Below are 72,089 nucleotides of genomic sequence, written 5' to 3'. Positions count from 1 at the left end.
TTCCTTCATGAGACGGGATTCCGTGCAAACAAACCATGCCACCTACTCTTTCCGGTGTGTCCTGAACTCGGGGTTAAAATGCAAAAGGGATTCGAAAAGAAACAAAGCAGGGGAAAACAAATCAGAAAAGGAATACCCTTTTCGGGACGAGAAAGACTTATCTGAGGAAGATAACGCTGGCTTTAAATGACATGACATGCTCTTTGGACTGGACGTCCGACCTTCCATGAACTTGCGTTTTCCTGAAACCAGAACAGATCTGTGATTCCAAAACCGGTGGAACTTTGCCGAGACCTTCTTGGGGTGGCGTCATTCCTTTTCGGCCAACAGCGCCCTTTGCGGGTTTTCACTGGCTGACCTCTCTCATTTCTCTTCCTGTCATCGCTTGATAGCACTCTTTGCGAGTTTTTACTAAACAAGCTCTCTCATTTTGGTTTCTCTACTCCCGTCGCCTCGTGGTGCCCGAAGGTTTTCACCGCCGAGACTCTCTCATTTTATTTCTCTCAACTCAGGGTGTGCCGGTTTCCATTTGTGATGCTTATTGGTTTCCCACTATCTTTGGTAATTGATTTGAAGGCTTGTACTTGGTAAAGAGAGGTAGCTGATACTAAACTTCTCAAGTGTCCGACATGCCCCGGTTTTCAATTTCAGGGTGAATGGGATTTTGTTGTTGGTGTGACTGAACCTCAGGGAGAGGCTGCCTACGTATCCTTTCGGAATCAAGTCAAACGTAGTTCAGGCCTCAATCAATGTTTTGTTTTTTTTTTTTTTTGTAAGCGGCTCGAAAGTTGGTAGAGAGAATTGGGTAGTGTTTGGGGAGTAGTGGGGAATAAACACCTTCGCCCTTTTCAACGTGTCAGGACCACTTGGAGTATGATCTAGACGTAGTACCTCTTGACTGCATCTGCATTCACCGCTGTGTCAGGGTCATTTCCTTCGATATCACCTAAATACAATGCTCCTCTTGGCAATATTTTCCTTACGATGTATGGGCCTTTCCAATTTGGGGCAAACTTTCCTTTTGCTTCTTCATGATGCGGCAGAATACGCCTCAGTACCAATTGTCCTACTTCGAAATTCCGGGGTCGGACTTTCTTGTTGTAAGCGCGGGCCATCCTTCGTTGATATAACTGTCCGTGACAAACTGCAGCCATCCGCTTTTCATCAATCAACGTCAATTGCTCCAGTCGAGTCTTAACCCACTCGCTGTCCTCGATTTCTGCTTCGACAATGATTCGAAGTGAAGGAATCTCTACCTCTGCCGGTATTACGGCCTCGGTTCCATAAACCAAAAGATAAGGAGTCGCTCCCACCGATGTGCGCACCGTAGTGCGATACCCCAATAACGCAAAAGGTAACTGCTCATGCCACTGTCGGGAACTTTGTATTGTTTTCCTCAAAATCTTCTTGATGTTTTTATTTGCAGCTTCTACAGCACCATTGGCTTTTGGCCGATAAGGAGTGGAATTCCTGTGTGTTATCTTGAATTGCTCGCACACATCTCCCATCAAGTGACTGTTCAAGTTTGCTGCATTATCTGTAATGATAGTCGCAGGAATACCGAAGCGACAGATAAGATTTGAGTGTACAAAATCCACTACAGCTTTCTTGGTGACCGACTTGAGAGTGACAGCCTCTACCCATTTTGTGAAGTAATCGATGGCAACCAGTATAAACCTGTGTCCATTCGAAGCCTTTGGTTCAATTGGTCCAATGACGTCCATGCCCCAAGCGACAAATGGCCAAGGTGCGGACATGGGATGCAGTTCCGTGGGAGGTGCATGAATCAAATTACCGTGCACCTGACACTGATGACACTTCCGGACAAAGCTAAAGCAATCCTTTTCCATGGTCATCCAGTAATAACCTGCTCTAAGGATCTTCTTCGCTAAGACATACCCGTTCATGTGAGGTCCACACACACCTGCGTGTACTTCGTGCATGATCTTTCTCGCTTCCTCGATATCGACACATCTTAAGAGATTGAGGTCCGGAGTCCTCTTATATAACAATTCACTGCTCAAAAAGAAACCACTTGCATGTCGCCTAATGGTCCTCTTTTGATCTCCAGTTGCATGCTCGGGGTATTCTTGTGTCTTCAAGAATTTCTTGATGTCATGGTACCAAGGCTGCGTATTTGATCCCGCCTCGATTACACTGCAGTAACCGTGTCTTTCCTTGATTTGGATTTCCAAAGGATCGACGTGGGCGTCGCCCGGGTAGGGTAGCATAGAAGCCAGAGTAGCAAGTGCATCTGCCAGTTCATTGTGACACCTCGGAATATACCTGAATTCTATTGAGGTAAAGCGCTTGCTGAGGTCCTCCACATGTTGTCGGTATGGGATAAGTTTGACATCCCGAGTTTCCCATTCGCCTTGAACTTGCCGGATGATCAGGTCAGAATCTCCCATAATCAGTAAGTCTTTGACATCCTGATCGATTGCCATATGTATGCCCATAATGCAGGCTTCATATTCAGCTGTATTATTTGTGCAGAAGAAACGAAGTCTAGCTGTGGCGGGATAATGCTGACCGGCAGGTGAGATCAAAATTGCCCCAATCCCTATACCCTTGGCATTCACGGCTCCGTCAAAGAACATCTTCCAAACATGAGCTTCCTCTGAGATCACTTCTACGGTGTTTACCTCTTCATCTGGAAAGTAGGTATCCAATGGCTGGTATTCCTCATCGACCGGGTTTTCGGCCAAATGATCTGCTAACGCCTGGGCTTTCATTGCCGTGCGAGTGACATAAACTATGTCGAATTCCGTAAGCAAGATTTGCCATTTAGCCAGTCTCCCAGTAGGCATTGGTTTCTGAAATATATATTTCAAGGGATCCAACCTGCTTATGAGGAATGTAGTGTGGGCTTGGAGATAATGCCTCAGCTTTTGAGCAACCCATGTGAGAGCGCAGCATGTCTTTTCCAACAGAGTGTATTTGGCCTCGTAGCTGGTGAATTTCTTGCTCAGGTAGTAGATCGCCTGCTCCTTTTTCCCGGTCACATCGTGTTGCCCGAGGACGCAGCCAAAAGAGTTCTCCAAGACTGTCAGATACAAGAAAAGTGGCCTCCCTGGTTCGGGAGGGACCAAGACTGGGGGATTCGAAAGGTACTCTTTGATTTTGTCAAAGGCTTCTTGACACTCCGTTGTCCATTTAATCGCCGCATCTTTTCTTAACAACTTGAATATGGGTTCACACGTGCTCGTCAGCTGGGCAATAAACCGACTGATGTAGTTCAGCCTGCCCAAAAGACTCATCACGTCTTTCTTCGTTCTTGGGGGAGGTAGATCTTTGATAGATTTTATCTTAGTCGGATCTAGCTCGATACCTCTCCTGCTTACGATGAAACCCAAAAGTTTACCTGACGGAACTCCGAAAGCGCATTTGGCTGGATTTAGCTTCAAGTCATACTTCCTTAGCCTCTCGAAGAATTTCCTCAAGTCTTGGATGTGATTATCCTGTGTCCTGGACTTGACTATTACATCGTCCACGTACACCTCTATTTCCTGATGCATCATGTCATGGAAAATGGCGGTCATGGCCCTCATGTAAGTAGCCCCAGCATTCTTTAGACCAAATGGCATGACCCGATAACAGTAGGTGCCCCAAGGCGTGGTGAAAGCGGTTTTCTCGGCGTCCTCTTCATCCATCAGCACCTGATGATATCCAGCGTAACAATCTACGAAGGATTGTATCTCGTGTTTGGCGCAATTATCAACGAGGATGTGGATGTTGGGCAGCGGGAAATTATCTTTGGGACTTGCTCTGTTCAGATCTCGGTAATCTACACATACCCGAGTTTTCCCGTCCTTTTTCGGTACTGGAACCACATTCGCCAACCATGTTGTATATTGGACTACCCGGATCACTCCTGTTTTCAGTTGCTTGGTGATCTCCTCTTTAATTTTGTCACTGACCTCGGTTTTGAACTTTCGTTGCTTTTGTTGAACCGGAGGACAATCAGGATGAATCGGCAATTTGTGAACCACTAGATCGACACCTAGTCCCGGCATGTCATCATATGACCAAGCAAACACGTCTTTAAATTCAAGAAGAAGTTGAATTATCGCCTCTCGCGTTTTCTTGTCCGTGTGAATGCTTATCTTGGTCTCCCGGATTTCTTCCGGGGTTCCTAAATTTACCGGTTCAGTGTCATTCAGATTTGGCTTAGGTTTATTCTCGAAATATTCCAACTCTCGGTTTATCTCCCTAAAAGCCTCTTCCGCATCATATTCTGGTTCTGGGTTCATTAATTCGCAGTTAAATAGCTCATTGTGATCTGGGCGTGAAGTCCGCAAGCATGTCATATTTAAAGCCGCATTATTAGGACTAAAAAGGAAGATAAGAGGAAAAGTAATAAAATCAGAACAAAAGAAAGAATAGGAAAGCAATGATGATTTTTTTTATTTTCTTTGGAAAATTGGAAGACAACAACGTTTACAACTAGGAATTCGGAACAACAATTGAAAAGAAGAAAACGTTCAAGTTATGTCCCGGAGATAACTTGTGATACAGGAAAGGTGGCAGGACAGGTCTACCCGGACTTCCGTCTAGTTGGGAATGGCGTGATCTCCCAGTTTTGGAGCTTGGCGTTTGGCCCCATGTACATCATCTCAGCAGTGCTCGTGCCTTCGCCTGGTTGAACCATGTGGACCTCGTAGAGCATTTCCCTCATTGCCCCACATATTTCCTCGATTTCCTCAACTGTGAAGACCTCATCTTCTTCTTCTTCAGTGTACCTTGGCCTGACAAAAGTCGCATGTAAATCCGGCAGTGGTTGAGGCAACTTCCAGCCCTCATTTCTCCTTTTCTTTGCCCATTTTTCGTCTGCTGGAGTAGGTTTGAAACCTAGTCCAAAAGGTTTCTTGATGACTGGTAAAGTAATGGGTTCCGTCATTCCCTGAAGGGTTCGTCCAAGCCCCTTCCCTGGCCTAAATCCGTGTCGGATCATCTCTTTGGCCACCATAACCGAAGCGTTAGACAAGAAAGGCTGGGGGCAAGGTACTCCCTCTTCGTGCTGCTCTGCCAATACCACCTCGAAAGCTTGATAGACCGTATGCTCGCTCCCTTCTCTTGGTTCAAGATACGGGATAGATGGGTCCCGATAAATGGCATGTTCATCTTCTCCATGGACCACGATCTCTTGGTCTTCATACTCGAACTTCACCATCTGGTGAAGAGTAGAAGGCACGGCTCCTGCCGCATGGATCCAAGGCCTGCCAAGGAGGAAATTGTAAGATGTGTCCATGTCGATCACTTGGAAAGTGACTCGAAATTCGACTGGTCCTATGACCAGCAGCAGGTCTATTTCTCCCATGGTGTCTCTCTTGATACCATCGAAAGCTCTTACGCAGACGTTGTTGGGTCGGATTCTTCCGGTCTCAATTTCCATTCTTTGCAGCGTGGAGAGCGGGCAAATGTCAACACCTGATCCCCCATCCAGCATCACCCGCTTGACATAGTAGTCCTCACATTTGACTGTTAAATGCAATGCCTTGTTGTGTGCTGCTCCTTCCGGGGGTAGATCGTTCTTGCTGAAGGAGATTTGGTTGACGGCGAAGAATCTTTCTGTCATCCGCTCTAATTGCTCCACCGAGGTTTCAACCGGCACATATGCCTCATTCAGGGTCTTCAGTAAGATCTTTTGATGCTCGGCCGATCTTGTCAATAATGATAGCATGGACACCTGCTCAGGGTGCTTGCGCAACTGATCTATCACTTCGTAATCCGGCATCTTCATTTGTTGGAAGAACACTTCCGCTTCTTCAACACTCACGGGCTCCTTTGGAGGGAAGCGCCTTTGTGTGGCGTTGTTCAGTTCTTGGGTATTTGAGTACCCTCCAACGAAAGTATTTTCTGGAAGTTCTTCCATGACCTCCTTACCTTTGTATGTTACCAAAGTCTTTTGATAATTCCACGGCACTGTGGATGGGTTGGTCATTGGCTTTTGTGGCACGCGTCCGATAACCACTGGCTCATTCAGCCGAGGTGGTTGAATCGTCCCCCGGACCACATAGGCCCCTTTTGGAACGTACATAGGTGTTGTCTTTTTGATCCCGAAGTTCTGCGTCTTCTTGGCTTGACCCCGCGGTATGTAAAGAACTCCACCCTTTGCTGGTACCACTTTCTTCTCCACCTTCTTTTCAGGCTTGCTTTCTGTAGCCTTGACCTCCTCCCCCCTTTCTGATTTCTGGTCTATTTCAAGCCTCCTTCCCGTGTCGACAATGGCAATTATGGCTTTCAAAGCAGGGTCGAACTATTTGTCTTCACAAATCATGCCGACCAGTGGCCCATTATTGTGAGCGGGCAATGGATTGTTAGTCACATTTGGGATCTCTTCGTCCCTTAGCACTATTTTCCCCTGCTCTATCAAATTTTCGACCACTCTTTTCAATGACCAGCAGTCGTTTGTATCATGTCCTTCGGCCCCTGAATGATAGGCGCATCTGACTCCGGCTTTATAAGAAGGAGATGTCGGGTTTTGCCTCGTTTGGGGAATTGGTTGCAAGAAACCCAACTGGACTAGCTTAGGGAACAATGTGGAGTATTGTTCACCGATGGGCGTGAAAGTCCGCCGTCGAGGTGGCTCCTGGGGGCGGTAGTTATTCTGCGGGGGTTGTGGGTTATAGTGGTTGCGGTAAGGAGGCTGATTTCTGGGAGGTGGAGCTGGGCCTCGGTTGGCTTGTTGTGGTGAATGGTTATAAGGTTGGGCATTCATGACCATATAAGGTTGATGAGCATATGCCACATTTGAGTGGGGGTAGTAGTGTTGTGGGGCCCTTTCCGGAAAATGGGGCCTGGGATGACGATACTCCCTTGCTTCAGAGGCTGCCATAGCCGTTTCTTCCTTCTTCTTCCCCCTTGTCGTCCCTCCAGACCCGCTTTGGACGGCCTGGGAGGTTGCCCTTAGGGCTGCTTGACTCAGAATCCGACCCGTTTTCAGCCCATTCTCTACCATCTCTCCTATCTTGATTGCTTCCGCGAATGGCTTACCCATGGCCGACATCATGTTTTGGAAATAGTCAGACTCTTGAGCCTGGAGAAAGGTAGTGACCATTTCCACTTCATCCATGGGAGGCTTCACTCTCGACGCCTGTTCACGCCACTTAATAGCATACTCTCTAAAGCTTTCCGAAGGCTTCTTCTTCAAATTCGACAGAGAGTTTCGGTCTGGCGCAATGTCGATGTTATACTGGAATTGCTTTACAAAATCTCTGGCGAGATCATCCCATATATGCCATCGGGACATTTCCTGATCCATATACCATTCCGAAGCTATCCCTACTAAGCTTTCCCCAAAATACGCCATTAGCAGTTCTTCTTTTCCGCCGGCTCCCCGCAATTGGTTGCAGTATTTCTTAAGATGTGCAATGGGGTCACCGTGCCCATCGTATTTCTCGAACTTGGGGGTCTTGAAGCCCGTCGGCAGGTGCACGTGAGGGAACATGCACAGGTCGGCGTAAGAGACGCTCTTTTGTCCGCTCAACCCTTGCATATTCTTCAAACTTTGTTCAAGGCTTCTCATTCTCTTAGCAATCTCATTTTGTTCTGCAATCCTGGGGTTCTGATCCTGTCCCGGTGCGAGTTCGCACTGAGGCGGTAGAGGATTATTGTTGGTAGCGAACCTGGTTGGTTCCATTGAGAACGATGGTGCTTGGAATGTAAAAGAGGATGAGTCAAAGCTTGGCTTGTATGTGGCAGGCTGTGCCGTAGCTGGGCAAGGCGATGCAGTAAAGATGTTCATGCTTGCATCAGTGGCCGACATTCGGGGATGAGGCTCAGAAGGTGATCCTGCGGAGAAAGCGGAGTTGGCTGGGTACCCGAATGGGGTAGCAGGGTAATTTATGGGGACATTAGAAGTCCCACCTGACCTGGAGAATAATTCAGGGAATCCGGGGACGACACTTGGCGGCTCTTTCCCATTGTTCCAGTCATCCAACATTTCCAACATGCGGAGCCGTAGGATTCTATTTTCTTCCGCAGTTGCGGATTCGGGCGTGAGGACGGCTGAGATTTAGCTCTCCTCAGAGACGGGGACTGTTTGCAATGGAATTTCCGAAGACATTTCCACACTTCCTTTTGACCTGGTGAAGTAAGTGTGAGTACCGTTTCTGGTCCTAACAATAGGTAGTTGAACACCTCTCCTTGACCTCGTGAAGTATGAGTGCGAGGCCAGACTTTCACCAAACCAACCGTCTTTTCAAAAACCCTGGAAAATGCTCAATGACAAATGCACGGTTAATTTGCAGCAAATAACGGATAGTTAATCTCACGTTGGGCATGATGCACCTATACAGTTAAGTGGATTGCTATATGTCCGCTACGAGAGCATGCGTCATTCCGGTATTTTTCCTCTTATTTCCCCTTTTTTTTTCTTCTTTTTTTTTTTTCTTTTATTTTATTTACATTTATTTTTCTTTTATATATTTTTTGTAGCAAAAGAAAATGCGATCGGATCCGATGAGGATTGCCTACGTATCACGATACTCAGTGAATCAGATCATTACGTAGTTCGAAAACACAAATGAGCGTGAAAGAAGCAAACTCTTTATTATTGAAGCAGTCTATTACAAACTACATTTTGCAAAAGAAAAAGCAAACTTTGAAAATAAACCTAGACTCAAAAAATAGACTAAAAATCACCCTGATGAAAAAACAGGCAGAAGATGCTAAGATACAGATTTGACCTATGAATGCATTATGGTTTTAAAAATTGGTTTCCGCGGGGCGTCGTTCGGCCTCGCCGCGGTCCTAGGCGTGAGATCCCTCTCAAGTTGCTCTAGCTCGTGCATAGTCTGCTTGACATAAACCATTACTGCCGAGAGGAAGGTAACACTAGACATGTTCTCACATCGTAGACATCGTCTGGTGATGGCGTGGGCAACGGCTTTGATCCTATCTCTGGTTTGCTTCTTCTCTACAAGCAGGTGCTTTATCTGATCGCTGCATATCTTGAAGACTTGAACATCTTGCACGTGTTGATGCTTCAATCGCCGTACTTCCAATTTCATATGGGCTATTGTGTCATACCAGTATCTGCTTTCCATTTGGAAATCCTTGGCCTGACTAGCTGCTTTGATTTCAAGTGCTGCCATCTCTCTCTTTATTTTAGCAACAGTCTTCTCGTGGTCGCCTTCCAATTGATTCAGGTGTCTGCGATGCTTATCTGCTCTTGTATCCCACTGTGCCTTGAACTCTGCTATGACGTTTTCAGATTTCTCCAAACCATCTCGCCATTCCCTGATTTCACCTTTTAGCCCTTTTATCAGCTGCTCGTCCGATCGACGCCTTGGTTGTCTATCTGCGTCCAACCTTATTTGTTTGATCTGAGCTCTGAGCATCTCATTTTCTTGAGTTAACCTGTTCCGCTCTCCCAGATCGGTAGCAATTTGCACGCTGTGCTCGTATTTCATGCCTTCTACTTGTTGTTTTAATCTGCTGATTTCGGCACAATAACCTCTTTCCTTTGCTAACCAATCCCAATGCCTTTTCGATGACTCGGTGAAATCCCGGATGTGGGGTCTCTTAGCTGGCCTTTCATGCTCGAGTTCCCTTCTATACCATGCAAGGTAACCTGGCGCCGTTTCTCCCTTGGCTCGATCCCGCACGCAAGTATCTGATTTCAAATATTGACCCTCATTCCAGATTTGGCGAATCTTCGCTTCTGGGAATTGTCCGTTAGGACTTATCTCAACTGTTTGAGTGCTAAGATCTTCCTCATGAGGTACCGTCTGGCACCTTCCGAATTGTCTCAAAACTCGGCAGGGTGCGTAAGGTTGAATGCTCTTAAGCCCCATCAGTAAGAAATGAGTTTTAGCCGCCGACATATATAAGATCTCATCAACAGGTAACCACCCCAACGCCCATTGTATTTGGCTGGCAGTAAGAGCTTGCAAGAACGAGGTCCATGCCAGGACTCCTTTAGGCCAAGTGATCTCTCTGGCTCTCGTGTAAGATTCTTCTATGCGGGTTTTTTCCGGGGAACCATGGCTCAATACCTCGGAATGATGGCAGAGGTGCTCGGTCATCCATATCTGTAGGAGCAAGTTACAACCTTCGAAGAAATTTCCCCCAGCTTTACAAGTTGTGAGAGCTCGAAAGATGTCAGATACCACCATTGGCGCGAGAGTGCTGCCACTTTGCGTGAGTAAAGTGCTGGCGACCCCAGATATCTTCAAATCAATGTTTCCATCTTTTCTCGGAAATACCAGAAGACCCAGAAACGTTATTATGAACGCCACCCGTCTGTGCTCGTCCCACTTCTGACGAACTCCTTTGCTGCACAGTTTGTTGATTGGATTATTGAATCCCCCCTCGTGACCGTATCTATCATATATGAAGCATGGAGTACAGAATCCGGCTGCTAGATCCGGGTTGTGGACCGTTCTAGGTATTTTCAATGAATCCAGGAACCGATGTACCGTGACGACTCTTGGGGCGACCAAGTATTTTTCCTTCAACGGGAGTTCAGTATTCCCGATGTATCCGGCCATTTCTTCCAAAGTTGGGGTGAGCTCAAAATCAGAGAAATGGAAAACATTGTGCGCCGGGTCCCAATAGGTAACCAAAGCTCTTATGATATCTCCCCGAGGCTGGACTTCCAACAGACCCACAAGACCTTTCAAATATTTCTTAACCTCATTTTGTCCTTCAACACCTAGATCTTTCCACCATAGCCGTAACTTGACAGGGATTTTGGTCATTATTGAAAAATGTTCATTTTGCATCGTGCTCATCCTGCACATTTATTAAGGTGATTTTAACAAAATTGACTGACTCAAAAAAAATATATATATGTTTTTTTAGAGAGGATCAAGCTTTGCCCACGGCCTTTAAACACTTCAGAGACAAAGATTTTAAGGTTGTGCAGGTGTTTAAAAAAAAATGCTAAACAAGACCCAAAGGTGGCTGTTTATGCAAAGTCAGCCTTCCGGCGTCCCTTTCGGGAACATTTGGCTATTTACGATAAAACAATGTCACCTGACTTATTTACGACTCTATTAAAAATTTAACACATCTTTTATTTATTTATTTACTGATTTTTGGCTATTTAGAAAAAATGGGGTTGAACCCGACGAGGGTTGCCTACGTATCTCACATCCGGTGAGAATCAAACCGGCGTAGTTCGGGCATATCATGAATAGAGAAAACCTAGAAATCAAGAATAAGTGTTATTATTTTGAAAAAGATAAAGGATAAAGAAAAATATTATATATTTTTTGTTTTATTTTTTGCAATATTGGACCATTAGTCTGAATTTATAAAAGGGGTACTACAAAAGAAACAACACACCTTTTGAATTATGGATTTTCCATTTTTTTTTACTTTTAAAATAAATACTTTTTTTTTATTTTGAAAGTGATAAAAGAATTTTTTTTTTCATTTTTTTTTTAAATAACTCTCAATAAAAGACAGTTTTTTTTTAGAGAAAAAATCCGGCGAGGTTTTGACACTACTTGGACATTGGTTTTATTTTCCAAAAATAAGTAATTATCTCCCCCACGCTGCTATTTTCCCCTTTTTAGGAACCGGTCGACATGCGGAAACGAAGCAAATAAATGCACAACACAAATAGGATGCACCAGGGTGGTCTTATTCGTTTCAGGCTGCCTGTCCTAGACGGACCCAACCCCTGTGTTGAGTCCCCTAAGTCAAATGCAACATGATGCAAATAAGCGTTCCTACTAGGGATCCGGCATGAAGTCAAGTTATTCTAGGTTCGTAACCTGGGTATTTGTTCTAGACTGTGCACCCGAGCGGACAACTCGAGTCGAGGAGGGGCTACGTACCGGGGACCCGCGAGATCGTCCGGCTTTGTAACTTGTCCGTCCTCTTTCTTATTTTAGGTATTGACATTAACAGAATAGGGAGTCTCGGCCAGCGAGCTTCTCCCCGGAAGTAAGAAGAGAAAGGTTTCGGCGCAGTTTATATACAGTTCAGATAATATCAAAGCGGTAAAAGACAACATTTAGCACGTTACGCAAAAACATGTAATAAAAATCAGATAATAAAGCCAAATATAACAACTATTCTAAGCTCGAATTCTTGAACCCTGAACCAGTGGTTCTGGGTAAAAAATCCCCAGCAGAGTCGCCAGAGCTGTCACACCTCCTTTTCGCGCGCCCCGCCCCGAGGGGTAAGATGCGCGGGTGGAGTTTTTCCAATTTAAGTGACAATATTCGAAATGGGATTATTTATTTAATTCAGAGTCGCCACTTGGGAAAGGTTTGGCTTTTGGTGTCCCAAGTCACCGGTTTATCTTGAATCCCAAATCGAGGAAATTTTCGACTTTTCCAAATGAAGTCTACGAACCAGAAATTCTAAGTAAGGAATTCTGTTGACCCGAGGGAAGGTGTTAGGCACCCTCGAATCCCGTGGTTCTAGCACGGTCGCTTAAATTGTTATAATGGCTAAATATCTGATTTAAATACATGTTATGACTTACGTGCCTTTATTAAGTTTAAACCGCTTTTATTATTATCATTTATTTTTATGGAATTGCAACGTCGTGGAAATGCATCTCGAACCACGTCACAATCAATGCACCCGTGATCGTTGACACATTCGGACTTCGTTGAGATTCGGATTTGGGTCACATCAATGTGCACCCGAATTTAAGAATATGATTTAATTAAGCCGCGCCTACAGAGTCTAACGCGTTATTATCTTTACAGAAGGCCATGAAATTTATTAAATGGCCTATCTTGAATTCTAAATAATTATCATGGTTATTTATTGAGGGCCCCGCAATTTGCATTTTTTATTTGGCGAGACTCATCTCTATTTTAGAAAAAGGATATCCTAAAGTGGCTACATTTCTAACTATGTTCAATCTAAAATAGAAGAAAGAAGATACATATCAATTCAAGTATATGCTTTGGGCCTAAATCTTATCAATTTCTGATTAGTTATTTGTAAAGTAAAAGACGTCCTACTTTATGAGAAATGTTCTACTTTGATAAAGAAATTACGTGACAAATGCTAGGCTCCTATCCAAAACATCTCTTGACTTGAATTCAAACTAGACTCATTTAGGCTAGGTTAAGGGAATTAACCCACTGAGCATTGTTATCATTGGGGGTTCGAACGCGCTCCTATATGCTGCCTAGCGGGTTTTGACGAAAGGAACTAAAATAAAATGGAATATCGTTGTGTAAGGTGGAAGTATCCTATCATTATAGCTAAAACAAGAATCTGATCAGTCACTGTGTCAAATATTTGTACATCCTACGTACCACACCATTACTTAACCCATATCAACAAACAACTACAAACTAAGATACAAGAGGCTAAAACTCAGCTTAAGCATTAACTAACTGGCATTTTTACTATTGAATTATACACTGATCAATTCATACGAAAAGGGCAATAGACCACGAGCATTACAGACAGACATTTAAACTTCTTGGAATTCCCTTCATTTCATGCTTTCGAACGGTTACAGTTTACACCCACATAGGATTTGAAATGTGTACCTGGAATGCTGAAATGCCAAGAGGAAGAAGAGAATGACAGGGGAAGGTCAGCAGCAGCAGGAATCAAATAGCAGCAGCAAACAAGCAGGTAACCAAATAGAAACAGAACCCCAGTACGAGATGCAGTTATAGCCAATGGGCAAAAGTGACAGCAACAAGCAGAGAAGTGGGCTCAGGATTCAAACGGTCCAATTCCAAAAGAAGGCAAACCAATAAGAACCAGAACAGCAGAAACCTAGCTGATACTTGGGGGAAATCAGCACTTATTTGAAACAGGTTAAGCAAACTGGGAATCGAACAATTAGCAAGAAGAAGAAGACAGTTTCTGCTTTCTGTCTATCCACTCTCTATCTTCTTTCTTAAATATTCCTCACAGTGTGCCTCCCTCTATTATGTGTGTGTGTATTTGTATGTATTTCAGCTTTCTTTTTTCCAAAAATTCCTCACAGTCTATCTATTTTTCTCTTCCCTCCCTCTAATTCTGTCTCTCTATCTCTCAATTTTGTCCCTCCCTCTATCTCTGTGTGTTCTCACAGTGTATGTATATCTTCTAATCCCTCTGCCTCCTGTGTCTCTATTTGTATTTCAGCTCTCTCCCCCCAGAAATTCCTCACTGTGTGTGTGTTTATTTTCTTTTACAGCCCTCAAGGTCCAGTGTGTATATCTCTGCCTCTCAGATGGTATCTCCCTCTCAAAACTCCTCACAGTATCTGTATATCTATCTCCTAATTCTCTCCTCCCTGTATCTCTTAATGTGCCTCCCTTTTTATGAGCCTCAACATCAAACCTTTTACAGCCTGTTAAATTAATCAGATACCCCTCCCATGTGCCCATTACTTTTCAGTTTCCACTCAGCTATTTAAGTATTAATCCCATGACATTCCCTTGGCAGGCTTTAACTTTTCATTTTATTATCTAAAAGCAAGTATGGGCAGTAAAATATATCTGACAGCATATACTGTCAGATTGTTTAAAACTTAAAAGCTCCTTAATGCAGAAAAACAGGCTGTGCACAAGGCACATGAGGTGCACCAATGCACATGCTGTGCACGAGTGCACATGCCTTCCAATTCAGGATTTAAACATAAACAATCCCTTTTTTACATTGACTGATCCAAATCAACAGCTATAAGTAAACAAAACTGGTTCTGAATTGATTTCAACAAATGTTCAACAGAAGCAAATCGATTTACTATGCTCAGACAGTTGAAACTAATTGACGACTCATGTCGACTCGACTATATTAGCATTAACATACACAATCGTAGCCAAAAATCAGACATTCAGAAGTATGGGACACATGACCCAACTTATACTGATTAAAACAGAATTGTACTTTGAGGAATCAGTTAGTCAGTACAAATTTGGAATACAACCAATACACATGCCTTATCAGAATAGGAGGGGAGGGATTCAGATAAACACAGAGGTTCAAACAAAGTGGACAAACAAAATTTGATAAAATTAAAACAAATATGAACAGTCTTTTAAAACAAATCACACGGACTAAAAACAAATAAAGGAAAGAAAGCAGACTCACCTTAAACTTGAAAAGTTAAAAAGTTTGAACCCGGATTTGGACAGACCTTTCTTAAGGCTGAACGAACTTTAATCGAAGTGTTTCTCAGATGAGAAACACTTCGATTAAGGTCCATTAGACCTTAATCTCTTTGGCTCGGACTGGCATGGGCCAGTGATGAAGAACTACAAAGTTCTCAAAACTCAGATCTGGGATTCATGCTTCCCTGGTCAGATTCGGACCAAACCAAGTATGGTTCGGTCACGAGGGGGGTCTGGGGAGTATCTGGTGTGAAGCTGGGGTTAAACCGTGTAGATCGAGTTTGACTCGAATCTTCAAATGAAGATTCGAGGACTTGGGGGGTGATTCGAACCAAACGGCTAACAGGTCTATGTTCAGGGTGGTGAGGGGGTTCCATGGTGTTCAAGTGGAGGTCACCGGCGTTCAGGCCGCCGGGTTTTTGGTGAAGGTGTGCAGGGGCGGCTCTAGGGTTTGTGGGTTTGGGTGAAGACGACGAGGCTGGGGTATTGGATAGGGGGGTAAGGTAAGGATCTGGGCTTATATAGTTAGTGGGTGGGTTGATCTCAACCGTTAGATCAATCTAGATCTACGGTTTGGATCTGATGGTCTTAAGTGAAACGGTGTCGTTTCAAGTGTTGAGGGTTTGGGTTTGGTCCGGGTGTAAACGGGTCGGGTTTGTTGATGGGTTATGGGGATTGATCTTGGACCGTTGGATCGGCTTGGTTTAAACGGTTGTGATGGGTTGGCATCGAAACGACGTAGTTTTGGTGTTAAGCTACGTCGTTTCATGGCCTGGGGGGTCTGGGTCTTGGGCTGTTTGTTTGGGCCAATTTTGTTAAAATTGGCCCAAGTCCGGAAGGGAAGGGATCTTTTCTTTATTATTTTTTTTATTATTTTTTTTTCTTTTTTTTTATTTTAAAACAAAACTAAGCCAAAAAATCAAATTAAAATTAAATACACACTCAAATACAATTATTTGCACACATACTAAAATATTTCAAAACAGGTAAAGTCAAACCAAATAAAATCACGGACGAAAATGCCTATTCACGATTTTCTATTTAACGACCGAATTACGGTTTGAATTACGCAGGACACATATATATTTTTTGAATTTTATTTTAATAAAGTAAATAAATAAGAATGGGCCAAAGTCACAAATAAATCCACAAGGTGTCGCACAGAAATCCGAAATTGTACAGCAGGGCCAATTATATTTGTTTTTATTTCTTTTTGGAGCGATTGTCGTGTGAAACAAAAATCACGTGCTCACAATGACACCCCATAAAGATAATGCCTCCAGATCTTGAGAGCACGAACTATCGTAGCCAATTCCAAATCATGTACGAGGTAATTCTTCTCGTGGGGCTTTAGCTGACATGAAGCATATGCAATAACTTGCCCATGTTTCATCAATACACAGCCCAGGCCAACGCGTGAAGCATCAGAATACACAGTATACATCCTTGAACCGGAAGGAAACACTAAGACCAATGTTGTAGTCAAAGCTATCTTGAGATTTTGAAAGCTCGACTCGCAATCATCGAACCATTAGAATAGAGCACCCTTCTGAGTCAATCTAGTCAAAGGTGTTGCAACAGATGAGAAACCCTCTACAAACTGGCGATAATAACCTGCTAACCCCAAGAAACTCCTGATATCGGTCGCTGTAGTAGGATGAGGCTAACTCTGGACTACCTTGATCTTCCTGGGATCTACCTTAATACCCTCAATTGACATAACATGCCCCAAGAATGCCACAGAATCTAACTAAAACTTGCACTTGGAGAACTTAGCATATAGCTTCTGTCCTCGCATGGTTTGAATAACAACTCGCAAATGCTGCTCGTGCTCCTTCATGCTATGCGAGTAGATCAATATGTCATCAGTGAAGATAATGATAAACGAGTCAATATATGGCCTGAACACTTGGTTCATCAAATCCATAAACGTCGTCAGGGAGTTGGTCAAGATGAAGGACATCATTAGAAACCCATAGTGTCCATATCTAGTTCGGAAAACCGCCTTTGGTACATCCAAAGCACGAATCTTCAACTGATGATACCCTGATCTCAAGTCGATCTTAGAGAACACCTTGACACCCTGCACCTGGTAAAACAAATCATCAATACACGGCAACAGGTACTTGTTTGTAATGGTAACATTGTTCAACTGGTGGTAATAAATACATATTTGCATAGTCCCACCCTTCTTCTTCACGAACAACACTGGTGCACCATAGGGAGACACATTCGGCCTGACGAACCCCTTTGATAGCAACTCCTCAAGCTGTTCTTTCAACTCCTTCAACTCTTTCGAAAATCAATACAGAAATCGATATCACGATCTAGTGGCATGCTTGGTAGATCAGAAGGAAACACATAGGAGAACTCCCGCACCACGGGCACTAAATCAATTGTCGGAGTCTCTGCAGCAGTAGCCCAAACATAAGCTAGATAAGACAAATAACCCTTCTCGACCATGTGTCGAGCCTTCAAGAAAGAGATGACCCGACTAGATGCACTGATAGATTAGCCCTTCCACTCCAATCTAGGCATCACTGGTATTGCCAAGGTAACAGTCTTGGCATGGCTTTCAAGGATGGCATGATATGAGGATAACCAATCCTTGCCCAGGATGACCTCAAAGTCGGTCATGTCGAGCAACAGAAGATCTGATCTGGTCTCATAACCAGAGAAAGTTACGATACAGGATCGGTAAATCTGATCCACCACAATAGAATCACCCAATAGCTTGGACACATATACAAAAGTACCTAAGGACTCGCGAGGAATACCCAGAAAATGAACAAACAGAGATAAAGCATATGAATACGTAGACTACTACATCTGGTCTGGCTGGAAAGACATAAAACCTAGTTAGTGCATCACCTGACTGGCCTCTACCTCTAGGGCGGCCACTACCCACCTACCATCCGTCTTTGGGTGGCTAGACGACTGTTGCAGCAATTGATACGGTAATCATGGGTTGATGACCCTGATGTACTACCTTACCCCGAAACCTAGGGCAGAATATCCTCACATGATCAAGATCCCCGCACTCAAAGCAACCTCTCGGTGCGCAAGATGACTGACCCTGAACCTGATTCTGAGGACCTGAACTCCCACTGGAGGAACTCTAAATAGCTAGTGGATGATAGGAACTCTCTGGAATGGCACTGAAATAGGGCTACACAAGAGCACCCCAAGAAGGTGGCGGTGCAGGATACGTGGGCAAGCTAGACTGGCCCCTCGCAAATTAACCTCTGCCCCTAGATGGAGCACCACTGAACCCTCTAGAATATCGAAACCATTTGTCCTTCGACGCCCGCTTTCGGCCCTACTAACGAATACCCGCGATCCTCCGAGCTATCTCCACAACCTTCTCGTAAGGAGTCCCCATTGTTACATCTTGCATTTTCGTACGTTAAAGTTCGTCGTAAGTTAATTGTCGTAAGTTCACGAATGAGATTATTTTGGGATTATAAGTATTATGTTATTTCAATCAAGTGATAAGTAAATTCGTGAAGGTGAGAGGGTAAGCAAATCAAAGAAAATAAATTTCGTCGAAGTTTATTAATTTGGAATAAAATATGGTCCGAGCTATGATACCCGGTATTTACGGACTAGTACCATATAAGGTACCCCATGACAATGATAGTGAGGTGTGTCACACCTCCTTTTTCGGCTACACCCGCAAAGGGGCGTAAAAGGGAGTTTTTCCAATTAAAGGACAATCGAAACGAGATTTATTTATTTATTTCAGAGTCGTCACTTAGGAGATTTATGGTGTCCCAAGTCACCGGTTGAATCCGGAATCGAGGAAAAGATTGACTCTGTATTACAGTCTACGAACAAGAAATCCGGATAAGAAATTCTGTTAATCTGGGAGAAGGTGTTAGGCATTCCCGAGTTCTGTGGTTCTAGCACGGTCGCTCAATTGTCATATTCGGCTTAATTATCTGATTTTATACAATTATGTGCAAATTTTAATATTTAATCGCTTTTGTCATTATCATTATTATTTAACAGAGATTTGCAATGTTGTGAAAACGTATCTCGAACCACGTCACATCAATGTACCCGTGGTCATCGACACATTTCAACTCCGTTGAGATTTGGATTCGGGTCACATAAATGTGCGTCCGGGTTTAAGAAAGTCAATTATTAAAGGCGCTCCTAAAGCGACTAGCGTATCGTCATTTTTGGGAAGGCCGTGGACTTTTGTTAAATGGCCCATCCCGAAGTCTAAATATTTTATTTTACCCCTTTATTGAGGGCCCCACAATTTATTCGTTTATTTGGCGAGGCTCGTCTCCTCTATTATTTGTTTTAAAGGGAAAATCCTAAAGTAACTATGATTTCTATTTTTTGTTGATCTCTAGTAAAAAAAGGTCCTAATCGATTTGTTACGGGGTTGGTGCAGACTAATTGGTTATGATGTACCAAAGCCAAGCATCGGGCTTCGAAACTGGCCATCCGTATATCTCAGCCCAGGCCCAAGCGCATGCAGTCATAAAATGGGACCTGGGTTGCTCGTTTATCTATCTGGAGACTACACCTCTTGGGGGAAAAGAAATGGTTAAGCCCACGTGACTAAGCCAAACACGGTAGTTCAAATTTGAGCAAATGACCAGTTAACAATTGTTCTAATGCATTATTCAGATGTTGTTGATCAGATTATCACCTTAATAGCTAAGGAAAACTTATCAAGTTTAATGGACAAATCCGATAGACGTGCACATTCTGATGTTTACTAACATTCTTGTACTAACTTGAAAATACTACTTCAAACCGATATATCAATTGATGTTTAAGGTAATTAATCAAATGAGGTTACGATTAACTAAGTGGCTGATTAATATAACTACTACAAGCTTTAGCTTTAGGTGAAGGTGCATCAACCTATATTCATATTAACAACCAGATTACCTATGACCAATTCAAATAATTCACTCAATTGGTGTAGCTCAGTACAACTACCTTAACTACAGAAATCCATATTTCAGTCCACAAAATGTAACTAACATCTACTGCACAATAAACGAATCACAGAAAAGCTTTCAGAATAACAGAACTATCGAACATGCAAATTCCTAGTTAATGAGGAACACAAGTTCTCATACTACCTAACAGTATGTACCAGATGATAGCTAAAACTGTCCAATTGCAGTTCAAATTATACAACAGCTCTGTTCGAATCTAGTTCATATGATTACAAAACTAATTTTGTTCCACACAATTGAACTAGAGTCTAAGTTTGAATCATAGACAACAAATCAATAAAAAAACGACAGAAGACATTTTGTCAATTTCCATTGATTTTTATGTTTCAATCATGTGAAGCTACAGTCAGAGTCTCGAGTCGTGTACCTGAAAAATGGAATTTTAATAGAGGCAAAGATCAGCAGCAGCAGTACAATAGTAGACCAAGAGACAATTAAACAGTAGCAGATGCACAGCCCAGGAACTTGAATCACAACCCAGAAAGAGTTTGAAACCAAACGAAGATGAGAATTTAACCACAAATCACTCGAATGCACCCAACTTTACTTGAGATTGAACTTCAAATGCCCTAGGACTTCACTGTTTCTGAATGCCTTTTAGCTCTTCCCCCCTTTCTCTCAGATTCTCCGCCTTTTTCATATCAGAATCCCCCATATTTATACCCAACTCTTGAACCCCATCTCGGCCTGTTTTCACATTTAGATCATTAAGAAATGTATTTCTTCCATCATATTCCCTGACAGCCACTACTAAGTGTCTAAGTTCATTATTTAATTCAAAGGTGTATGGGCAGTACATACTTTAATTACATTCCCACTAGGCCTCCCCATGCTATTATGTTTTGTTCCCCACTAATACTAAACAATTCATTAGTTTAATGGTACTTTAATATTTTACTGACAGCCCACTTAAACTAGCCAATTTTTGAACTTTTCAATCCCCAAAATACCCTCCTAAAGCCCCTGGAATCACTATCCTACCCAATTCCTTTCACTCTGCATTGAAACCTTCAACTATAGCCTATTCAAACTTACCCATTAACTAAACTTAATCCAACTAACTACCACAGCTATAACCAATTCAAATCAGTTAATAATCCAATTAGCAATTCAAACTAGAACTCAGGTCAGATCAAATAGCATAAAGAGTAATGCATGTGAACAAAATCCTATTGAACTACCAAGGGCAAATTTCAGACCATGATTGGCACAGATACAGGGGGATGACTAACTAAGTTCCCAGTTCTAAATCAAACAAGATGCATGAAATACTGTCACACACTGGATGGGCACAACTGCATTTATAATGTAAAATGACGAATAACAAAACAAACAAGGAATCAAACATCACAGAAATGAAGCAATTCGAACCAATATTCATGGTTCTAAATTAGCCTTAAACACCAAAATGTAAGGACCCTGAGGATATACTGAATGGAACCCTACGGCTGAAAACAAAACAAACGACACCAAACAACTTGACGAGAACTACTAAAATACAGGCATGAATGGATTAATCGACGAAACTGTTTAAAACACATATTAATCAACAGAAGGAAACTGGACCAAGAAAAGGTTCGAAAGAGGAGGGGAATTAATTGGCAAACGTAGCAAGGAAAACTAATTAGGCAACAACAAACAATAATCAGAGAGAAAAAAAGGAAAAAAGGAGAAATACCTCAAGAATTAGAAACCCAAATGAACTCCGTTCTCACTGACACTTCGTCTTGAAATTTTGAAACCAAAACGGACCTTAATCGAGTGTTCTCGACTGAGAACACTCGACTAAAGTCGGTTAAGACCTCAAACCTTTAACCTCGTACACAGCCTGAAGCTGGTTCCTCTAGGGTTTGCCTTCGATTTGAAATTCGAAAGGCTTTGACAAGATTTGGACAGAAACTGGGTGAGATTTGGGATAGGGTTAGCTAGGTGGTTTAGTGGTGTGACTTCGGGGTTAATTAGATGAACTAGGGTTCTGGTCCGATTTTCGAACTGATATTCAAAACAAATGGCTGGGATTCGAGGGTGACGGTTAGAGGGGTTAGGTTGGGGAGGTCGAGGGGAAGCTGTGGTGTAAATTTGGGGTTGTTTGGATGAACTAGGGTTAGGGGCTAGTTCTTCGATCTAAGATTCGAAGAAATCGGGGATGATTCGAGGGCGATGGGGTGGGGATTCGGAAAGAGGATGGTGAGGGGGTTCCATGGTGTAATTTTGGGGCTGTTTGGACCACCGGAACCACCGTGAGGCGATTTCCGGTGGGCGGAGGACGGTGGTTGAAGGCGGCTGACATGTTTGGTCTCTGAAGCTCAGAGACGAAGGTGAAAGGGGGGGGTTTGGTTTAGGGGGCGATGGGGGGTAAGGAATCAAGGTTATATACGGGAGGGGGGGTGTTTTAATCCTGGCCGTTGGATCAAGCCCGACGAACGACATGGATCAATTCATTTAACAGACACGGCATCATTTGGTTTAGTGTTGGGGAGGGGTCGAACTGGGTGCAAGTGGGTCAGGCCAGGGAATGGGTAAAGGGTGGAGTGATCTGGACCGTTGATCACGTGAGATCAACGGCCCTGATCAGGGCTTCCCCAAAACGATGCCGTTTTGGGTGTCCGGGCAAAAGGATGTTTGGACTGGGCTGCAAAAGGGTTATTTTGGTTTGGGCATAGTCTATTTAATTCAAAACTGGCCCAATCCGACTTTCTCTTTATTTCTTCCTTTTTTTCTATTTTCTTTTTAATTCCTAATTACCAACTAAAAATCTTAATTATAAAATTGACAATTAGCTAAAATATTAACTCTTAATAATAGCTATCACATGAAATTAATCATCAAATAAAGATGAAATCACACAATTCGGACATTAAATGCAAAGTACATATTTTTTGGTGATTTTTCCATTTTTATAAAACAAACCTGTTTAATTAATTCCTAAATTGTAAAATTAAATCCTAAATGCGCATGCAACACATATTTTGTATTTTTCTTAATTAAAGTAGAAATAAACATGCACAGACAAAAATACAAATAAATCACAAACAACACAAAACCATTTTATTTTAAATTTTTGTGGGAGTAGCTCTTGTAGGGCAAAAATCACGTGCTCACAAGGTGTATAAGGTGTGCTAAAAATGAGCAGTATTTTAAGTAAATTGAGATAATTCTTAATTATGTGAATAATTAGTTAATTATTCGATTAGTGAAAAATTACCAAGTTAATTAAGATATTGATAATTAATTAAGATTTTGGATAACTCTTGAACCTTGAACAATATGTGGCAGCCATATAAAGCCCAAGGATGACTCTTCACTTATATATGCTATGTGGTATATTTTTAGGAGAATTAGTGGACACAAGGATTATTATACATAAATAAAGAATCTATTGTTGAAATTACATAAGTTTGCAAAGAAAAGCTTTCACAATCCAAAGCTTACGGACAAAGCTTTTTGATAAATGATGAAAAGTGCATCTTTTTTGAGTATATTTGCATATTAATTTTTGTGTGAATCGCGAGAGATTACATGATTTTTGTAGTGAAACATACTCATTATGTGTTTCTTATGTGAAGGAATGAGTTTGGATGATAAATGATCAAAAGATGACAATTCAACACAAAAAGAAGAAATTAAAGGATTGGGAGCTCGTCTATTCTCGTGCGTGGCACGAAGTCAGACGCAAAAAAAGGAGAAAAGTTAAGGCACAAAACAGCGAAGCGAAGCAAAGGCACGGAGCGCTTCGCGAAATGGAAGAATCTCAAAAGCTAGATCCGCGTCAAAATCCGCGTCTAGACGCGAAGGCAGACGCAGATTCCAGCTCTCCCATTCAAAGTTGGATTGAAGAATTCCGCCCCTCATCAACCCTAGGTCATATAAATACATCCTAAAACACCACTTTGAAGGAAGAGACACTACTTTAGGGATAGACAACACCCTTGGAGGCAAGAACGCGCTAGAAGCAAGGAGGAAGTTTCAACTACGAGTTTTTCCCCTTCTTCTTCCTATTTTTATTGTTGGTTATGAATGGGAGTATTGTATTTTCACATACTTATATGAATAGCTAATTTATTATCTAGAGTTTTGATGGAACCTCTTGGAGGATAGTTCTTGTTATGTTTTAATATAATTTAACCTTTGAATTTATCTACTTGTTCAACTACGTGCTTATTTCAGTTGGTTGAATGGCCATTGATTGACTGTGCCTATTTAGTATGTGTTGCTTGAGAAAGAATATATATTTAGGTCGTTGTTGCAAAACGTCACTCCTAAAGTATATAAGATATCAATACGACAGATTTAAAAGTGGAAGTAGAGATAACGAGGCTTTGACATGGTCATAGTGAGCGGTTAGATAAAGCCAACTAGCGTAGTTCGAGAGAATATGTCTAGTAAATTATTGTAGTTGCTCGAAATAGAAATACGGCACCAAAAGTGCTCACGATCAGTAGAGAATACATAGGCGAAATTGTAGGGAACATAGCGGGAAGGATTCCAAAAATTGAGAAAATCATAACTCTAGACCTCCTTAATTTAGTCTACAACCCTTTGTCTCGTTAGTTGATAATTTACCGCTTACTAGTATTTATTAGTTAATTAGTTAGAAATATAATCTCAATCTTTATAATTTAGAAAAAATTTCAAACTTGTCTTCTTAGTGATATTAAACAGCTATAGCTAAGCCTTAGTTCTCTGTGGGATTTGACTCCGGACTTTTAGACCGGATTATATTTGCAGCGACCACTTATCCTTTTTAGGACTAGAGTTGGGCATGATCAAATTTTGTCATCTTTTGTGTCGAATTGTCATATTTTGATCATTTATCATCCTAACTCATTCCTACACATAAGAAACACATAATGAGTATATTTCACTGCAAAAATCATGTAATCCCGCGACTCACACAAAAATTAATATGCAAATATACTCAAAAATATGCATTTTTCATCATTTATCAACACCCCACACTTAAACTCTTTCTCATCCTCGAGCAACTTAAAATTAAGCGCATAGGCAAAAAATTCTTTTTAAAACATACTCAAGCATCACACCAATGACAATGGTTTATATCAACGCTTAGAACTCGACATAAGGACTCTTCCTACTCTCCTTATTTTTATACCAATGCCAAGACTATTTAAAAATTTTGTCTGATTCTTCTAACATTCTACCTCAAAAATTGACTCCACTACATTCCACTTTGTGACTCGCTTCTTGTGCAGACTAAAGATACGAGTTCCTTACCAATCCATTGTAAAGCATATGCCCTCACCAGCAAAACAAAGAGAGTAGTCAGTCCGCACACTCAAATATGAATTCAAGTATAATTTAAGAACTTACATAATGAAAGAATTCCCTCACTCTTGCAAAGAAACTTATGTGCCCCCAAAGCTTGTACCATAGGCTTGCCCGTAATGTAAGTCTCTACTAATTTAAGCTCACAAAGTCTAGGATCAATTAGGTCTTCATGGGTTGTAATGTAGGGGACGGGTAGGATAGATATGGATAATAGTGACTAACCCCCCTAAGCACTTTTAATACAATACATATTAACTTTTAAGCACATCCTCTTCATGATCACTCAACATATTGCTATGAAACTGTAAATGATGTAGCCCATTGACTTTAAGCACATCTACAAAAGCATTAGCACATATCAAAGTGAACTTGAGGGATTTTTTTTTATTTTGTATTCTTTTTCTTTTCCTTTTTTTTAAATCTTTTCAACACCCTCCATAAATTAGTATTTTCATCTAGTGGCTCTCTCAATATATACATGCACCTTTTGGCCTTTTTATGGTTCCGCTTAAAAACACCAAATCTCTTTTCCTTCACTTCTAGCGACTTAAGTGCTTTCGGAGGTAAATGTTCAACAAGATTTCATTAAGAACAAAAAGGATCCATCTTATAATGTGGGTACCAAAGAAAAGGTTTACAGGCTAAAATGGGCTAACAAAGGATAATATTTTACACTGTTAGGCAAATAGACTGAAGGATCAATCAAAGAAACGCCTATATCATTTCCTAAACTCATAAAACTTTATTTCGCTTCGACTCACACACGGGGAAAGTTCTAGACTAACAAGGGATGGTATAGAGTACAACCAAAATCTCACCTCACACAATGCACATGACTTACTCAGGACGGCTCAAACCACACTCTCAAGTTAAAGCAACTAGTACAGTCATGAAATAATCCAAACACTAGGAAGTAATATCAGGAGTCAATAGACAAGCCTAAGCGTCAAAAGAAACATATATTATATATTCTCAAGGCATATAGTCACAAGAATAAAGTAAAAAGTACTCAGTGTAAATGCTCCAGCTCTAAGCCCCAACATAAAACATGTTAAAAAGCATAGATACTCAAGTTCTTCCCATTCCATTATCAATTAGGAAAAAAAATCTTTTTGTATTTTTCTTTAGACTTTAAACCCTCAAAAAAACTGTCTAGAAAGTCCATCGTTGGGAAAAGTCCAAAACTTTTTGAAAATTCTACTTGAAAAAAAAACTACTACCCGGTTCAAATGTCATCCCTTGGAAAAGAACCGTGGCTATAAGAAAAACCAAGAGGGATTATTTCTACCTAATTTTTTTTCCTTTTTTTTAACGCGCATAAAATAATACAACTAACATAGAAAACTACCCAAACAGTCTCTTAACCCCACACTTAAAATTGTGCATTGTCCCCAATGCACACTATAAATAACAAGAGGGTGACAGAAACTCCCTGGTAGGACAAAGGCCGAAGCATCACAACTCATGGGATACTCAGACTTCTCCCAAGCTTGGTCCTTCGTGCGGGTGCCTCACACTTAGTTCCAACCATTTGGTTTGCTGTTGCATCCTTCCAATAGATTTGCTTTCTATGCTCCTAGAAAATAAAAAATTGACACTACAAAAATAATACAATTAAAAAAATAATAATAAAAAATAAAAGAAAGAAGTAAAGCTGGGTTGCCTCCCAACAAGCGCTTGATTTTACGTTGCGGCACGACGTGCATCATTTTCTGCCTCCACCTTGAGCTTATGAATTGAACCACAAGTTTTGCTTCAATCTTTTGATTATGCTCTTGGGGAGGTACAATTCTTGCGAGCCAAAAAATTAGATAAGGTCTTATGCACTTTTTGGCTCTCGACCGAGGAGTATCACCTTGCCTAGACGGCCTTGAGAATTTCAAAATATAAGGATCATCTACTTCTTCCTTGGACTCCTTTTTATGCTCGTAAGTATCTATTCTCTTTTCACCATCCGAACATAACGTAGAGAAGTTTTTGGAGTCCAACGCGCTCAAATACATGAACTTCATGATTTTTGACCTCCTCAACACCAATCACACAAGAGTCAACTAAATTTGTATCCTTAATGTCCTTGGCTGACTCTAGTATTACTTCGTAAACATCGGCATCCTCAAATTCTAGTTGGATAGATTGTTGGTGTTCTACTCTAACCTCCTCCATTAGCACCTCAATTTCAATGTCTAATTCATGCTCTTCTTGACTACTATCACTAATATTGGCTTGTTGAGCATTAAATGCTTCCACTAGTTGACTCATTTGTGCCTCCATGTTGCGAATAGTAGCATTTTGCCTATCTATCTGCATCTGTCCTTCATCATTTTGTTCTACAAGGTACTTTCGCATATCCTTGATCTCTTTCAAGTTATCATCCCCGGGTTATTTGTTCCTATTAACTTCACAAGAAAAAGTAGAACTATCAAAGTAAGGGGTTTGATCACGCCCAACTCTAGTCCTAAAAAGGATAAGCAGTCGCTGCAAATATAATCTGGTCTAAAAGTCCGGAGTCGAATCCCACAGAGAACTAAGGCTTAGCTATAACTGTTTAATATCATTAAGAAGACAAGTTTGAACAATTTTCTAAATTATAAAGATTGAGATTTATATTTCTAACTAATTAACTAACAAATACTAAAAAGTGGTAAATTATTAACTAACGAGACAAAGGGTTGGAGACTAAATTAAGGAGGTTTAGAGTTATGATTTCCCCAATTTTCGGAATCCTTCCCGCTATGTTCCCTACAATTTCGCCTATGTATTCTCTACTGATCGTGAGAAATTTAGGTGATGTAGTTCTCTCTCGAGCAACTATAACAATTTACTAGACATATTCTTTCGAACTACGCTAGTTGGTTTTATCTAACCGCTCACTATGACCACATCAAAGCCTCGTTATCTCTAATCCTACTTTTAAACCTGCCGTATTGATCTCTCATATACTTTAGGAGTGATGTTGTTCAACAATGACCTAAATATATATTCTTTCTCAAGCAACACATACTAAATAGGCACAGTCAATCAATGGCCATTCAACCAACTGAAATAAGCACGTAGTTGAACAAGTAGATAAATCCAAAGGTTAAATTATATTAAAACATAACAAGAATTCATCCTCCAAGAGGTTCCATCAAAACTATAGATAATAAATTATCTATTCATATAAGTATGTGAAAATACAATACTCCCATTCATAACCAACAATAAAAATAGGAAGAAGAAGGGGAAAAACTCGTAGTTGAAACTTCCTCCTTGCTTCTAGCGCGTTCTTGCCTCCAAGGGTGTTGTCTAACCCTAAAGTAGTGTCTCTTCCTTCAAAGTGGTGTTTTAGGATGTATTTATATGACCTAGGGTTGATGAAGGGCGGAATTCTTCAATCCAACTTCGGATGGGAGAGCTGGAATCTGCGTCTGCCTTTACGTCTAGACGCGGACTTTGATGCGGATCCAACTTTTGAGATTCTTCCATTTCGCGAAGCGCTCCGTGCCTTTGCTTCGCTTCTCTATTTTGTGCCTTAACTTTTCTCCTTTTTCGCGTCTGACTTCGTGCCACGCACGAGAATAGACGAGCTCCCAATCCTTTAATTTCTTCTTTTTGTGTCGAATTGTCATCTTTTGATCATTTATCATCCAAACTCATTCCTACACATAAGAAACACATAATGAGTATATTTCACTGCAAAAATTATGTAATCTCCTATGACTCACACAAAAATTAATATGCAAATATACTAAAAAATATGCACTTTTCATCATTTATCACTTTCCTATCCAAGAATCTATTGTTGAAATTACATAAGTTTGCAAAGAAAAGCTTTCACTATCCAAAGCTTACGGACAAAGCTTTCATATCCAAGAATCTATTGTTGAAATTATATAAGTTTGCAAAGAAAAGCTTTCACTATCCAAAGCTTACGGACAAAGCTTTCACTATCCAAGAATCTATTGTTGCTGCAATGTCTTGTCTCTCATTGGGGTTCATAATCATCCTATAAACACTTCATACCTTTGCTACGGGAACCCCTCCATAAGAAAATCAATAGTAGTTCCCCATTCAAAAATTTCATTGAAGTAATTTTGTACTTGTGGATTGCTTCAAGCTTTTCATACGACTTGTTCCGTGTTTTGTCGCAATTAACGTGTGTTAGAGGACTGTCAAGAGAATCGACTCAGGTATGTTAAGGCTATCTCTTCTTTCTTTTGGCATGATCCATACGAAACGAGAAAATGCATAATTCCCATAAATGACTCTACTCATAGAAATACTAGATATGCCTATGTTCTTTAATCCCCATGTGTCCTATTATTTTATCATCTGTTCATGAGTCTCAGAAAAAGCTACTACGAGATAAATACACAAGGAGGCACATTTTTTACCAACGTTCAACTAACCTGCCAAAAACTCAAAGTAAATGAAGTTTGATCTTTATAAATCCCTTATCAAGTTTCAATATAATTTAAGCACTTAAATTAACAAGTAGAGTGCAAATAATACAAGTATTATATGATAGAGTCCTAAAACATCTATGGGGTAAATTTATAAGCATGATTTATAGCTACCCATGGACTCTCATGACTTTGTGAATACGTAGCACCCACAATTAACAACAAATAGTAATTAAAACATCTATGGGGTAAATTTCCTTTTACAAGGTTAAGCAAGAGACTTACCTCATCCCCAAGCTCACTTTTTGGTCCATAAATTCGCTCTAAAAGCCCCAAGTCGATGCCGAACAATTCGAAACTAGTCAAATATTATTAAATTAATCAATATATACCCAAAAGTTCATAATTTAGCTTGTAGAGTCATAACACAACCCAAATTGGAAGATTCCTAAAATTTGCCTTCGGACCACGCCCAAATTCTAAAAAATTTCGAAGATAAATATTGCCATAGCCTCGCGAACCTAAATATATAATTTCTACTCAATTCCATAACCATTTTCGTGGTCAAATCCAATTTTTATCAAAGACTTAGGTTTTTCCACTAAACTTATAATTTCCACAATTTCTACGTTAAAATCTATCTATAATGCATGATTTAAACTCATATTATATAGAAATTACTTACCTCAAAGTGCTAGGTGAAAATCCCTTCTTAAAGAGCTCTAAATTTGACCAACAAGTGAAAGAAATGAAGAAATGAAGAAATGAGCCTAAGTCTTGACTTAAATGCACCCCTTCTACCTAGCGATTTTCCGCACTTGCGGAAGAATCTCCGCTTCTGTGGGACCGCTCCTGCGATCGATTGTCCGCATCTATGGAACACGCACGACCCACGACTAGTTGCACCTGTGGCCAAGTCCCGCATCTGCGAGCTCGCTTCTGCTGCTCGCCTCGCGCACCTACGACCATGGCCATGATGCCTCTCTCCGCATCAGCAGACCCCTTCATCGCAGAAGCTAGTTCGCATCTATGGACCTTGCCGACTCCCCTCCATTACACTTCTATGAACAAGACACCGCGCCTGCGGTGCCGCTCTTGGAGATGTTCCCACCGTAGGTGAGTACGCACCAGATGCAAGCCACTTTCAACTCTTCTCCAAAGAGCAATCAAGCTCTGTCGACCCTCCGAATCCTACACGGAGGCCCCGGGGCCTCGACCAAACATACCAACAAGTTCGTAAACATAAAACGGACTCGCTCGAAGCCTTGAAACACGTAAAACAACACCAAAACTAAGAATCACACCCCAAAACCAAATCGAATCAACTTATAAACTTCAAGTTTTTTTCCAACTTACTCCGAACGCGCCGAAACATACTTAGACTACTCGGAATGACACCAAATTTTGCGTACAAGTCATAAATCACCATACAGAACTATTCCCAGGCTCGGAATCCCAAACAGACCTTGATAATACCAAAATCCTACTCCAAACCAAACTTAAAGAACTTGAAAACCTTCAATGCGCCAACTTTCAACATTAAGCGCCAAAATGCTCCCAGGGTCATGAAACCCGATCCGAACACACTCCGAAGTCCAAAATTATTATACAAACCTATTGGGAACGTCAAATTCAGGTTCCGAGACCGTTTACTCAAAATGTTGACCCAAGTCAAATTTGGCCATTATGGGCCACTATTTAAGGAACTAAGTATTCCGATTTCAACCTGAACCCTTCCAAACCTATTAGTAAAGGCACATACGGGGATACTTAATTAGGGGAATAGTGATCTAAAAAAAACGACCGATCGAGTCGTTACAAGAAGTCTGGCCAAACATGTTAAAAGTGTCGAATAGATACAAGGGTTAGTTAATGTATTAAAATGAAAGTTGATGTCAACTTTACATGTTTAGCCAAACCAAAAAAGGTTTCAATAATGTTTGGTAAAAGAAAACTTAGAGCCCTTTTTGATTGACTTATTTTAAGTGTTTTTAAGCAAAAATAGCTTTTAAGCCATTTTGTAGTGTTTGGATGAAGTAAAGAAGTGCTTTTAAGTACTTGTGTTAAAGCTAAAATAACAAAAATAAGCCAAACGCCAAAAGTTAGAATTACTAAATTATAACTTATGCTTAACAGCTTGTTTGGATGGTTGTTACCCATTGTATCGTATTGTATTGTTATCACAAAACAATATTTGTTTTGATTGTTTCATTAAAATTGGTTGTATTGTATTGTTAAATTCATTGTTGTGAAAAGTCCCTTTTTTTAAACAACCGATTTGGCGTGGTAGGATTGTTTCCTATTTTTTTTTCAATTATGCCCTAACTTATTACTCCATAATTCTATTTTACCCTTTACCTTTTTTTAATTTTAATTTCAAATCTCCAACCTATAACCTACTTTGTTTTCGTCCCTTTTTTTTCGGAACTTCTGCCGCTTCCAACTCCAATGTCAAAAGTGTTTTGCCTTCCTTTGTTTTTTTTTCTCCTAACTTGATTTTAAGACCAATTCTAATTGTCTTTGTTCTTTTGTTCTGTCAATTCTCGTTCCTTTCTTTATCATAGTTCTTTAATATTTATTTTTTGTTTTATTATTATTATGATCTAGTTAGGAATGTAGTGTACTTATTATTATTTTTAATATTATTAACTTGTTCCACTAATTTTGTTAGAATTTTCATGAATTTAATTGCTTAATCTATTTATAAGATATATTTGGTGATAAATTAGTAGAAATAAATTTTCTTAAATTATTTTTATGTGTAATTATTGATAAATTTAATATTTAAATAATTGAGAGTATTTTAGTAAACTTTCAATTACAGTACGATACGATACAGTCAAACCAAATAGCAAAATGTTATTTAACAACAACAAACAATACAACCTATCCAACATTGTATTCACAAAACGATACAATGCAATACGATACAATACAATACAATACAATACGATACAATACAATACATTATAAAACGATGGATAACAATGATCCAAACATAGTGTAAAAGTCACTTAAAATAAGCCCACATAGCGCAAGTATAATAATAATAATAATAATAATAATAATAATAATAATAATAATAATAATAATAATAATTGTTGGAGCGCCAATTGCAAATTTCAAATTCGAACCTCACTGTCAACGTCTCCCATTTCCTCTATCTCTCTCTCTCTCGCAAGAAAGAACTCATCTACACCAGTAAATAACCACTAACAAGAAGTGCACCGGAAAAATTTCAAGATCTTGCATCACTTTCAATGGAGAAAAGACTTCGTTCTTCGCTCAAAACCTCAGCGCAAGAATTCCTCTCGTCAACGGCAAAATTAGGGTTTAATAAATCCATTAAATCCTCACTCAAAACCCTAATTCACACCCTCACTTCTTCGTCAGATCTCACTACTACTCTTCCTCTCGCCCTCCACCACTCAATCTCGCAGTCTATCAGGAAATACAAAACCCTAACTGATTCTAACTCTACCGACGATGCCGTTTTATCTCCTCAAACGCCGCCGACGAAACGGCTCCGTCGATCTGCGCGGAACAAGAGGAACGACGAAGAAGAAAACGAAGATAAAACGCAATTGCTCGTTGAAAATCTTCGTATTTATGCTTACATTTCGTTTTTATGTGTTTCTCATCCAAAAAAGGCCTTTTCTGATTCTGATTTATTGCCGGCGGTTCGAGAGTTACATGATAATTTGATTTTATTTGAGTCTGATTCTGTTTTGTTATCTGAAATTGCTAATTTATGTGAAGAGTGGTGGAAGGAGGATTTATGTGGGAAAGAAACCCTAATTTCTCAGTCATTGCCGTTTCTGTTGTCGAGGGCGTTGACGTTGAAGAAGAAAGTGTATGTGCATAGGGTTTATATGCTAAGAGAGGCGTTTACGTTGCTGGATTTCGAGGATGAGAGTATCGAGGATTTGAAGCATTTGATGATGCGTTGTGTGATTTCGCCTCTGTTTTTGAAGACGGAGGATGGGAAGAAATTTATCGCGTTTACATTTGGTTTGAGTGTGCAGGTTCTGAAAGAGGCATTGGCTATGCTTAAATCGCAGATCCCATTTGGGCGTAAGTCTGTGTTGGAGGCATATGGAGAGGTTCTTTTTCGGGCGTGGCAGGCAGCCGAAGGGCTGTCTAAGGATGAGATTGAGAACAACTTCTTGCAGGGGTTGATAGATAGCTGTATACATGCAAGTTCAGGGGAGCTTGCTGTGTCTATTAGAAGAGTTTTAGGGGGTTTTGTTAATCAGAGAACTACAGAGGGTGTTGAGAAGCTCCTTTTTCGTCTTGCCGAGCCCGTCATTTTCCGATCCTTGCAGGTACTGGTTATAGTTTAACTTCCCTATGACACCGTAAAACTTGTGTACCGTACTCGACTATTAACTTATCCGAATGATCCTAGATTTCCACTTGAAAAGTTTTCAGCTCTATGATTGCATTTTAGAGTATTCAGATGTAAGATGCCGTGCACCATTCATTCACGAGTTTCATTGGGTTTGAGTTTTGTAAAATGAAAACTTTGCCAGAATGCATTTAACTTTATGTATTTCTAATTTCTTAGTGGGATTGAAGCGCTTAATTGACAATTGCTGTCTTGTTTTCCAAAGAATTGCCATTTTCAAAGGTTTCAAATTGTATCCTTTGTTTCTTTGTTTGGCCTTTGCCCTTTAGGATCCAGTCACTTGAAATTTTAGTTCAATAATATCTAAAGAAACTACCGACGGTGCTGCTCATTATTTAGTTTCTTCTCCCAATATGCTAATTCTTTGATGCTTAATGTATTACCAGTGGGATGGATTAGAAAATTCGTAGCATATCTTGAGCTATACTAGTATTTTTCTTTTGACAGTCCAACTTTTTTATCCAGCACAAAGTTTTATGCCTATGAATAATTGAGACTCATAATACAACTGCTTTTCTGGTAGGTTGCAAACTCAAATGTCCGACAAAATTCATTGCACTTATTTCTTGACCTATTCCCTCTTGAAGATCCTGATGCGACAAAGGAGGGGAAAGACACACTCCTAGATAAACAGTTCTTTCTGCTGGACAAATTACTAATGGATGAGTGCCCTGATGTGCGGGCTGTAGCAGTTGAAGGTTGTTGCCGCATTCTTCATTTGTTTTGGGAAATTATCCCTTCACCAACAATCACTAAAACTCTTACCAAAATCTTTGATCATATGATACACGATGAATGCACTGAGGTTAGGTTGTCAACAGTAAATGCTATGATATACCTACTTGGAAACCCCCATTCTCACGAGGTCCTTAAAGTGCTTTTACCTAGAATGGGCAATTTGATTCTTGATACTTCTCCTCCAGTTCGTGCTGCAGTTGTAGATCTCCTTCTCACTTTAACTGATTTAAGAAATTTTCAGTTTCACAAGGTATGGTCTGAACTTTATAACCTAAAACATACACAAGCCCCGGATAATTGAAGTTTTCTACGTAAGTCAATTTAACTTTTTGTTATGCAGGTTGTGCATATAGACCTTTTGTTGTCTACACTTGCAAATGACCAACCAATGATTGGTCAAAAAATCACTAAGCTTCTCCTTCCTTCATACTTCCCCTCAAAAGTAAACCTGAGAGAAGCATGTAAGCGATGTGTCACACTTATAAAAAGGTGTCCTTTGGCTGGTGCAAGGTTCTGTGAATTTGCTGTGTCGGAAGGAATCTCGCTACAGTCATGGATAGAACTTTTGAAAATTCTTATCAGTTTGGTTGTATCACCTGGCAAGCTGGAGGAGGAGCAGATTGATGGTTCAATTATTGCAGCCTCCCACCTCTGTATCTATCTTGTACGTGATGGATCTTATCACACTAAACTTAAAGAGGAATTGTCTGGTGAAAGACTCAAGCGATTGTTTGGTGTTGCAACCTCAGCATGTGCCCAGGCCTCTGTCTGTAACATTATTTCAAGTATCTGTCCAGATGCAGTTGATGACCTTTTCGATGAATGCATGGCCTTGGTAACAAATTGCGGAGATTTATCCAATTCCTTAGAAAAGCAAGCTGAGGTGAGGTCTGTCCACAAGATGATGCTATCTTGCAGTTGGTTTGACGAGATGCTTGAAATTCTAGCTAGGCTTCTGCAAAGAACTGCCTCCCAATGCCACAAAAGATTTGGAACAGAACTGGTAAAATTCAGTGTTCCGTCAACTAAACGGGGGAATACTAAATCCTCCATCAAGCTCTCCTCTAAATCAAAGCATGTGAAGGAGAAAAAGATGTTCGGTAAGGTTAAATGTAGCTTCAAGGAAGAGTATGAAATCACTGTAGGAGTGGCTTGGCAGATAAAGGACCTCCTTTTATCTGAAAATACAAGAAATGCTATTCTATGCAGTGGAAGCTTAGAGACTATATTCCTTTCTTTGAAGGCCATATCTGAAGTTAGCATTCTACAATGTACACGATGTGATTATATGAGCTTGTCACCAATTTTGGCATACACAGCTCTTGCTTTTCACATGTCTTTTCAGGACAACAACTTAAGGGGAGACAAAAATGTCAATAAGAAGAAGCGTAGAACGGAATCTACTAATGAAGCATCAGAGGCGAGTTGTGCTTTTCTGTTGCTCTCTGCTTCAATGAAACTTTTAATAGATATGGTTCAAGAAATTAAAATCAGTATTTGCTCTTTTCTTTCCATTATTCTTTTATTCAGTACATAGTTCCATCTTGTGTTTCGTCTGTATTAAAGGGGTTCATATAATTGTACTGGGGCTTAAAGGATAAGTGGCACTGACTTTTTGCAGCATAAGTAATAGAGTAGATATTATTAGTTGGTGTTCAGATATATGCGACAGATCTCATATTTATGTTTCTATCAGCATTTCAATGAACTGTTTCTGGATGCAAAAATGTCCCTGTTTCAGTTATAGTTGATCACTTTCAGATTTAAGGTTTTCACTTAAGCTATCTATGCAGCATATTATTAATATTTTGAGAGTTAAAATATTGCTTTGAGTAATTGAACCGAAATATCATATTAATGCATAACTTCATTTATAGAATGCAATTCATGTTTATTGAGATTGTTTTGTTTCAAAGTTTTCTTCTTGGAGAAAGTCTTTCTGCGTAAGGTCAAAATATCTGTTGATTAGTTCATTACATACAACATTAGCAAGTTTATATTTCTTGCTCCATGTCCTTTGTTCATGAGAAAATCTATACTTAACACATAGAAATAACTTAACCTTACCTTTACATGTTGGTGATTTGATCTTCACACTTCTTTACTGGAAATGTTCGTCATATGCTTCGTTTGATCTTCCAGGAAACGGCATTGGAACTGACAATGGATCATCTTCTTGGCTGCACAAAGAAGCTATTCAGGATATCATCTAGTGAATTATCTGACCTTGGCGGTGATGGTTAGCTTTTCCTTTCCCCCTAGTTTTCGTGAGATGCAATTCAAAATAGAGTTTTTCTTTTTGTGCATGGGGCTTAGAATGTGATGAATAAATCTTCTGATATATTTGGTCTTGAAATTTTGTATATCTTTTGATCTCTCAATAATGTGTGCTTGTAGTTGTCAAAGCTGCCATTGGACCTTGATTATTACAATATATTTGGTGAACTTATTGGTGAATATTACATTAGGCTTAGTTTATGATAAAGAGTTTGAGTTGTCTTGTTTGATTTAGATAACCTCTATGGTAGGAAAGTCCCAATACTACAAAATGTTCGTAGTGTTTCTTAGTCCCACTATGATGTTCTTAGTGGACCAACATTCAGACTCTTACATTGGCCTTTCAGTATGCTAAAACTCTTAGCTTTCCTCAGATCAGAATGTGGCCCTGCATGAACATTTTAGTCTTAAACCACCTTATTTGCAAAATTGCTGTAGAACTTCAAATGTTATGTCTAAATTAACAATCCTTTTGGTAGTTTATTCTTTTATCCTCTTTTGGTCTATGCATGAACTGAATTGATCTTTGTATACAACATGTACCCAGGATCTGATTTTATGCATGAACTGAATTGATATTTTTATACAACATGTACCCAGGATCTGATTTTGCTAAACAACAGAGGACATTAAATGTGGTCAAGATGCTAACTGCAGTGCTGAAGTTCATTGCTGATGCTCTTACGATGGATCTTGTCCATAAAAGCCAGGAGGAATGCCTATCTTTTACTCTGGAATACATTAAATTTATCATCTCAAGTTTGAGGAAACATTCTGGTGAGGAGCTGCAATTTACGGAAGACATGTTGAAAGAGATATATCTCTGTCTGAAGAGTTCCTTCACATATGTAGCCAAGTTGGTGAATGTAGTGCTCAAGAGTTTTTCTGAAGCGTCACAACCCTTATTGGGAGCTTTTGACATCGCCAATGAACTGTTAAACCTCTACGTTTCGATTGAAGAGTACTTGGGCTATGGATATGCAGTTCGTCTTTTTCCTGCAGTCAAACCATGGGTTCCTGATTTAATTCTGGCATTAGGATCTTTAAACCTGATGAAGCAGATTCCTGTAGGCAAATCTGGTTCTTTTAATCCAAAAGATGATCTTCCATTATGGGTATCCACATTAGCAAGGACAGAGCTGGCTGAACAACAAGATATAAGTTCTGATGAGGAGCCTGATAGAATTTCTCAGATGGAGGGCTTCAAGACATTCAAGAAACTTGTAAACGTAATGGTTCAGCTGTTGAGAGCTAACCATAATGTGCTGGATGCAGTTGGGCTGACTTTATTGAACAATTTGCTGGTTGGGCTGAAAAGCAAGAATTTTGATATTGTGTTGGGGCTCTTGCATTTTGTGTGTGTTAAGCTAGTCAGACATGAGGAAAGAGAGTGGAAGGAACTTACATCAATGTTGACATCCCTCCGGCAGATCTACCCTCAACTGGAGTTGGAAACAGAATCATGTGACGGTGAGGATGCAAGGCAGGTGTTACAGAGTGCAAGGGCATTGGTTGAACCTGTTTGGAAATGTTATTTATCTGATGATGGGAGGAATTCCTTTGAAGAAGAGTAGGTTGCTTTCTCATCTTAAACACGACTTGTGGAAACTTCTTGCAACCGTGGGACATGAGAGCAATGGATGAGTGGACATTGGGCAACGGACAGTGGTCAGGCTGATAAAGGGAGAGCTTGATAGCTTTTTGAACAGCAGTACTGGATTTTGGTGTAAATCAACCAGATATATGTATATATGGATGTATTTATTCAGCTTGTGACAACACTAAAGCTATCAGCCTACTTGTCTCTGCCAAGACGAACATACTAACACAGCACCTCTTGAAGATTGCCGATGCAGGAATCATATCGTACATAAAGCGAGGGAAAATGTGCAGACCAATTAGCATGTTGCAAATCGGTCAAATTCAACCGGATGGGTTGTTTTTACCTTCAAGTGCGGTTGCCTGTGAGCCATTTGATATTTAGCTGATGCTGCGCTTTTGTCCATATTATGCGCTGGTAGAATTTGAGTGTTGCTTTTCCAGCAGATGGAAGGCAAAAAGAGCATTAAACGTATTTGCAAAAATGGTCACTGAAGCTGGATCATGTTACCAAAATGTCACAGGTTAAAGTATTTAGCTCATTGAGGCCTTACTATCTTGTGCAAGGTCAAAAAGGAAATGAGTAGCAAGATGAAGAGCTCATTGAAACTCTTTAGTTTGTGTCTTTATAAAAGGACGTTTATGTCTACTGCCATGGCTATTTTCACATTAGCTGATAACTTAGGGGTCGTTTGGTTGGAATACAATTTATACCGGTATAAGTTATGTCTGTATAAGTTATATTGGGATAACTTATGCTGGGATTGTTGTTTATTCATTGTTTGGTATGTTGTATTAAGAATGACAATTGCATAATTTCTAAGAAGAAGGTATAAGTTATACCGGTGCTAATTACCCTACCTTCTATAAGGTATAAGTTATCCCAGTGTTAAAATTAACACCAGGATAACTTATACCTGATTTGCTAACCAAACAGAGTATTAAGATGGTATTAAATTTTTATACCACCTTTATACCTTCTTATACCTCATACCAAACGACCCCTTAGGGTGTGTTTGGTATGAAGGAAAACTTTTCCGTAAAATGTTTTTCAATTTTCCATGTTTGGTTGGCTTAAATGTTTTCCAAACATTTTCCTCATCAATTTATTTCCCTCCACTTGGAGTAAATCTAAAATTCTTTTTCAACCTTCCCCACTCTATTTCCCATCTCCACCAACCCCACCCTACTCCCACTCTCTACACCCACCCTGAATAGAAATATTATTAAGAGTACTTTCTTTTCATGTTGTATATACGGTACTTTCTTTTTTGTTTCAACAAAAGGAGTAGTTTGTTTTCCTAATGTAAAAAAGTTATTTCTTCCATTTCAACAAAAAAGTACTTTCTTTTCATGATGTATAAAACATATTTTCTTTTCAAGATGTAGAAAAAATATTTTCTTTCAATTCAACAAAATGAGTACTTTCTTTTATGTTGTAGAAGGAGTAGGGTTGGGCATAATTTGGTAAATACCGAATTACCGTACCGAAACCAAAAATTTTGGTATTTGTATACGGTGTTTTGGTATTTGGTATGATATTTGGTTTAAGTTTTTAAAAAATTGGTATTAGGTATGGTATTTGGTATTTTAAAATAAAATATCGAAATACCGATACCATACCGAAATATATATTATATTACACAAAACACATATTATCAATTATAACATAAATAAAAAAAATCTAAAATTTTACTTTCCTTTATTCTCAAAGTTCATCAATTAACTCTAAACAAGTAACAAGACATTTCTAATGATCAAATATTATTTTATGTACAATTTTCTCTATTTGGGTCGATATTTGCTAGTTTTGGGCAAAACTTTTGTCAACAAACATTTTTAGTTTTGTATTTTTGAGTACTTTAATTAAGAATATTGGAGTGTATGGCTCTATGCACTAGTTAGTATTCCAACCGAATAAACCGAAACCGAAAGGAGAAAAATCGAACCATACCGAATTTAATTAGGTACGGTATTGGTATAGGATTTTAAGAAACCGAATACCGAAAATACCAAACCGAAATGTCTAAATACCGTACCGATCGACGAACACCCTAGTTTATTTTTCAATAAAAAGAATATTTTCTTTTTAGTTATGGAGAACAAATTTCAACATTATTTTTGCGTGAAAAAGTAAAGCAGCACATTAGTTTCTTTGGATTTTTAAAAGAATAATTAAATTCTTGAAGAAAATAGAGTAGTGAAAATGTTGGGTATCTGGATTTGGGGGGGGGGGGAGGTGAGGGGTGAAGCACAGAAAACATGGGGATTTGAGGAGAGTAGCATACAAATTTATTTTTCTAAAAAATAAAATATGTTCCACTCTTTAACCAAACACTAGAAAATATTTTTCGGAAAAATATTTTCACTTACCAACCAAACTAGAGAAAATAAGTGATAAAACCATTCATTTTTCAGGAAAATATTTTCTATTTTCCATGGAAAAAATTTTCCTTCGTACAAACACACCCTTAGTGTAACATTTCTTTTTCAATTCACATAAACTTAGTTAAAACATGTGTATAAAAATACACAGTTGAGGGTTTTGTGCTACATTTAAGAACCACAAAGTAGTGCGGTATATGTTTTCGCTTATATAACACTATTATTATTCGGAGAGTCAAACATATCTCTCTTTAATTACAATTTTTTATTTAGTACAATATCAATTATATAGTTTTTTAAATAATATGGTCTGACCCTTCTTTGTACCCTGCGCATAACAAGAGTTTAGTGCATCAGACTGCCATTTTAATTTTTTAAATATAATTTTATTCAAAATGATGTTTGAATTGAAATTGAAAATTAAAATATTCAACTCTTTTATTCCAAACACCTCTATTTCTTTTGAAACGGAGGAAGTAGTATTTATTCATTTTAATTTAATAAACAAAAGAAATAAATTACGAAATCCTAAAAAATGACATGGACGGTCAATAGTTGATGTTGGCGAGCATAACGGGTCACGTTTCTTGCGCTCATCAGCCTGTTTTCTTGGCCACCACGAAAACCCAAGCCTCAATATTTTGTTGCGCTTTGTCCTCCTCAATTCCATTTCGCTACACCAATATTCTCTCTCTAGACTTGAATTTTCACTTTGCAGTGAAAGAAAGATGAGCAAAGGACCTGGACTATTCTCTGATATTGGCAAAAAGGCCAAAGGTAACTGTTTTTTTCTTTCATTTTTATTGCCATGTTTGTATTAAAATAATGAAGCTGGTGAATAATGAAGTCAAATGTTGTGTTGTTTTAATTGATAGATCTACTGACGAAGGACTATATCTCTGATCAAAAGTTGTCTATTTCCACTTACAGTGACACAGGAGTGGTACGAGTTCTCGTTCAATTTTGAGCGCTATTTGTTTTTTTTATTTTCTTCCTATTTGCATTTTTAATTCTAGTATTTCTCTTAGTTTCCATGTCCTTTTGGAGTTTTATTCGCCTTTATTGAGTCGAGTGCTTTTTAATGCTTTGATTTGCCGTTGGAGCATTTTTTTCTAGATTCAAGGCTTTTGCTCCTTTTTATTAAGCAGCGAATTTCTGTTTCAGATGTGTAAATATTAGTCTCTTAATCTCTGATTTTGTTTATGAATTAATTGAGCTATTATGAGAAAACAGTTGTACATTAATTTAATGTCAGAGCTTTGGTTTACATCAGCATCTATTTTGTTCTGTCTCGTTGTGTTATTTCCCTGCTTTTGGTACTGATATTGCCAAAAGATAAGTCATTATGCCATATCATAATTGGTATAAGTACAAAGCGTTGTATATTCTGCACTTAAACTCAGTAAAGAAAAAACAATATCAGGAAATGCTGTTTAGCAAGACTAGCAAAATCAATCTCCTTCACCAGGAAACCAGAGGCGGATACAGGATTTGAACATTGTAGGTTCGAGTTCGAGATTCTACCACACTGCATTTCATTTACTGGTTCGGAATCTACTATTTGTATTTATTTAGTAGATTTCATTTACTGGGTTCGGAATCTACTATTTGTTCATTTGTACTATTTGTACTCATCTGAACCCATAAGTAATGAGCTAGATCTGCCCCTGCAGGAAACTGATCTAGGAGAGACGTGTCTGTCAAAATGAATTGAATTCTAGTTTCCTGTTCTGGTGAGGATATCACTGATTCTATCAAAGAGGAGCAGTTCTCCATCTGATTAGAGACAGATTGATTAGATATATACTATACCTTTGAATCTGAATTATCTAAGCTTCGATCGTTCTCTTTGATTCACCTCGAGAAATGATCACACTTCATCTCAATGTCAGGTCTCAACATTTCTATTCATTTGTTGGAATTAGTTTTGACTAGTGGTGGCAAAATGGATTAAAAAACAATAGTTATCCACCCATATTATCTACTAAAAAATAGGTTAAATAATGAACTTTTTAGAAACAGGTCAAATATGGATAGGAGCCATATGATCCACTTAGAAAAGGGATAACCAATGGATAACTAATAAGTTTAACTTTTACATTTGTAAAGACTCAAATTGGGAGTTCCTCAAGTTTGGGAGACTAAGAAATCTCCCAAAAGTGATCATATTCAAGAAGCCATGAATAATATGGATATTCATATTATCCACCGGTTAACCCATTTTTTATCCGCATTAAATATAAGTCGGGCCGGATAATTTTTCTGTTTCTGCATTACCCATTTTCAACCCGCTTATATCCAACCCGACCTGCCCATTTGCCACCCCTAGCTTTGACGTTACATAGGATGCTTTTCTCGTCACTTTTGGTGAATCAAGCAGCTAATACTCACTGTACACTTAAAACTTGTAAAAGCGGAGAGTTAGATCATTGTTTTGTGCCATATGTTGGAACAATAAACTTGGCAACGATTTTCAACTTTTCATTCACTAAACTTCACATGCCGGAAGCATTAACAAGTTAATGCTGTTTAACTTCAAAACTGAGACAAAGAGCTCGAAAACTTTGATGTGTTTTTTGCTCGATGTTTAGTCGTCCTTGTTTGAAGAGACACAGAATATTTTGAATCTTCTCTTCATTGTTTATTTACCATATCTATGTTGGGTACATTAGTGTTAAGATTGCTCTTGCATGTCCTAGCAAAATCACTCTCCATCACCCAGAAACTGATCTTGGGAGAGACGGTTCTGTCAAAATGAATTGAATTCTAGTTTCTTGTTTTTGGAGGACACCACTAATTCTATCAAAGTTTAGCGATTCTCAATTCAATTACAGACAGATTATTAGATTCATGCTGTATCTTTGAATCTGAATCATATCTTTGTTTCTCATCTTCATTGCTTATCTGTAATATCTTTGCTGGGTGCATTTGCATTAATGATTGAAGTTAAACTCATTCGTTTGTGTTTCTAAGAGGAACTGACATTTTGTGGGAATGTGTTGAAGTCATCCAATTTGACTTGCGTACATGGAGAAATTGTGGATTTATATAAGATCTTTTTTTTATCAGTAATTAAGTATACATTTATATAAAAATTTTCTTGATAATCAAAAAATCCCAGATTTTTCCTGATAACCGGGAAATCCCCTGTGGGTTAGCTGCCCAAATCCCAGGTTGTCTATATGTTCAAAACTCAGGGGAATATGGGCCTGACCTCTATCCATCTCCCACTTAAATACCATGCTTGGGTTAGCGACAAGGTTTGGAGTCCTGCCATGCGCCCTACGACATGTCCGTGCAGTTTCTTGAAAAACATGATCTTGAAATATTGGGCAAATTCCTGCTAAAAAATTAACAAGTAAAGATACTGCAAGAAACATATGGAAGAAGCTTCTCCATTAAAGTCATGATGATTTTTTAAAGTGCAAATGCCTTAATAAGTGTTTTGTCGTTAGGTTCATGCCTTATGTTTGATTGACCTGTTACGTTATTTTCCATAACATTCTTTTTTACTTTGTTATGCCTTATAAAGTTTCAGCTCCTTTTCTTAATGTGCAAAAGCTTTCTTCTAATTAAGTTCTTATATCACTAGATCTATGGCAATTGAATTTCATCTCTAATAGGCCTTTTTAATGTAGGCCCTTACATCAACTACAGTGAAGAAAGGAGGGCTCTCAACTGGAGATGTAGCAGCTCAGTACAAATATAAGAACACTTTGATTGATGTGAAAGTTGATACAGGATCAAACGTGGGTTGCTTACACCTTGGTCTTCTTAATCACGTCTGTTTTTGTTGGATATCCTTCACATTTCTATCTCCCTGCAGATCTTGACAACTCTTACTTTAACTGACATTGTCCCATCAACAAAAACCATTGCCTCTATGAAATTCCCTGACTACAGTTCTGGCAAGGTAAGATCTTTTCATCTGTTTTCGGCTCATGGCTTTGGTCCATTGCTGAAAATGATAAGAGTTTCCCCTTCTCTAAACTTGCCTTTGCTTTCTTTTGCAGCTAGAGGCTCAGTATTTTCACCATCATGCAACTGTCACCACAGCTGTTGCTCTGAAGCAATCCCCTGCAGTTGATCTTTCAATCACACTTGGTACTCCAACTTTTGCTCTTGGTGCAGAGGCGGGTTATGAGACTGCAACTGGTAAACTGACAAAGTATACTGCTGGTATTAGCGTGAGAAAACCAGATTCCTGTGCTGCTATAATCTTGTAAGTTTCAATGTTAAAAGTCTCTTAACTTCTGCAATTCGAAAGCAGAAATGATAAAAAGATCAGAGTTTTTGATACTTGTTCTTTTCTGGCCTCAGAGGGGACAAAGGGGACACAATTAAGGCATCATACATACATCATCTTGATGCATTGAAGAGGACTGCTGCTGTAGGTGAAATCACTAGGAGGTTCTCCACAAATGAGAACACATTTACAGTTGGAGGGTCCTATGCTGTTGATAACCTGACAATTTTGAAACTCAAACTCAATAATCATGGAAATTTGGGGGCTCTCTTGCAGCATGAGGTGATTCCAAAGTCGTTACTGACCATTTCTAGTGAGTTTGACACCAAGGCCCTGGATAAGACTCCCAGGTTTGGCGTGGCCCTAGCTCTTAAGCCTTGATAGCATTTTCGTAGCCTGCATCCTTGAACTCACACTGAGGAAATTTTTGGAGTATCACGTGAAGGAGGCACTCAATAAGTAGTTCAAACACATTTTTTTTTTCCAGAATGGATCAACTGCGAATGGTGGTTTCCAAAGTTGGACCAACCTGTGGAATTTCACTGTTTTCTATTGTCTTTCTCCTACTTTCCCCTGTTTTGAGGAAGTCTACAAAAGCAATTTTTCATGGCAAATCTAGAACTTGGTAGTTTTAACCTGTGTAAGAGTTTTCTCTCTCTTTTATCTGGGCGATGCAATAGTTATCTAATTGCAGCAATTGCTTTAATTAACCCCCTTGGTTATCTAAAAACTAGTACATTTATCCGCGCTTCTCGCGGTAAGTTAGTGAATTAAGAAAAGAAAATTTTAATAACACAAATTTAGATAGAAGAGATAAAATATTTATTTGCTTGGAGACAAAACTTTTTTCCTCTACTAACAGAAAGTATAAAGAAAGAAAAAAAAAATGAATTATCCAGTAAGTTGATCCATAGAAATCGATCAAAAGGAAAAGAAAATTATTTTTCTTTTGGATTGAATGCTGCTCCTATCAAGGAATATATGTCAGATCCTATTTTGATATTATTTGCTTTCACTGAGCCATGTTATATATTTACTATTATTTAGCCAAGGTTTTAGGTAAGATGAACTGTGACCTTCTTGATGCACTATGATATATGGTATAATCTCAAATATCTCGCTTCAAAGGTTACTAAGGTTATTTTAATCCTATTATCAAAAGAGAAAAGGAAATCATTTTGTTTAAATCAAGTGAAACAACAACAACAATAACAATAAAAAAGAAAAACAACACTTATAACTATGATATTATAAGTATTTAAATCAGAAAATCACCGGAGAATTGCTTATCATGAATACCATAATTAGAGGACTGACATAAATTAATAAAATACTTCTAGTTCAATCACTTTAGTCGTCAAATTTTACGATAAGTTAGGAAATGTAATAGAGATTTTCTTTTAAATCTTGGATCAATGCTCTCATATTCATACAGATGAGTAGACATGAAGCATACCAAACAAACAACAACAATAACAACAAACCCAGTTTGATCCCAATATGTGGGGTCTGGGGAGGGTAATCTGTACGCAGACCTTACCCCTACCTAATGCAGGTAGAGAGGATGTTTCCAATAGACCCTCGGCAAGAAGGGCAAGAAGAGGAAGAGGGAAACAAGGAAGGAAAAAGATGGAAGAGAAAAAGGGGAGATAAAGGATAAGTAGTATCAAATAATAGCAAGGGAATACAATACCTAAGGCGAACAAAATCACATATCGTAACAAAAATCTAAGAATATGAAGGGACATGCACGCTACTAAGCCTATCGGTAAACACTATAAACTACCTACTAACCTTCTACCTTAATCCTCGACCTCCACACCCTCCTATCAAGGTTCATGTCCTCAGTGAGCTGAAGCAGCGCCATGTCCTGCCTAATCACTTCTCCCCAGTACTTCTTAGGCCTACCTCGACCCCTTCTCAAACTCTCCATGGCCAACCTCTCACACCTCCAGACAGGGGAATCAATGCTTCTTCTACTAACATGTCTGAACCATCTCAATCGCAATTCCCGCATCTTGTCCTCCACGGAGGCTACTCCCACTCTGTCCCGGATAACTTCATTCTTAATCCTATCTCACCTGGTACACCCACACATCCATCTCAACATCCTCATCTCTGCTACTCTCATCTTCTGCACGTGGGAGTTCTTGACTGGCCAACACTCAGCCTCATACAGCATAGCAGGTCGAACCACCACTCGATAAAACTTACACTTAAGTCTTAACGGCACAGTCCTATCACATAGGACACCAGAAGCGAGCCTCCACTTCATCCATTCCGCTTCGATGTGATGTGTGACATCTTCGTCAATCTCCCCGTCACCCTGTATAATAGACCCGAGATACCAAACAAATACAAAAATAATATATTTCAATAAAAATTGTGACATGAACTAATGTTATTGGCATTACTACCAGAATGATAAGTTCTACAAAGATTTTTTTATAATGAAGTATGAGAATTGGTCTTTGAGAAGCACATCTAACATTCGTTTAAGTTGACCTCTTCCTGAATGCTCAACAATTGAAGTGCATAATTAACATACCATATGTTGTGCCGTGTAAGAGAAAAAGCATCACATTGAGTCCGAAACCTAAATAATGGTATTTTGGACTCAAAATTCCTTTATACAGTTAAAAAAAGTTACATTTCTAACTAAAATGCAGTATTATACTGGCGTTTTAGTTTATCGAAAAGTTAGCTATTAAAGGAAAACGTAGTATAATATCGCATTTTAATTAATAATTCATTTTTTAATGTAAAACGCAGTATAATACTATGTTTTATTAAAACGTTGTACATAACGAAAAATTATTGTCAGGCGACTAAAAAAATAACTATCATATATTATTAAGAAAATTCTCCCGTAAAAATATGTTAATAGATGATATGTTTATCAATTTTTTTAATTTTTACTAACTATATATTTACTTATAAAAAATATAACAAAGTAAGAGTGAAATAATATCCATGTAAGAAAAAAATCCGACAAAACCGAACCAATCCAAACCGATATAATTGGTTTAGTTTGGTTTTGATAAAAATCGAACTAACCCGGTCCATGTACACCGTACTCCTAGTTATAGTCATAAAACATTTTATGCCTACATTTTATGTCATTGTTCTGGTATCTATTGAATTCCCCTTATGTACGCAGTGGAAGCTTTAGCATATTTGGAGAATGAAAATTTTGTATTACAGACTTTACAGTGAATATTTCCAATGAAAAACACATTTTGCTCGCACCAAACCCTCTACAATTTATATTGATGAAAAGAGAAAAAAAAGTAAAATGCAGAAAGAGGGATGAAGCGTGAGCGCCATGAGAAAGAGAGCGTACATAGCCATGCCACGGTATGTAGTGAGTCTTCGATTTTAATTAATCTTCCAGACATAAATGAGAAGGTGGCTAGAAGGCTTTATAGCCAATGAACATACACCTTCGTTCATTTTGTCAAAAGAAGATTAAAAAATGAACAGTCACTTCTCTTCATTAGTAGAGAAAATGAAACGGTGGATAAACACATTATAGACAATGAGCAGTTACTTTTTTATTTTCTGGAATTAGTTAAACTTGAAAATTAGAGTAAATAGCAAAAAAATGTGATAAAAGATAAATGGTTTTCCTAATCATATAGAGTGCCATGTCACCTGCCTTAAGCCCCTGTATTATATAAAAATATAGATATGTGTGCTTCGTTTTGCATTGGACTTTCAGGCAGTTTTGCTATAATTTTTCCATGACTGACGAGTATGACCAATTTGATTTTGCCTGCTGAGAATGCACTCCTGGATGGTTTAAACCAAATCTGGTGGAAATTGAAGTACATCCAAAATTGAGTTACTTTTTTTTAGATCGAAAAAAGGTTGAGTTACTTTTCTGATAAATTGTTCCTCCGGTCTTTTAGATTTCTAGCGACGAAGCATAACACAAATGACATTGCTTTCAAAGTCGTAGTGTATCTAACCATATTCCTCGTACTGTCATTTATTTTTGGGATAGCTCGTCGTAGGGAGCAATTAGAACTTGGTCAGATCAAGGTCAGCAGGAGATTAGGAGCCATTTGTGTACTTTCTCTAATCAGACAACAGTCGTAGTGTCTAATCAAGATTACCAACAAAAACTAAGAGAATACTGATTAGTTAAAATCTTATGGTTCGGAAAAAGAGACCCCATTGCTCAGTTCCTAATAATAAGATTATGTTATTGAACAAAGGTTTTAGCCGAATTGGATAATAAGCAACACGAACAATTGTGCTCGTGACAATGGACCAGAAAGGCTGAATATATTTGTAATCTCCTAAGTGAAAAGCATTGTGAAATTGATAATCTTTGACAGGCGCCCTTATCCAAACATACAGCTTTTGTGGTCTTTTAAGTCGTTCAATAGCAATCTCACTTGATAATAGTTGTGACACAAAAACCAGTAAGACTCATTTGGTAACAGCATCTACATTCTCAAACAATTAAACCTTCCACGAGGTAAACGACTGTAACTCAAAAACCTTGCACCAGAACAACGAATCACGTCCAATCTAACGGAGACTACACAAAATGCACAACTGGCGGACAGTGTGATGTTGATACAGCTCTGGGATGATAAACAGGGAAACTAATTTGAGAGATGCATGCTCCATTTTCTATCAAAAAACTAATTTAACTTGAGCAAATAACATATGACAGCAGTTTCTAAAAATACCTTAAATGGTATTCATATTTCGTGCCAGGTCAAATGAGATGACATCCATCAAAGGTTTCCCTATAACAGACTAGCTCCTGCAACTTGGAGAGACCTCCGCAAGGATACTCGTGGGAACCTGTCCTCTAATCTCTAGCCGGAATAAAATAAAATAAAAAACTCTTGTGGAAAACAAAGTAGCTCATCACTCGAGTGGAACATCACTTCTTCCTCTACGAAGCAACTATGTCTACTGGTTCTGGAACCAGACCTAAGAGACTCAGAGACCTTAGCGCAGACTAGACTCACTTTTCCAGTTTACAAGTTCATTGGACGAAAGGCTAAGCTGTCATGGATAAAATTAAAGGCTAACTATTGTCAATCCCGACTAATCATTTAATATCAGAAAAGAAATGTAACTTCCGAAGCAACCTAAACCAACTCTTCAAATTTCGGGTCCATTGGAACAAATGCTGCTCAGTTATGGTCAGTTAAACTAAGGGCTGAATGTTTTGTCACTTCACGGACCCAGAAGATAACAAAGAAGATGAAAGATTGCTATTTCAAAAATAGGATGTAAAAACATAAAGGTGGAAAAAGAATAATAGTTCCTCCTTTATACATCTCCTCTTTTCTATTTGTGTTCCTCGCCACCTTTCAAGTCAAAGATACACTCATCAACCCTCTCTTCCTAAGTGTTTATTCACTTACTGCCAAAGGCAGAACATTCCAGTAAACCCGAGATACAAGCCTCCTAATGGATTCAACAGCTACACGTCAATCCCAAACTAGTTAGGGTCAACTATGAATCCTCTGTATCTATTCCCTCTATTTTGGTGATCCTCCTAATAGATAAGAGGTAAAAGTTAAAACAATAGACACAACAGTGTAAATTAACATCTCCTACGCTGTGGGAACTGGTAAGTGAACGAGAAAGAAGTTCACAATGCTTAATCAATTGGCTCAACATACAGTTCCTCAACAGAGGACACAGGCCGAGGATGACTCTAACAAGTACATACGAAGAATACTACATATGAGACAATCATTGCGGATATCAAATCCACCAATTTAGGTTTATGAATCGTTTGCATTCTTAATTACGTCCAGACTACATATCTAGACCCTCAGAGTAAACCATTAACACACGATTGCATACACCTCGACTATTTCACAGGTACCGAGTAATACTGTCCAACAAGTTTTTAGTCAGACGGGACAAAATCATCACCTAGTGTTTTTTAACTGGAATTTCAACGTGAAACCTCATAGTTCCTCCGTTTTATGCTAAACACAACGATTGTAACAACCTTCAGCAGTGAAATTTCCACATAGATAATCAAAGCACAAACTGGTTGAGCAATCATTCAAACACAGACAACAAAGGGAACAAACACACAAGTAAAAAGTTTAGCATTACCAACTTTCACCAGAATGCGATTACGACAAAAACCAAAAGTGCCCAACAGAATTAAAGATCCCAAAAATCCTAATAACACAAAACGTACTAAATTAGTAATATAACCTCTCGTTCAGCTGCCCAACATAACTCTACAGCAGAAACAAACAGGTGCAAAATTTAATCAACGGTCTGCATAATATCCTCAGTAGTGAACTTAGTACCCTTGTCTTTATCAGCAGCAGCACGTCCCTTAGCCTTACGATCAATCAAAGATTTACGGTCCTTATCAAGCCTGAGCTTAGTAATAACAGTCTTAGATGGGTGAATACCAACATTAACAGTGGATCCATTAACTTTCTCACGTGTTATACGCTCAATGTGAATCACCCATTTCTTGCGATAAACTTGGACAACTTTACCCTCACGCCCCTTGTATGTTCCTCGTACGACTTGAACCTCGTCGTCTTTTCTTACCGGCATAGACCTTACGTTGTACTTGGTGCGTAATTCGGAGGATAAGGGTGCGCTCATTAACACTCGGCGGACGCTTGATGGGGCCGTGAAGTGAGCCTTTCGGCTTTTCCGGCGGGAGGAGGATACTCTTGGATTGTACTTCATCTTTTGCAAAATCCGATTCAAACACACACACACTGCAAATGCGGCTGATGAAGAAGATTGATTTTAGGGTTTTAATGAAACTAGGGTATTTATTCCGGACTCTTCTATTGTTGGAGGCAACTGTATTGGGCCTTCATTTAGATGACTTCTTAATATTGTAAATATTGCACTGGCTAGCCAGTTTGTTAGAAAAATAGTACTCCCTTCGTTTCATATTAGATGAGGTAATTTGACTCGGCACAGAGTTTAAGAAAAAAGAAAAAGACTTTTGAAACTTGTGGTTATCGCGCCCCCTTTTTTCTAAAAGCGAAATCGGGTTCATGACATTTGGGAGGACAACTCGTTCCCTCTTGGGAATTGGGTTTTTTGAAGAGTCGCCACCTAATGATTAAAGTGCATTAGAACACTAAAGAAGAGTTCGAGTTGGAAAACCAGAGTTCGGGTAAGGGCTAGAAATTATCTCGAGGGGAAGGTGTTAGGCACTCCCCAAGATCCACTAGTGTGGTTCCCGGTCATGCTACAATTGTGACTTTGAATAACAAGTAAGCAAATAGAAGTCTCAAGTAGAAGGGGATTTTCACATAATATTGCAAGCAAGTTGAGAGTTTGGCGAAAGTAAAGAAAGCAGAAATTTTAAAGAAATAGTTTGAGAATAAAATAAACAAATAAAGAAAAGGGGGTCCTAGATTTACAAATAATATGGATCACATCAATGCAATACCCGGTAATCACTCCTCAGAAGAGAGGTTACACGTGGTATTAGCGCACCGGTCATCATATCCATATCAACTCTTTCCCACCCCATTAAGGTATTAAGCGCAGAATAGTATCGTTACTTATTGCATGCTAGTACCCGCCCCAATCCTATCAGTCCCGGAGGCATTTGGGACTACTAGTCCTAAAGGGAAGGGAGATTTGGCTTTTCAGAGTTTTAAAAGGATAAAATTCTAGGGCGACAATCAAAACATATAAGGCAGGTATGAGAGAACACACAACAGTTTAAAGGGCTCAAACGAGCCTCCTCATTTAAAGAAACAAATTGTTTAGCATGACTTACAAATACTAGTTATGGTCTGAATTGAATTTAAAGCGTTAGGGAAGGCTGATTTATCACATATTTCTCAGATGAGAAGTCCGAATTAGGCCTCCACTAGTTGTAATTATCAAAGACTGATGCAGTTAATTAATTACCTAATGGCTTACCTAGGTGAAACCTATAGGCATGATATCTAACGACGCTTACTCTGATTTTAAAGAGGGCTTACTAATTATATATATAAAAATAAGATATGCAAATATTAAACGACATTACTACTGATTTTAGACTTACAAACAATTCAGATTCGGTTAATTACTCCTATAGGCATGCTTTCTAAGCGTCGTTGGTTTAAAATAATTATGAAAGTGCAGGAGTCCTATAGACATGGTATCTAGGATGCATTTTGTTATTTTTTTAACCTATAACTGTTTGCCTAATGATGGAGGTATATGCGGAAGTGCAGAAAACCTATAATCATGATTTCTATATGCAGAAGTGCAGAAAAAACCTACAGACAGGATTTCTATATGATATGCAGAAGTGCAGAAACTTATAGGCAGGATTTCTATATGATATGCAGAAGTGCAGAAACTTATAGGCGGGATTTCGATATGATATGCAGAAGTGCAGAAACTTATAGGCAAGATTTCTATATGATATGCAGAAGTGCAGAAACTTGTAGGCGGGATTTCTATATGATATGCAGAAGTGCAGAAACTTATAGGCAGGATTTCTAATGCAAAAGTGCAGAAACTATAGGCAGGATTTCTATATGAAATACATAAGTGCAAAACTTGTAAATAGTAACACCTATGAGCATGTTGTCTACCCTTTGCATACATAAATGACCCTCTCCTTTTTTACTTAGAACCCCTTAAAATATTACAGACCAGAATGAATCAAGAAAAGTAAAATTACATCAGAAATTTAAGCTATAACCAAGGAGCCTAATTCAGACTCAAGGTCTAACAATATGAGATGAACCAACTTTCAGGATCAGATTTCCAAAGCCTTTCCCTCATTTGAGATGTGTCAAAGTTCCCTAAGAGCCTCAAGTGGACTCCGGGCAGTGCTTACACCCCAAATATATTGCAGACTTAAGCAAGTGCAGTGTGGAAGAGTCAGCCCTCAAATGTCCAAGTTCAGAGGGAACTCAAGGTCCCAAAGCAAGGCTCATAGGAGGGGGGGGCAGAACTTAGAATCTAAGAGAGAATGCAAGTGCATAGAGGGTATTTAGGGGAAGGCCATGACAAACTGGTGGTCATGCCCAGCAATTAGGAGTGCTGGCATACCCCTGACCAGCCTGTTAGCCAAAGTTGGGAGTTAGGATCCATTGAGGATCAGGTTCAGACCTAAGCAGCAACTTGGATGCTGTCAGGCCATGAACCTTAACTCAAATACATAGAAGGGAGTGGGGGTATAGGGAGTTCATAACAAACAGCAGATGCAAAGAGAAAAAAAACAGTTTACATAGTTAACATTAATCACTAAACATGAACAGGAAAGTAAACAAGCTTGTAGAAACTGTAAATAAACACATAGGGGAGTGAGGCAGAAAAGTTAAGTTAGAACATACCAGTTTCGGGAAAAACAAACAAGTAAAAGCAGTCTTGAGAAAGCCAAGTTGCAAGCAAATAGTTCCAAAAGATTTCAGAAAGAGTAGAATGTTGTAAGAGTATTGAACTCAAAGCAGTATTGTAAGTATATAAGTAAGTCAAAAGTATTGAACTAAAGGCTCGAGGTATTCAACTCGAAGTAGTGGTGTAAAAGTATTGAATTGGAAGTGTGTTAAAAATGCAGAAGGGTAGTCCCTTTTATAGTGCAGAGAAGCAAGTAAGAAAGGTAAGAAAATAACTTGCAATCAATCACATAAGATTTCCCTTCAGTTAAGGGATTTGATTTCAAATGGGTAGAAGACATTTAAGGAAAGAAATTTTGATTAAAACCTTTTCAAAGTAGCACAAAAGGGGTAAATACATAGAAGTTTATTTAAGGAAAAGCTCAGTGGTACACGGCTTAGGAAAAATAAGGAAACGGAATCAATCAAACAGCCACGGAAATCAAAGTTACAGGTTTAATCTCGAATGAACCAAGTCAGGAAAGGTAAAGAAGGTTCAATTAGAGAGAATTAGTAACAATCAGTCAAGACTCATTAAAAGGAATTCGAAATCAATCAATTAGTTGGTAAAGACCTTTTGAAAGAAGAGTTCCCATATATAAAACACACAAACATGTGAATCAAGAAGTTATATAGAAGAGAGTTTACTCAAAGAGAGGTTCAAAATCATGAGCAAGAAAGGGTACAAGTCCAGTTTGCAGACTCACAATGAGTTTGAGAGTTCAGGGTCCCAAAGCGGACCCTAACTCGCACAAATTCAAAATTGCCAAGAAACCCCAAATCCTAGGGTTTCATACAAATGAGAAAGCAAGTCATTGAAACATGCTCAGAAGCCTCTTTCAAAGACTTATGAGAAACAAACAGACATGATACAAAGAGAGAAAACTAATTTGAGGTCATAGAGAACATATTTGAGAAACTCGGAACTTAAACAAGTTCAGAAAAGAAGAGGTGATACAGACTTAAATTAAAACAGAGGAAACATGTTCAACAAGTACGCAAACAGAGTCTAATAGAGCAAAAAAAAAACTCAACAATAAGCACTTATAGTAGAAGAGTAAGGGAAACATAACAAGGATTAACATGAGTAACATATATAGTAGAAAAAGAAGAGTAGGAGAACAGTACACGCGTAGTAAAAGAAGCCATACGAGCATAGCACAGACAAACACACATAAATAAAGAATCAGAAAGATCTTTTTGAAAACTTTTTTCAGAAACGATTTTTGAAAAGAAAATTTGGGGTAAACACTTTAGAAGCCCAGTAGAACATGAACATACCATAGATCTAAGAAAATAAACAGATAAGAGCCTCGAACAACTTAGGGTTTCGGAGAAACCCTAGAAATGAGAAAGGCTTGGAAGAAAAACCAGATCTTGAGTCGAAGAGGTGAGGAATCAGGCTCCTGAGGCCTGAATGTGCCGGAGCATGACCGGAGAAGCTATAAAAATGAAGATTTGAGAAGATCTGGAAGCACCATCGAAGTTAGCCTTCAAAAACTCGAACACCCAAGGTATAATGATGGAGAGGGGTGAGTACAGACCGTCCATGGCCTGAGAAGCCATGGGTTTCGGTGAAAACATGGTGAAATAAGGTAGGAGGAGGCTAGGGTTTCGAAGAGCTGATGAGAGGATTTGAGAGCGTTTGGGATTCAAAGGCGGCGGGTCAGGTGAGAATGAGGGAGAATAGGGTAGGTCGTTTGGTTTAATTATGGAAGGGTGAGTTATAGCCGTTGATCTTATGTGATCAACGGCCCAGGTTTAGGAGGGTAGATGGGAACTGGGTAAGGGTCATTTGGATCGGGGGTGTGGGTTTGGTCAAATTAAAAATTGGGACGGTCCAAATGGGTTAAGATTGGGTCAAATAATGGTTAAAATTGAAAGGTAAAAAGGTTGTATTTGAAATGGAATGAGGCTAGATGTTAAATAGCTAGTTTTCCCTTTTATTTTATAAAAATAGTAAAAAATAATTTTAAAAGCAAACTAAAAGTACTGAGCCAATTAATAATATATAAATATTAATTTAAAAATACTGAAAATAATTTTACAATTGTAAAATGCTATTAATCTTAAAGTAGGCTAGAATTGCAATTATATGCAATTTAGCTTTAAAAATACCAAATAAAATTTGTAAAAATATGCAAAAATCACCTTAATTATATTTTGGTATAAATATGAGAATAAGATAAGTTATTCACCAAAATGATAATCTTGGGAATAATTATTGGTTTTTGTACTACTAAAGTGGACAGTAAATTGATTTTAAAATCTTAAAAATTAGGAAAAAATACCAAAACTCTTGGGCATGCTTATATATGTATGTACACGCTATTTTGAAAGTATTTTATATATAAAAATACATAGGGAAAAATTGGGTGTCAACAATGGTCTTAAAAGCTTAAGGGGTAAAAAATTTATGGGGCCATGACATTTGTGTGGCTATAAAAGCTTTTCATTAAGGGTAAATGGGTAAAATGAAAGAGTTTAAAGTTGAATTATTTCCACATTTAGAAATGTGTCATTTATTTTGGAACAGACTAAAAAGGAAAGTACCTCATTTAATATGAAACGGAGGGAATAAGAGTTTGTAAAGTTATTAAGAAATAGTCATTATTTTACTGAAATAGAAAAAGTTCTATTATAATATGCTGGATTATGAAGCTCATGTAAATAGACTTCTAGAATATTATGTTGGAAATAGCACACGGAAAGTTCCAGCATAATATGCTAGATTATGGAGCTCCTTTGTATAAACTTCCAGCATATTATGTTGGAATTTCAGCACATTATGAAATTCAAGCATATTATGCTGGAATTTCATACGTAAAAAATTCGAGCTTCAGCATATTATGCTGGAATTTTTCCATATTTGTAAGGGTGTGTCTGTTCAAATTTTATCTTTACATAAAAAAGTGATAAAATTTTGATTACTTTTGAAATTGTGGCTATTTTTCAGTTACCAATTGTAAATCTGGCTGTTTCTGATTTCCACCTCTCCCTTAATATTGGACTTACCCCGCTCAGAAGTTTTGGACGGCAGCCATGAGGGGGTGATTGACATGTATGCCCCTATAAAGGGAGTGAAGTACTTAAATAGCCCTTAAAGTATCCGGTCTTAAAATTTGGTCCCCGTTTGCCCTAAGAATTTCAAGTTTAACAAGTGTTGCCCCTCACTTAACCCCGGACAATACTTTTAACTTTTGAATTTTGAAGTTCTGCGCCATTGGGGGAGGGGGTCAAAAGTTAAAAATCACTCCAAAAAGTGTCATATTTCTTTAATTTTTAGCTATACAAGGATGGTTTTTAAACATTACCCCTATTTTTGAATGCAATTAAAAAATAACCTCCGAGCTGGCACAACTCTTTAGGGATTTTTTACCCGATCAATAGAATTATGCTATATTTACTCTACCTATATTATTTAATTGTTTACAAATTCTACCCGGTTGGCATAATTTTATGTCTGTTTAATTGTTTGTCAAACTCTGTCCGATTGCATTATTTTTCTGTGTTGTTCAACAAAATATTCTTTGAATTTTCAATTTCAATTTCGATCAAACTATCTCAAACCTGCTCCAAATGATCTCAAATTTAAAAAAAAGCATCCAAATACATACATAAACGATCCCTACTCACTAATTTAATCAAATAAACACTAAATCAAGAAGACCCACTTTGTCTTCTTCAGTACTAGAGCCGTCAAAATGGCTTGGCCCATGAGGCAAGCCCAACCAAGCTCGCTACTTAGGTAGGGCTGGGTTGAGATTTTTTTAGCCCATCTAAAATTGAGGCTTATAAGCCCCGGCCCAAGTTAGCACACTGGCTCTTGAGGCTAGGCCTGGGCCGGCCCATGGGCTAAAAATTAATTAAATTCAATTTTAAATATTTTAAAAAAGTAATAAGTAAAAAAATATTAACTATAATCCCCATTTTTCAATCATAGATTGCTCATTTACCTTTCCATATCAGCTAAAATTTATATTTTTGATATGCATGTAGTATGACAAGATTAGTTTTTCTTTTGCTTAATTAACAACGAACTAGGAAAGTTTTAAGTTGCCAATAATAATCTTTTTTTTTTTCAAAAGAAAATATTACTTTAAGTGGCCAATGATCATTTTGGTTACTTTAATATATTATTAATTATTAAATTGCTCTTCAGTATAGAAAAAAATCAAGTTTTAATACCCGAAGAAAATTGACAACACTAGCAAATTTCATGAATTTTAAAATTTTTATGGACTATAATGATGAAATCAACAAATAATGTTAAACCTAAATAAAAAAAATCTTAATATATAAACTTATTGAAGCAAATCCTGAACCTAAGGAAAGTGAAAGAAAAGTATTAAAAAAGTATTCATGTAATATTAAAAAAAAAAAAGAAGAGCTAGAGATATAGAGATTTTGCATTTCAATTACGAGATTCCTTGTCAAATATCAAGATTCTTGTATACTCTAAATGAACAGAAGTTATTCATATGATTAAAAGATTATGTCACGAAAAAATATTTGAAGATTTGAAGAAGTATTTTTTCTAAAAAATTAAAAGGCCCGCCCGCCCTAGCCCATGACCCTCTTAGGGCTGGGCTAGGCTGGCCATTTTAAGGCCCATATAGATGGAGGACCGGTTCGCCATAGCCCACCAAAAGAGAACTATAGAAATAAGCTACAAATAAACACTACTTACCAATAATTAGCCATTAAGTCATGCTACCAAAAAAGCCAAAAAATTACAAATGATATACAACTTTAAAAAAAAACTAGGCAAAAAAGGATTTCTTTTCAATGTTTATGGTTGAAATTCGTCGAAAATACATATATGAGATAATTTACAAAATTTGAGAAAGATTGGAGGTGATTTTGACTTGTTTGGAGTTAAAATCCGTTATCAATGTCATACAAAATTCAGAAAACCTAGGTATTTTTTTCTCAATGGGTATAGTTAAAATTTATTGAAAATACGTGGATGGTGATATACAAAATTTGAGGAAGATTGAAAGTGATTTCGATTGGTTTGGAGTCAATATTTATAGTTGAAATCGAGTATAAAATTTTCTTTAACACGCATGTATTTAAAAAGGCCTATTTGGATATACAAGAGATATACAAGGGATACACAGTTGATACATTTGAGATACACGAGAATTTATAGGGTGATATACATCTTATCTTATTTCATATTCATCTTCTACTTCGAATTTCACTTAAATTCAATTAAAACCACCTCAAATCTCCATCAAATCGTCCCAAGATTAAAATTTAAACTTCTTGAAATGTACCCAATCTATTCTAGAAACACTCACCCAAAATAAATTTTAATTTTAAAAGTAATTATTCCTTTTTTTTTTGGTAGGTAGAAGATTTTCACAATCAAGTAAACAAGTTATGTAATGCCAATTCCCTATTCTATACTGAAAGAGTGAAATATTCCAAGGAATAGTTTAGGCACACGCAACAAATTCAACAAAGGCTATATAGAAAAAATTTATCAAATTAGGGAGAGAACGTGGTCGGAGGTTTTTTCACAACTCATAAACTCTTGAATCTCACTACATCTAAATACCTCTCTACAATAGAAAATATGTAGCAATACCCCTATTTATAATAGTACAATCCAAATTTGATTAGACTAACAAAACCAATTTCAATATGAATTTGGTAAACAAATCTACTAGACATGAATTAAATAAACTACCAAATACCAAATCCTAGACAACTTAGGAATACTAATTAATTTTGGTTTAATTTCTAACAACCTTCCTTAAACCAAGATCTTCAAACTCGAGCATCCCATGAATGATATCAAATCTTGTAGAAGTCAAATACCTTAGGATTTTTCACCAATTTCCTAAAATATATAGCATCGACAAAATCACGGGTGCCATCTTTAGTCAATTTCAAATTTTCTTCAATATTGCTCATATAGGATTTGGCTTTACCAATGGTAAATTCCTTCAAGATATTGTCAACACATTTTTTCTTTATTGTGAAATCATCTACTTCTCCAATTGCCTTGCGGTTGATCTTATATACGCATTCAATTACGATTGGCCAACCTATAGGTTATAGAGTAATGCCACCAACAAATGTTTCGCCATGCTCCTTGAAACATGCAATCTCGAACAATGGCACGAAATTAATTGCATCTTCAATATCTATAATCATATGTTGTTGTGGTTCTGGATCCCAAGCTATTTTTTCCTCAATCTTGGGTAGATCATTAGAAACTTTCTCTTGATGAACTATTTTGCTTCTTTCATTATCTGGTTCATCTTCAATACTACCAAATAATTTTTCTTTTTCAACAACGGCGGGTACTTCTGTTCCTTTTCCAAAAACCCTACTTTGTATGGACCAATTACGTCTATCGTGACTTAAAACATCAACCTCTTTCAAAAGGGCATCAGTTCCAATCAAATCGTCCTTTTTAATCATTGCAAGAATTTTTGGCAGATCAATTTTGATATTCTTTGACTTTTCTTCATGTTTAGTGAAATCTCTACCACAACAAAAATTAAATGTATCTTCGCTTCTTTTCTCCTCTATATTTGAATTTTGTCCTTCTTGATTTTCCGCAAGATTTGATGTGTCTTCTTTTTCTTTTGGTTGATCATCATTTTCTTGTGATGCATCCTCCACCGTCTTATATTTTTGTTGATTCAGTGATATCTCATACGCCACCAATTCGCCTTTTAAATTATCAAGTCTAAGCGTGCTGAGATCTTTGGTAGCCTCAAGAACAACCTTCTTGTTATGATACTTTAAACTTAGAGACTGCTATATTTTTTCAATAATTTTAACTTCTTCCAATACTTCTCCATAGGTCTTTATACCATTGACTATTTTTTTAGTTCTTGTAAAACATTCTTTGACAGACTCTGTCGGTCTCATGTAAGCCAACTCAAATTGACACCTAAACTCTTACAGTTTTTTCTTCATTATGTCAGCAACTCTTTGATATGACTTCACCAAGATTGTCCAAGCCTCCTTTGATGACTTTGCATGTAAATATTTTTAGATACATGCAATTCAACCTTGATGGCGAGATAGTAACGTGCCTTATAATCTAAATGTCTCTTCTTTTCCAATTGTGTAGCAACATCACCGTCAACGTTGTGCCTTCTGGAGGTTCCTCAAATCCTTCATCAATGGTGGACCATAATCCAATAGCCTTAAATTTTTTTTCATATGTTTATACCAAGTTTTAAAATTATTTTTGCCATCCAATATAAAAACGGGACAATCCGGTAATAAAGTATTCATATTTTTTCAGGATCTCACACAGGCTCTGACAGAATCCCATACAAGCTCTGATACCAATTTGAAGGATTGAAATACCCAGAAGAATAATTTAGGCACAACCAACAAATTCAACAAAGGCTATATAGAAGAAATTTATGAAACTAGGGAGAGAATGTGGTAGGAGGTTTTTTCACAACTCATAAACTCTTGAATCTCATCACATCATAGATACCTCTCCACAATAGAAAATATGTAGCAACACCCTATTTATAATACTACGATCCAAATTTGACTAGACTAACAAAATCTATTCCAATATGAATTTGGTAAATAAATCTACTAGACATGAATTAAATGAACTATCAAATACCAAATCCTAGACAACTTAGGAATACTAATTAATCTTCGTTTAATTTCCAACATATACTTTGAGTGAATGCTTCACCAGACACTAAAACAAGTTGCGTAAGGACCAAAGCCAAGGCACTAAAACAAGTTGCGTAAGGGCCAAGGCCAATATCTCTGATTATATGTTCCTACAGAATGCTAAGAATGTCGATATATCATAATCTTAAATTTCAAGCATCCAGAACATTGAATAGTTTATTCTAATTTTCTAAGGAATACTAAGAATGTCGATCACTTAATCTTAAAGCATCATGTGTAATGAACATTAAACTGTTTATTTGGCCTTTTAACTTGGGGTATGAGCAATACTATCCAATTTTTTTTTATAGGTTTTAATTATTGTTGGAGAGTTCTAAATAGCCAATTGAGCTAATATTGGTAGCATTCAGCTAATATTGATTGTATTTTATGAATTGCTAATACTAAAAGCATCTTTGCTCTGAAAGGCCAAACTAGGTAGTTTTTTAGAGCAATTTATGTAAAATACTCATTGAGCTTAAAATAATTACCCTTTTCTACCTATTTAAAAACTAGTTACAATATATACATACCTAATTAAAATTAATTACCCCTACCTACCCACCCATCCCAACTTCTTTACACATTTGGCTTAGCTTGGCTTGATTTGGCTTGGCTTTGTTTGACTTCGCTTGAATTGGCTTGGCTTGACGTGATTTGGTTTGGCTTGAATTGGCTCTTTGGTTTGAATTGACTTGGTTTATAGTAGCTTTATTTGACTTTATTTGGCTGGGTATGTAAAAGGGCAGGGGAAAAGGCATGTTAGGGGCGGATAAATTATTTCTTGCGCATGGGAATTTGCTAAACTTTCCTTTTTTAATACGAAAAATAGTTATTGTAAGGGTCGTTCCGTTACAAGGATAAAGGTATAGCTTGGAATAAAATGTGAGGTTATTTTGTCTCGTGTTTGATATAATTTTAATTCTAATATTAGCAATTTTCGGATTATTATGGTATTATTTTTATGTACAACCCTTTATATGGGATAAAAATCAGGTGATAAAATAATAAAATATCATATTTAAGTTCTCCAAAGTTTTTCTTCAATATTCTTTTAAGAAACCCAAGGTTAAAATTAGAAATAAAAGTTTATCTAATTTACACAAAAATACATTCTTTATATATACCATGTCTATCCCATTTTTAGTCCAATGAACCAAATATATATTAATAAAAGTATATTTACTAAATATTTTCGTTCTCGTTTAATTCACATATTATAATTCCAATATTATGAACTAAGTATAACTAGTTTACAACCAAACAGACCCCTAAGTAGTAATGTAGTAGCAAAGATGTAGAACAAAACATGATAAAGGAATTTCACCTAAGCAAAATTGTAACACTCCGTAAATTCGGCCTAGGCGTGGACGTGTTAAATGAGTATTAATGTGACATTTTAGACATATGAAGTCCTATCGGGATGAGTATGGGTGAAAATAGTTATTTTGGAATCAAGACGGAGAGTGAGGTGCATAAGATTCGCTAAAATCGACTAAGTTTATGGAATGTCTGTTTTCTAGCAAGATTTAGTGAAAGACTATTAAGAATTTAGGAAAACCTAAAACATGAAAGTTGTACTCCTTTGAAATACTTTTCTAATGATATATTTTGGATCCCGAACGGACCTTTGTGAAAAATATTATGTGCGTTTACTGGATAATATACAGTATGCACGCCTAGTTGGTCCCGTGCGCGGCCGCGCACTTGTGGCAGTGCTACTACCTTTGATGCACGTTCAGGTGCATGGTTGGGCCTTCAACTATGTGGGGGCGCACCCAGGAAGTCATGACCAAAATCCTAACCTATCATGATGACGCCTAACATGGTACTAGACAAGCTGACATTTACGAATAATACCAACACTTTTAACATAAATGGATTTAAAACAGTTTAAATAGAAACTTCTCATAAACAGGATTGAAAGATCTAAAACACAGTGCAGAAAAACTTCCGAATCGGAGTGTCACAGAGTACATGAGTATCTAAATATCATAAGTCTGGAATACACTATCTATGATAGTTCGAAACTAAATACAACAAAAGGAATGGTAGGAAAAGATAAACAAGGTCTGCGAACGTCGGGCAACTACCTTGGAATCTCCCAAAATATCAACTGTGTGAAGAAATCAACACCCACCGTGTATGGAAACACCTGGATCTACGCAAGAAGTGCAGGGTGTAGCGTGAGTAAAACCAACTGAGTAAGTAACAATACTAAATAAAGAGCTGAAGATAGTGACAAGATGCACGATTTTAGTTCAATTTCAGTAATCTCAACATAGGAAAGTAGGCATGCTTTCAAGTCTGGTAGTTTAAGTCAAATCAATTAATTCATGTCAAGTTCAAGTAAAACAGGATGCAATATCTCTCGGAAATTTCAAAACAGTGGTATATGGCAACTGAGTACAACAATAATGAAATCAAATGCATCCCCTCAGAGCCACAATTACTTAGTCCTCCCATTCACTCCAACCTCATAATTACTCATTTCTTACAGTCACTCATTCCTCTCAGTCACTCGACACTCGTATTCAGTAGGTACATGTGCTCACTGGGGGTGTGTACAGACTCTGGAGGGTGTGATGACCCAAAAGGTCATCACTTGTTTTTAAAATGAATTTTACATTCCGAGGCTTTAAAAACCTCTTTCAGCATCACCTCGATTTGCATGCATAGTCCGGGCGCGTAGCCGGAAAGCTATTATGTAAAAATCTGTGAAAAATATTGAAATATTGACTTAAAATGCATTTAAGTTGACTTCAGCCAATATTTTAGGTAAATGAACCCGGACCCATGATTTGATGGTCATGGAGGGTCCGTGAAAATATATGGGACTTGGGCGTATGCCCAGAATCGAATTCCGAGGTCCCAAGCCCGAGAAATGAATTTTTTAAAGAAATTATTTTCTAGAAATTTCAATGAGTTTTGGAAATGAAGTGTATTTAGAATTTGATGGTATCGGGCCCGTATTCTAGTTCCGAAGCCCGGTACATGTCTTTTATGTGAAATAAGATGAGTCTGTGAAATTTGGTAAGAAAAGGAAGTCGTCTGAGGTGATTCAGACCCGTAGTTGTGAAAATTCATATTTTGAAAGTATTGAGATTTTTCTTAGATTTCTATGCTAAATTCATTGTTTAAGAGGTTATTTTGGCGATTTAATCTCACGGATAAGTTCATACGATGTTTTGTTTGGAGCCCCCAGAGCTCGGGTGAGTTTCGGAAAGTTTTTGAACTTATGAAAGTTGTAGGTTTTTGCTGTTCAGTGCACATGAATTTTGTTCTTCGTGTTCGCGTGGTCCCACTTGCGAACGCGTAAGGCAAATCTCCCAGGTGCCAGTTTTCTTTTTCGTGAATGCGAAGCCTGAGACGCGAACGTGAGGCTGAGGGGAGAATACACTTCGTGAACGCATCCAAGCACTCGCGAACGCGTAAGGCAATGGGCCTGGGGGAGGGGGTTCTCACTTGTTCTACGCGAACGCGGCCACTGGCCCGCGAACGCGAGGGCTCGAGGGGTCACAGCTCCACGAACATGAGCCTAAGGTCGCGAATGTGAAGGTCACCTAGGCCTAACTCATTGCGAACACGACAGGCCTATCGCGAACGCGATGAAGGCCTGTCCAGTGATTTTAAAACAGAAGCAAAAAGGGACTTAACCCAAAATTTCATAACTTCTTCTTCCAAACTCCAAATTGGGCAATTTTTGAAAGGTAATTTCACCACCAATTCATAGGTATGAGCATTGGAATTGGATTATCTAGCGTTTATTGATGTTGTTAAATCAATTTGGACTAGATACGAGTTGTTTGGAGGCAAATTCTAAAGGAAAAGCGGTGTTTGAGGCTTGAGTTGGCCATGAAAGTTCGAGATAAGTGTTTGGTCTAACCTTAGCTTGAGGGATTAGGAGTTGTGTCCTATTTGCTACATGTTATTTGTTGAGTATGACGTATGGGCATGGTGACGAGTATCTATACATTGGTTTCAAGCATGACCGTGAGTCCTAAATTGAAATTGTTGTGTTCTTGATAAATCCTATGAATGCCTAAGTTGTTGATTCTCTGTGTTGAGCAAGGATTATGATTATTCTTGTGGGAATTACTTATGATTGAGTATTGGTGCTAGTTGAGGTAGTTAGATGTTGGAACAAGTTTGGTTATAGCTGATTTCCCTTGCCGGGACATAGTTACTTACACTGTCGATTCCCTTGCCGGGATAGTGTTGTTTCTTTATTGATCCCTTGTCGGGACTCTTGTTGTGATTGGTGTTGAACTGTATATGTGGATCGGGTTGTGCGCTGAAACAATAATATAATTGGATCGGGTTGCACGCCGCAACAATACTATATTTGGATCGGGTTGCACGCCGCAACAATAATATAATTGGATCGGATTGCACGCCGCAACTGTGATAAATGATATGGATCGGATTGCACACTGCAACAGAGTTATTATGTTTTGGGATCGGTTTGTGCGCCGCAACAATTGATAATACAAAGTGTTTATAGATTGGTTACGAGTTCCTTTTTGTTTTACTGTAAATTCTAAATTGTTCTTATGCTTTTCCCTTAATCTACTGTTGGTACAGATATTTCCCCCACAGCATGTACCCCTCCCATCTTTACTTGTTATTCCTATTTTATTTGTCCGCTGCATATTATATAACTGCACATGTTTATTTGGTAGTCTGGTCCTTGCCTCATCACTACTTCGCCGAGGTTAGGCCAGGAACTTACCAACACATGGGGTCGGTGTGCTGATGCTACACTCTGCACTATGTGCAGATCCTGGAGCAACTTTTGGACCGTAGCTTTGGGTGGCTGCCTTCAGCCCAACTAGAGATCCTAAGGTAGTCCTGTAGGCGTCCATAGGCCCATCGTTCTCTTCTACCTTATTATGTATTCTGTTTTCATTTGTTTTCCGAGACAGGTTGTACTTTCTTTTCAAACATTTGTTGTAGTATTCATAGACAGTCCGTGATATTGTGACATCGGATTATGGGTAGAGATGTATGTTGACGTAGTCGTATTGGTTATGGTTACTTTTATCAGATTAAGTCTTCCGCTTGTTTCATTTATCGTTAATGCTTCACTGTTGATTACATGTTAGCTTAAATTGTTAAAAAGGGCTAATAAATGAGTTAGTAATTCTACAATACGCGGCTTGCCTAGCTTTCACGAGTAGGCACCATCATGACTTCCGAGGGTGGGAAATCCAGGTCATGGCAAGTTGGTATTAGAGCTTTAGGTTACATAGGTCTCACAATTCACGGACAAGCTTTGTAGAGTCTGAGGGATCGGTACGGAGACTTTTGTATTTATCCCCAGAGGCTACAGAGTTAGGAAAAACTTCACATTTATTCTTTCTTGTCGTGCAGTTTGGTTTCTCAATGCTAATTGAATTTCTACTTTGTTCTTTCACAGATGGCGAGAACACGCGCTTCCTCATCCACCGATTAGCAGCCCGAGCCCCGAGCAACAATTCCCACGAGGGGTAGAGGGCGAGGTCGAGGCCGTGCTAAAGGCCAAGGTAGGGGTAGAGCTCAGCCAGAGCAGCAACACCAGCGACGGAGCCTCAGGTTGACTTTGATGATGAGGTTCCGGCCCAGACAGTTCCGGTGGGCCCAGCTCAGGTCCCATAGGGGTTTATTGCTACCCCAGTACTCCAGGATGCTCTGGTCCGTCTAGTGGGCCTTATGGAGAATGTCACCTGGGTAGGCTTGCTTCCCGTAGCCCCAGCCATCTCTCAGGATGGAGGAGGAGCCCAGACTCCTACTACTCACACTCCGGAGTAGGTAGCTTCCCAGTTTTAGACTCTAGTAGCTCAGCTAGTTGGAGCAGTTCAGCCGAGTGTGGTAGCTCAGACCGGTAATGGAGCAACTATGTTTGCCGATGCTTTGTGGAGATTGGACAAGTTCACTAAGCTCTTCACTACTACCTTCAGCGGTGCATCTTCTGAGGATCTCCAGGATTTTCTAGACAGCTGTCATGAGGTTCTTAGGAACATGGGGATAGTGGAGACCAATGGGGTCGATTTTGCTACTTTTCGCTTATCTGGATCCGCCAAGACTTGGTGGAGAGATTATTGCTTGGCTAGACCAGCCGGATCACCGGCCTTGACTTGGGAGCAGTTTACCCAGCTATTTCTAGAGAAGTTTCTCCCTATTACTTAGAGAGAGATCTATCGGAGGAAGTTTGAGCCTCCAGCAGGGTTCTATGACTGTTACTCAGTATGAGACCAGATTCATCGACTTGTCCCGTCATGCTCTTATCATACTTCCCACCGAGAGAGGGAGGGTGAGGAGGTTTATTGAGGGCCTTATCTAGCCCATTCGACTTCAGAATGCCAAGGAGACTGGGAGTGAGAATTCTTTCCAAGAGTGTTAGGAGAGTTGAGATAGTTCTATCGCAGGAAGGTGGTCAGGGGTCTGACAAGAGGCCTCGTCATTCCGGCCGATTAAATGGTACCTCGTCTGGAGGCAGAGATTCGTATAGTAGAGGCCATCCTCCTAGGCCTTTTCACTCAGCCCATTTCTATTCCACCGTATCGTATGGCCCCGCTTGAGTTGAAAGAGTTGAAGGAGCAGTTGTAGGACTTGCTTGAAAAAGGGTTCATTAGAACTAGTGTTTTGCCTTGGGGTGCGCCGGTGTTGTTTGTTAAGAAGAAGGAAGGATCGATGAGAATGTGTACTGATTACCGATAGTTGAACAAGGTTACAATCAAGAATAAGTATCCTTTACCAAGGATTGATGATTTGTTTGATCAGCTTTAGGGTGCCAAGATATTTTCGAAGATTGACTTGAGATCTGGCTACCATCAGTTGAGGATTAGGGCATCCAATGTCCCTAAGACAACTTTCCACACTCGGTACGAGCATTATGAGTTCTTGGTGATATCATTCGGGTTGACAAATGCCCCAACAACTTTTATGGATTTGATGAACCGAGTGTTCAGGCCTTACTTGGATTTGTTCATGATAGTCTTCATTGATGATATTTTGATCTATTCCTGCAGCCGAGAGGAGCACGAGCATCATCTTAGAGTGGTTCTTCAGACTCTGAGGGATAGTCAATTGTATGCCAAGTTCTCGAAGTGTGAGTTCTGGTTGAGTTCAGTTGCATTCCTGGGTCATGTTGTATCTGCAGAGGGTATTCAGGTTGATCCAAAGAAGATTGGGGTAGTCAAGAACTGGCCTAGACTAGCATCAGCTACAGAGATCTGGAGTTTCTTGGGTTTGGCAGGCTACTATCGTCGGTTTGTGGAGGGTTTTCGTCTATTGCAACCTCTATGACCCGGTTGACCCAGAAGGGTGCCCAATTCAGGTGGTCGGACGAGTGTGAGGTGAGCTTTCAGAAGCTCAAGACAGCTTTGACTACGACACCGGTGTTGGTTTTGCCCACAGGTTCAGGGCCGTATACAGTTTATTGTGATGCATCTCGTATTGGGCTTGGTGTAGTATTGATGCAGGATGGAAAAGTCATTGCCTATGCTTCGCAGTAGTTGAAAATTCATGAGAAGAACTATCCGGTTCATGATTTGGAGTTGGCAACCATTGTTCACACGTTGAAAATTTGGAGGCATTATCTGTATGGTGTGGCTTGTGAGATGTTCACGGATCACAAGAGTCTATAGTACTTGTTCAAGCAGAAGGAGTTGAATTTGAGGCAGAGAAGGTGGTTGGAGCTATTGAAAGACTATGATATCACCATCTTATATCATCCGGGAAAGGCCAATGTGGTGGCCGATGCTTTGAGTAGGAAGTCAGCCAGTATGGACAGTCTTGCTTATATTCCAGTCGGTGAGAGACCGCTTGCTTTAGATGTTTAGGCTTTGGCTATCAGTTCGTGAGGTTGGATGTTTTTGAGCCTAGTCGTGTGTTAGCTTGCACGGTTGATCGTTCTTCTTTATTGGAGAGTATCCATGATTGATAGTATGATGATCCCCATTTATGTGTCCTTAGAGACACGATGCAGCACAAAGGTGCCAAGCAGGTTACCTTAGGTGATGATGGAGGATTGAGATTGATGGTCGAGTTTGTGTGCCTAATGTGGATGGACTCCAAGAGTTGATTTTAGAGGAGGCCCATAACTCCCGATACTCTATTCATCCGGGCCCTGCGAAGATATATCAGGATATGCGGCAGCATTATTGGTGGCGGAGAATGAAGAAGGATATCGTTGCATATGTGGCTCGGTGTTTGAATTGCCAGCAAGTTAAGTACGAGCATCAGAGGCCTGGTGGTTTGTTCCAGAAGATTGAGATTCCTGAGTGGAAGTAGGAGCATATCAGTATGGACTTCGTTGTTGGACTCCCACGGACTCAGAGAAAGTTCGATACAGTGTGGGTTATTATTGATAGGCTGACCAAGTCAGCATATTTCACTCCTGTGGCAGTCTCTTATTCTTCCGAGAGGTTAGCTGAGATCTATATCCGGGAGATTGTTCGTTTTCATGGTGTGCCCGAGTCTAGTATTTCGGACCGAGGTACGCAGTTTACCTCACATTTCTAGAGAGCAGTTCAGCGAGAGTTGGGCATACTGGTTGAGTTGAGCACAACATTTCATCCTTAGATGGACGGGCAATCCGAGCGACCTATTCAGATTTTTGAGGATATGCTCCGAGCTTGTGTCATCGACTTTGGAGGCTCGTGGGATCAGTTTTTGCCTTTAGCAGAGTTTGCCTATAACAACAACTACCAGTCGAGTATCCATATGGCTCCTTATGAGGCTTTATATGGTAGGCGGTGTCGGTCTCCGATTGGATGGTTTGAGCCGGGAGAGGCTCGGTTGTTGGGTACGGATCTGGTTCAGGATGCCTTAGACAAGGTCAAGATTATTCAGAATAGGCTTCGTACAACTCAGTCCAGACAAAAGAGCTATGCTGACCGCAAGGTTCGAGATTTGGATTTCATGGTCGGTGAGCGGGTATTGCTTCGAGTGTCGCCTATGAAGGGCATGATGATATTTGGGAAGAAGGGCAAGCATAGCCCTAAATTCATTAGCCCTTTTGAGATTCTTGATCGAGTGGGAGAGTTGGCTTATAGATTTTCATTGCCGCCGAGCTTATCAGCTGTGCATCCAGTGTTTCATGTGTCTATGTTTCGGAAATGTCACGACAATCCATCCCACGTGTTAGATTTCAGCACTGTCCAGTTGGACAAGGACTTGTCCTATGAGGAGGAGCCGATAGCTATTCTAGATCAGTAGGTTTGTCAGTTGAGATCGAAGAGTTTTCCTTCTGTTCGTATTTAGTGGAGAGGTCAGCCTGCTGAGGCATCGACCTGGGAGTCCGATTCTGATATGCGGAGCCGTTATCCCCATCTTTTCCCCAACTCAGGTACTTTCTTCTTATGTCCGTTCGAGGACAAACAGTTGTTTTAGAGGTGGAGAATGTGATGACCTTTTGGGTCATCACTTGTTTTTAAAATTAATTCTGCGTTCCAAGGATTTATAAACCTCTTTCAGCATCACCTCAATTTGCATGCGTAGTCCGGGCGCGTAGCTGGAAAGCTATTATGTGAAAATCTGTGAAAAATATAGAAATGTAGACTTAAAATGCATTTAAGTTGACTTTGGTCAACATTTTGGGTAAATGGACCCAGACCCGTGATATGATGGTCTCAGAGGGTCCATGGAAAAATATGGGACTTGGGTGTATGCCCGGAATCTAATTCCGAGGTCCCAAGCCCGAGAAATGAATTTTTTAAAGAAATTGTTT

General features: G+C 38.8%; 3 protein-coding genes across 3 annotated transcripts; 2 read left to right on the top strand and 1 right to left on the bottom strand.

Moving 5' to 3' along the window:
• Positions 1–32,840: 32,840 nt before the first annotated feature.
• Positions 32,841–39,580, top strand: LOC104247622 (uncharacterized). The gene is made up of 5 exons (XM_009803688.2): positions 32,841–34,019; positions 34,626–35,090; positions 35,181–36,260; positions 36,983–37,079; positions 37,718–39,580. Exons 1-5 carry the CDS (start codon positions 32,955–32,957, stop codon positions 38,689–38,691), a joined length of 3,681 nt encoding a protein of 1,226 aa, XP_009801990.1. The 5' UTR covers positions 32,841–32,954; the 3' UTR covers positions 38,692–39,580.
• A 2,104-nt stretch (positions 39,581–41,684) lies between these two features.
• Positions 41,685–45,991, top strand: LOC104247630 (mitochondrial outer membrane protein porin 2-like). Its single transcript, XM_009803695.2, has 6 exons — positions 41,685–41,878; positions 41,977–42,044; positions 44,740–44,850; positions 44,928–45,014; positions 45,115–45,323; positions 45,422–45,991. The coding sequence occupies exons 1-6, from the start codon at positions 41,830–41,832 to the stop codon at positions 45,726–45,728; spliced, it is 831 nt and encodes a 276-aa protein (XP_009801997.1). The 5' UTR covers positions 41,685–41,829; the 3' UTR covers positions 45,729–45,991.
• Positions 45,992–51,421: 5,430 nt separating this feature from the next.
• On the bottom strand, positions 51,422–52,145 carry LOC104247637 (large ribosomal subunit protein uL24z-like). Its single transcript, XM_009803700.2, has one exon. The coding sequence runs from the start codon at positions 52,047–52,049 to the stop codon at positions 51,609–51,611; it is 441 nt and encodes a 146-aa protein (XP_009802002.1). The 5' UTR covers positions 52,050–52,145; the 3' UTR covers positions 51,422–51,608.
• Between the last annotated feature and the right edge of the window lie 19,944 nt (positions 52,146–72,089).

This window comes from Nicotiana sylvestris, chromosome 9 (assembly GCF_000393655.2).
Source record: "Nicotiana sylvestris chromosome 9, ASM39365v2, whole genome shotgun sequence".
Classification (NCBI taxonomy): domain Eukaryota; kingdom Viridiplantae; phylum Streptophyta; class Magnoliopsida; order Solanales; family Solanaceae; genus Nicotiana; species Nicotiana sylvestris.
This window is presented reverse-complemented; position numbering and strand designations above follow the sequence as displayed.

Bases quoted from the DNA above. Each gene is read 5' to 3' on its own strand.
- LOC104247637 (XM_009803700.2), bottom strand. From the start codon at position 52,049: ATGAAGTACAATCCAAGAGTATCCTCCTCCCGCCGGAAAAGCCGAAAG.
- LOC104247622 (XM_009803688.2), top strand. From the start codon at position 32,955: ATGGAGAAAAGACTTCGTTCTTCGCTCAAAACCTCAGCGCAAGAATTC. The intron at 35,091-35,180 runs GTATGGTCTGAA...TTTGTTATGCAG, and splicing joins GAAATTTTCAGTTTCACAAG to GTTGTGCATATAGACCTTTT. The intron at 36,261-36,982 runs GCGAGTTGTGCT...TTGATCTTCCAG, and splicing joins CTACTAATGAAGCATCAGAG to GAAACGGCATTGGAACTGAC.
- LOC104247630 (XM_009803695.2), top strand. From the start codon at position 41,830: ATGAGCAAAGGACCTGGACTATTCTCTGATATTGGCAAAAAGGCCAAA. The intron at 42,045-44,739 runs GTACGAGTTCTC...TTTTTAATGTAG, and splicing joins CTTACAGTGACACAGGAGTG to GCCCTTACATCAACTACAGT. The intron at 45,324-45,421 runs GTAAGTTTCAAT...TTCTGGCCTCAG, and splicing joins TCCTGTGCTGCTATAATCTT to AGGGGACAAAGGGGACACAA.